The 71,535-nt window shown below is 44.3% G+C and overlaps 4 protein-coding genes across 7 annotated transcripts; 2 read left to right on the top strand and 2 right to left on the bottom strand.

Annotated features, from left to right (window-relative positions):
* Nucleotides 1–11,940: 11,940 nt before the first annotated feature.
* On the bottom strand, nt 11,941–29,545 carry LOC308144910 (homeobox-containing protein 1). Of its 4 annotated transcripts, XM_080516194.1 has the most exons (11): nt 29,391–29,545; nt 27,174–27,389; nt 25,038–25,455; nt 24,717–24,802; nt 20,424–20,534; nt 18,529–18,792; nt 18,009–18,165; nt 16,786–16,868; nt 15,900–15,995; nt 15,697–15,815; nt 11,941–14,568 (listed from the first exon to the last, which is right to left on the bottom strand). In XM_080516194.1, the coding sequence occupies exons 2-11, from the start codon at nt 27,253–27,255 to the stop codon at nt 14,437–14,439; spliced, it is 1,548 nt and encodes a 515-aa protein (XP_080372320.1). In that variant the 5' UTR covers nt 27,256–27,389; nt 29,391–29,545; the 3' UTR covers nt 11,941–14,436. The 4 variants fall into 4 exon arrangements, with proteins under 4 accessions (XP_080372320.1, XP_080372317.1, XP_080372319.1 ...); XM_080516191.1 differs by lacking the exon at nt 18,529–18,792; XM_080516193.1 differs by lacking the exon at nt 18,529–18,792 and having other exon boundaries at nt 15,721–15,815.
* Nucleotides 29,546–31,175: 1,630 nt separating this feature from the next.
* LOC308145230 (uncharacterized protein) lies at nt 31,176–38,008 on the top strand (the record flags this gene model as incomplete). Its single annotated transcript, XM_080516597.1, has 4 exons — nt 31,176–31,711; nt 32,341–32,519; nt 36,128–36,815; nt 37,909–38,008. 4 exons carry the CDS (start codon nt 31,176–31,178, stop codon nt 38,006–38,008), a joined length of 1,503 nt encoding a protein of 500 aa, XP_080372723.1.
* Nucleotides 37,909–50,132, top strand: LOC308145019 (keratinocyte-associated protein 3-like). Its single transcript, XM_080516340.1, has 6 exons — nt 37,909–38,026; nt 38,960–39,156; nt 41,007–41,066; nt 45,726–45,917; nt 48,359–48,505; nt 49,034–50,132. The coding sequence occupies exons 1-6, from the start codon at nt 38,014–38,016 to the stop codon at nt 49,424–49,426; spliced, it is 1,002 nt and encodes a 333-aa protein (XP_080372466.1). The 5' UTR covers nt 37,909–38,013; the 3' UTR covers nt 49,427–50,132.
* Nucleotides 50,133–54,413: 4,281 nt separating this feature from the next.
* On the bottom strand, nt 54,414–68,628 carry LOC308145075 (hippocalcin-like protein 1; the record flags this gene model as incomplete). Its single annotated transcript, XM_080516408.1, has 4 exons — nt 54,414–54,511; nt 57,562–57,667; nt 63,389–63,670; nt 68,533–68,628. 4 exons carry the CDS (start codon nt 68,626–68,628, stop codon nt 54,414–54,416), a joined length of 582 nt encoding a protein of 193 aa, XP_080372534.1.
* Nucleotides 68,629–71,535: the final 2,907 nt, after the last annotated feature.

The raw sequence follows: 71,535 nt of genomic DNA, 5'->3' as shown, positions 1-71,535 counted from the left end.
AAACATGTTGAACGGCTCTGTGAGCAGTTTATTTTCTCTCTTTCAGGCTTTCAGAGACCGAGCCAAGAATTACATGAGGATAAAGGCAAGATCATTTATCCTGACTCTTTTTTTGTTCTTGTTGCCTGAACACTCGTTTGAAGATGCAACAATCATACGCTGTGTGTTGTCAGGATCACAACTATGAGGTGTCGCCATCCACCATCTTGTTCACCGCCACCCAGCTGACTCCCACCACCATCAGGTTTACTGTGAACCGAGATCAAACCAACGGCTCCAACAAGAGGAAGAGGAGTACAGAAAGTGCCTGTGATCCTCCAAAGGGCAAGAAGGTGAAGATGAGCGCTGCTCAGTGAAGCTCAGCTCAGCACTTTTAAGGGTATTTCATTGTCCTTTTAATCCTTTTTTGATGCAGAGATGGCTCAAACACTGGGAAAATGAGAGTTGCTGGTCCAGTGAGGAGGAGACTACACAGTCCACGTCCTATCACCAGAGTCCCAGATCCTCCCCCAAGCTGCTGTCCAGTGGTACGAACATCATCCTGCTGGATTCTCACAAACAAGCAGAACTGAGCTACTGGATGCTGCTGGTCACTTTCCCTGTGTCGTTGCTTCATGTTGAACCTTTGTAACTCTTCCAGGTTCTGGATAGTTGAAGAGTTTTGGTCTCGGCTTTCCTTGGACCACCTGCGTCGTCCACTGTCCCCCATCACACACCCACTTCCTGAAGACGCCCCTCCCCCACCCCACCCCTCCACCATCAACACCGCCCTTACCTCCACCCTCCCACCACCATCACCGCTGGCGACACAGACAGAAAAGTTTCAATTGTACAAGTGCGTTGAATTGACCAAGTTAAGCGTCAGAGTATGGATTAGACATGTGATTCCCATATTTCCAAATGCACCAGATGCTTCATGAACTTTGGACCTTGGAAATGAGATAAAACTGAGAAACTCTCGATTATTTGCACACGGGTCCATTTTCAATGAAAATAATCTGTAATTCCTTTTTTCACTCCGAAGTGGCGCTCTGGGAAGCTGATGAGGGGTCAAGGGTCGTGTCCGGGGACTCACGGCGGTGGCCTCTGCATTTCAAAGCACCTGTCCCCCTCGGGCTATGATTCTGTAATAATTGCAGTTTCTCCCCCCTTGTGTGGGCTGAGGGCACCTACATACATATGTATGCAGCGCAGCAGCCCACCGTGCCATCGACTGACACCCTGAAGAGTCTCTCTGGAGAGAGGCAGCGGAGTGCGAGCCAACGCCCGCACAGTCTGCTCGCAGTCGCTGTCTGTTTAGCCAGACGGAGCAGAAAGCTGCTCAGAGTTCCTCCAGCAGAGAGTCAACCTTGTTATCCAGTGGCCGAGAAAAAAGAAAGAAATAAAGCAACATCCACCGAACGGCAGCCGGGAAACATCTAGTTATCCTCCTGAGGAATGGCACACATAAAAAAAAGAACAACGGAGATACAGACCACACACGCTCAACTCATCTTATTCACTGGGTTGATATTTTGTAAGGACTAATATACAAAATCCCAAATTAGGTATGTTGGTGGAAGAGACTGACACACCTTTCCTAAGGTGCTAGAGGCTTGTGAGTACAGACAAAACACTGCAAACTTCACTTCAGTTCTCGTGTCGGAGCTTCAGAAGCTGAGCTGTCACACCTGACTGGGAAGGTGTTTATGCTGAACTTTGAGTTGTGGTTTAAAATGACTATACCTGCTTTATGGTGACTTTAATGGGACAAGCAGGCCACGCCCCCAGCAATACATTTACATAAACACACCCACCCAATATTTTATGTGGCCTGCCAGGGCTTAAAGGTCTGATTGTCTTAAAATAAATACCGTATTGTTCCCAGTAGACGTGCAGAGCAGGAGCACTATTGGGAACATGTGAGCGCAGGTTCAAACATTCTATAAAATGTGGTAATTACGTGTGCCTTTGTTGACACGGAAGTAGTTGTGCACTTGTGCATATCGACTGGTTTACCAAAAACAGGCAACTGACCATGTGTTTCAGCAGGAGGCAGTGATCAGTGATTTCTTGAGACGCTAACGGGTGTCGGCAGCGGCGGAAAGTAACTACTTAACTAATTACTTGTAATCTAACTTAGTTACTTTCAGAAACAAGTAAGTAGAGAAGTAACCAAGTTATTTTTAAAGTCGTAACTAGTAATCAGATTACTTTGTCAAAGTAACTGTGGCATCACTTCCAAAACTAGACATTTACTGGTGCATGCTGTTCACTCTACAATTCTCCTGTTTGTCAGAGTTTTAGGTTTTGTGATTTTGATTTTTGTTTTCAAAATTGACTCTGCAGATTCATTGTCAATTCATTGTCAATGAATTGACTGATTGCTGACTCATCAGGAATGTTTCTCTAAAACATGACACGCATGTGACTGTGACTCCAAACCAGTGAAGAGGAAACACATTTTACACTTATTACTTTACACTTTTGGCCTCACGACACAATGTTACTGCACATTGATGGAACGGTGATAAAATTTTTTTTTTTTTTTTTAAAGAAGGGGGAGCAGGAGGAGGAGGAGGAGGAGGAGGAGGGTCAGTCCATACAGTGATGGTTCTGCGTCACATCCAGAGGAACCCTGGTTCGATGCTGCTCACAGCTGCTCAACTCCTGAATCCTGAATTTAGAAATGTAAAGTCCAAACACACACACACACACACACACACACACACACACACACACACACACACACACACACACACACACACACACACACACACACACACACACACACACACACACAGCATAGTTGCTGAGAGGTGAAGAAGCATTCTAAGCTGTTGATCCTGTTTGCCCCTTTAAAGAAAATGTTTCCAGGAAATCGAACTTTTCAATCTCCTGCGCCGGAGGAAGCCGGCGGAGACGCGGCGCCTTATCTGCGGCGGGGCAGACCGGCGCTCTCTGGAGCTCGGCGCAGTCAGGTGCTTCATCTCCAGTAAGCCTAAACACACGTGGAGCCGCGGGGCGGCGGGAACGGCGAATCAAGCGGGGGGAAGGTGTGAGAGTGTCGACCGGGAGGCCAAAAGCCACAAACGGCAGGAAAACGCAACACGGCGAGAGTCCAAGAAGGACGACATGTCTTGAGATCATGTGGGTATTTGGTCTCAACGTTTTGTCGTCAAAGCTTTGCCTGCGTGACTCGCTTGGAGAACGAGTTGCACTTTAGCGGAATAAACACGGTTCCACTAGCAGGAGGAAATGAACTGCAGAAAGGTGTGAAAGCCGGTCAGTCGCCATCTTCTGCACGGCCGAGTTCCAATAGTGATTTTGTTTATTTTTGCCCAAAATAGACTTTTCTGTCGGATTTCTTTTTCTAGGTCAGTGATTTCTGCATAAACCAGGCGACATTAGATCCAAGTTTACTCAGAAAGTAAATGTCGATTTCAGTTTTTCTAATCGTGTGTCTATTTTCACTGTGTCTTCAAACTCCGTCAGTCTCATTCACCCTCTCTACACCAGTGACGACGCAGTTTTGGGTTCCACGTCTTGCTCAAGGGCACTTTGGACACAAAGAGTGAGATGGTGGATTGAAAACATAAGTGCCGACTGAGGCCCCACTTTAGAACCCAACGGTACCGAAGGTGGAACATTTCAAGAAGAAGAATCTTACTTTATTCACTTTATTGATGTCGCCTCCTTGGTAAATATTTCCTTCTGCTCATGTAAACAAACATGGCCGACCCGTAGCGGCTTGACTGGCGGTCCACATTCTAGTTTGATGGTTCATATCAGTAGTTTAATAGTTGGTGTTCTCCCTCCCCCGATAGCGTCCGATGTCCGATGTACACTTTTCTTATTTTTATTTCTTTTTTTAACAGATTAGGTGTCGTCACATGAAACGTTGTCGCGGAAACCGGCGCCCGAAACGCGAGAAAGCCTTTGCGCCTTCGCTTGAATCCGTTGGCCCTGGGCTGAGCGGGAAGCGCGGCAGAGGGAGCGCTCCTCTTCAGATGAAATGGAGTTTAAAAATAAACGCGTCACTGTCGTCTGCGGCGCGTTTGAACCGCTGACGGCTGTTGGCTGCGGTTTCAAGAAACCAGAGGTTGGATTTCTCCCAACATGAAAGCCTCCTGCTGCCGCCCTGCTGAGGGGCGGAGGATGATAGGAACGACAAAGTGCGGAGGAAAAGTTAAAGAGGTTGGAGAGGAAGAGAGAAGGAAGTAGCTCGCGAAGAGGCGAATCCTCTGAAGAGGGACTGTTTTTTTTTTGGTATTCTTTGGTGGGTTTTTCTTTCTTTCGCACTTTATTTGGACGCACTTGTGTTCATTTGAGAGGTTGCTGCTGAGAGAAACTCTGAATTATGGAACGCACAAGTCAAGGCGAGGAGTGAAGGAGGAGGCGGGGGAGGGGGGAGGCATGGTGAGATTGCGACAAGTCCTTTGTGGAAATCCTTATCTGGGTGGAAGAGAGGGGCACCGGGGCCCTGACAGATTCAGGGCACGGCGTGTCAGTGTGTACTTTTAAGTGTGTGTGTGTGTGTGTGTGTGTGTGTGTGTGTGTGTGTGTGTGTGTGTGTGTGTGTGTGTGTGTGTGTGTGCGTGTGTGTTCTCATTGTGTTTGTCCTGCGAAATGGGGCACGGTACAAAAGGCACTCATCCACTCCTGTGTCAGCCCTTCCAAGGGCAAATAACCGACTTGACAATAGCCGGCGTCTTTGTTGAACTTGCGTCGGGAAGGGAAATCAGAGACCAGCTGAATTTTAAACTCCGGCGTTCACAGAAACCCTGCAGACGGAAGGTAACCTTTCCTCCTCGCGCCTTTATCTTCGCCGGAGCAACGCCTTCCTCCCGCTTTATTTCTCACCTCCTTTCTTTCCGCCGCCACAAAAGGACGCCTCGCTAAACGGCGAGCCTCGCGATGAGACGGGATTTAATCAGACGAGAAGGCGAGGGCGCTGCTCAATAGGCCGTCAAAGGGTGACAGAATAAACATTCGGGCTCTGGCTTTGAACAAAAGGGTTTGCGGCGGCCCACGCCGCCGCCTACATTCGCCATCGACACGTAGCTGTTTACCGTCCGCGGCTTCTGAGCAATAACCGACTGGCAAAACTGAATACTGCACACTTTTTGTGCCACTTTTGTCATCAAGTGTTTTGTGGGGCAACTCAAATAAGCCATGGGGGTCGGGTGGGGGTGGGGGTGGGGGTGGGGGTGGGGGTGGGGGGGGGGGGGGGGGGGGGGGGGTTGTTTACCACGGTGGAGGACAGTCTGTGCAGTCAGCAAAAAAAAAAAGGTATCAGGCCATGAATTCTGTGGAGGGAGGGTCGAGAGGATGAAAACCACTTCTGAGGGAATGATTGATAGAAGAGGCCCGTTGGCCTGAAAGCCAAAGCAAAGCTCAGCGTCTGAAAGGCTCTGCAGCGCCGCCCAACGTTTCCACGGCCGCGGAGCGGCTGAACGCCTTGACAGCAACTGAAGCAGTGTTGTGAGGCGCCACGGAGGCGTTGCTCCACTCAACAATACATGAAGTAGATTCAATCAAACAAAACTCAATATGAATGTGAAATGATGAAATCCAGAACAATGTATAAAGGTGATGTTGTGAAAATGACGTAGTAAGCATGATGGGCCACTAGGGGGTGTTGTTTGTTTGTTTTGTTTGCTTTCGTAATGAAACCACAGACGCATGCGGGGAGCAATGAACATTGGGGAGAACGGAGACTTTCCAGTGGAACGACGACCAAGTTGGATGGTTACTACGGTGACTGTCAAAATTAAAGTACCAAGTCCAGGAGAACATGGACTGGGAGTCGTGAACCTTCATTCTGATTGTCCTGCCACTTGCTGGTCACTAAGTATCAACTACAGACGTGGTGCGTCTGTGGAGTAGCAGCAAATTGGAAAAGTTGTGTTTCCCCCAGTTTCTGTTTTCACCTAAACGGAGCTTTTAAATAAAGAGACAACCGGCAAAAGGCTCACAGAAGTTTGTTGAACGAATCTGAAGAAACGTTGACGTGACGTCTGAGGAGCTTCGGTTTCGTATCATTCGCTCAGGCTGCTCGGGATTGCGTCGGGGATACGCTTTGGCACGTTGTGTCTGGAAGCAACAATTCAACAATGTTTCCCCAGAAAAAAAGAAAGAGAAAAGTTCTTGTGGTATTTTGTTTTCTGCATTTGAGCGGCCGATGAGTTTTCTGCAATGACGCAACGTGGTGAAAGCAGAGCGAAACCCAAAAAACTTCACACAGACTTTTAGGTTCGTTTTTTTTTTGTTGTTGCTGTTGTTCAAGCTGAATCCCTCCTGATGCATGAAGTCTTTATAAGGCCGGGACTTCAGCTGCTGAGTCGATCTGACAGCGAGATCGCCGGCTGTGTGGTTGTTGAGGCGGCGGTTCAGCCAGGAAGACGGTCTGCGGTCGTAGTTAAAGCTTGAACAAAGTAAAGAAATGTTCTGAGGAGTGAAATACAAAAAATGACCAACTAATAGAAACAATGTTAAGATCTTCTCGCGGGCAAGGAAGTAGCGAAGCTACTGACGGGAGATAATATCATTTGAAATGCAGTGATTCTACAGTCCAGGTGTCCAAACTACGGTCTGCAGTGCCAATCAACACAATAATAACAATAATAATAATGATATATTTGATCTATGATGCCCTTTACATGCAAACCATCTCTAACTAACAATGGAAATCTTTCGTTCGGTTACAATACTGCGGCTCTCAAGGTGGAACCTTTCGAAAACACTATGAATCCATCTCCATGGAAACGGGACAAAATACAATTTTTTGGAAACACTCTTACTCCTTGGAAAGTGTGCGGAAAACACAACTTTTTGAAAACACTCCCATTTCCATGGAAACGGGTGGAAATAAAGCTTAATTAAAATCTGCACATACTCACTAGGACTATAGTAAAATTTTTGTGAATTATCGTAATTATTATAATCAATAATAGTTTATTTTCTATGGCAACTTAATTTTAGGGATGTTTTTTTTTTTTAAACAAATGTATTTTGTATTTTTAATCCATGTTTTCTCGCGCGTTACATCACCTATGCATTGTAATGTAACGTGTTTCCTCATATGTGTACGTCTTACATGTATGATAATACTTATGCATGTTGGTTCGACCCCCCAAGTGTGGTTTCATTACAACAACAAACAATAGCCCCCACTAGTGGTGCAGCATGATAACCACATTGTTTTTAGTGACAATTTTGCTGTTTCCATGTAAAGGGACATACATTTTATAAAATGTTGCCGTGGAAACGCAACACTTCTCTGAGACAAAATCTCAAAAACGATGCATTTGCGTTTGAAACGTTGTGCCTTGTTGGGTTGAAACACCCGGCCAGTGTGAAAACACACACAGGATGCAGGAACAGTATCCCTGTTTGTAACTCGCAGTGAGAAAAAATAAATAAATAAACTGTTTTACATGCCTGCTCCTACAGATGGTTCCTCCTGTACGGCAACACCATTTTCCAGCAGAACAACAAGGAAGGACAAACCAATCAGACTTGCAAATTTCCTGGTGTGACTTCTGGCGCCTGCCGACACTCTTCATATCCTGCCAATGCAGTTTCGAGTGGGCGAGAGTGAATCTGAATCTGTGATGATCTTTTTGCGGCATCAAACAAGAGCTCAACATCAACACCTTTTCAGTGAAATAATGAGAGAAAAAAATAAGACAAGAAAAACAAAACAGGAAGGATATTTGAGCTGCTGGCCATACCCATGAATTTACTCTGGACAATGTCTCCATCATGTGGTCATTTGGAGGTATTACAGCTGTTTAATGAAGACTTGATAGAATGTACAGTCTGTTTTTATTCCATTCATGAGGGACAGTATTGAAATCACCACAGAGAAGTGGGCTTCACTAAATAAACGGACAAACTTGAGCTGAACGCATCGCCTATTGTGGAAAAACTGGATTCATATGTTTACAGGCTGCAGCTCCCCCGAGGATAGACAAAGCACCCCCAAGAACTGTGACTTTATTTATATATATATATTTATGTGTGTGTATAAAGTAGTAAACTTAGATTTTTGAAGATAGATGCGCGAAGATTAGATTTTTTTACCTGGTTAATTAATAACACCACCAGTAAAATGTGTATTTTAAAGCAGTGTAATGCGATTCAGCCAATCGCTGCAGCACATGCTTTGAACTCAATACTTCCTGTTGTGACCAGTGCATTTCCCCTGGTGACTGTGTAACTTACCCACAGTAATGAAACATGGAGGAATTTCTGCAAAACAGAAGTGACAAAATCCCCGACGCCTTCGCTCTAAACCACAACAACCAACTTATCGTTTTAACGTGACGTCTCATGGTGAGTGATGATTATTTGGTGTTTGAGTTCTGAACTCCCGGTTCTCTCCATGCAGTGTTTATTAATGTCATTAGATCCATTTGAACCACATGTTTTTCTTTCAGTGGAGGCTTTGGTGACTGGCTGCAGGAGTTAAGTGTCTTTGTGTGTGAAGCCAAAATTAAAACTTGTGTGTTTTGCTTCCTGCTGCCGAGGCTCCATCAGGGACATTCTGGTGTTAAAGTTTACATTCAGTGGTGAGTTTAAGTGGCAGGCTTGAAACTCTTTATCACTTTGGCTAAATATCTTGCGTATTGTGTTGCATAATATTGTTTTAAATAGAGCTTTTACTGTATGTGAGCGACTGTTACGTGCACGGTGTCGCATATTGTCGGCGTTACAGTATAACTAGGGATCCCTAAACTCCCCAGCACGGTCGTTATACCATCAAGCTTCCCCGTAGCTCCCGCAAAATAAAATATCTGGCGCCGCCACTGAGTATGTTTGAAACTGCAAACTGCAGCGACTCCAGGTGCTGGTTGGAGGTTTACAAGGTTGAGAAATCACTGAAACGGGGTTCCGGAGGATCCTTTAGCACAGGGGTGTCCAACATGCGGCCCGGGGGCCAGAACTGGCCCAGCAGATGATCTAATCCGGCCCGCCATGTGATTTTTGAAGTATGAAGTATAAAAATGAAAACTGACAGAGGCTCTAAAAACACTAGATTGGAAAAAATGACACTCAAAACCAGCCTTGGTCAGAATTTGACCCTCAACATTAATGCATCTGTGGAGGTCACATGACACAACGCCTTTCACAATAAAACAATGAGTCCAATTTATGTGAAATGATACTTTAGACACGTAAACTCAAAACAATTTCCAGATGATGACCAATTGTTTTAATCCCAAATATGATACAGGTGACTGAGGGTTTTTTTGGTGGGCTTTTTTTTGCAAATATAATAATATCTAATTTCCTTTAATATGTATATTTCAGAATAGACTGGCATATTCTTGCAGTTACAAAAGGATCAAAAGAAGGAAAGACTTTGCATTTATCCGTATCTGCAGTTTAATATGTTTGACACCCCTGCTTTAGCAAGATCAAGTTATTTCGTGGCGCCCCCTGCTGGCTGCTTTTGGACCACGCACCTTCTGTTTTGACACAAACAATCTCGACATAATGCACATTTTTTTTGTGGAATTTCCAAAGTAAAGATAGGATCGTATCTTAAAAAGCTGAAGAACCACTGCAGCCTTTTATGTTTGTTTGAAGTTTTAGATATTCAAACAAAAGGACCTTTCAGCTCTTTGTAAACACTCTGGGTGAGAATCGCCCCGCAGGAAATGTCCTCCGGCTATTTGAAGACGTAGAGAACAAGTTCATTCAGGACGACTCTGAAAGAACTCGTACCACTTTCCATTTGCCCCCCCGAGCGTCGCATTTCAAGGTTTCCTTGTGTCAGAGACTAAAAATAAGAAGTTGAGGCGAGCGCTTCTGAACTGGCTTGTTAGCAACATGAACACAACTGTTCTATTAACAGTGCAGCTGCTTTAAAGACTCTGCTGCAGCGTGGAGATAAAAAAAAAAATCTTCTCCTGAATGAAGTGTGACGTCATGTTTTTATCCCGTTGGGACACATTTAGACTGGGAATTCCAAGCCCTGTAAAATCCGGATTTCACAGTAAATGAGATGTTTTATGAACTCGCAGTGAACATAAACTTTAACTCTTTGAAACTGAGACAATTTTTGGACTTGAGCTGAAAAAAAAAAGGTTTTCTTTGATGTTTTGGTGATTCGTCTGCTCGATGGTGAAAATGGTTTATAGATTCAAATATATCCAAATGGTTTATAGATTCTCGGACTGGAGTGTCGACGTGCAAGAGGCTCCCAGCTGGTCGGCCAAACAGCAAAACTTAAACATTTCAAAGAAAAGACTGGAGCTCAGATGTACAATATATAGTATAGAATATATAAGTGGCTCCAGAGCCATGTTGTCAGGGTCAGTTTGTGAAAACACCCAGAATGCATCAGCTATAGGAGAAATGCGCTTTAGCTAACTAATGGATTTTTACAGTTTGCCGAGCTTCATGCAGTGGACACCTGGGTGATGCATTCAGGTGCATCACGTAACTCCGAACTGAATAAAGTCACTTCACTGTGACGGTTTGATTCCACATGTAGTTGATACACAATAAAGGCTTTATTTCTTTTAAACAGTGTTTCATGTGCAAAATGAGAGCAATGGCTGTGAAGAGTACAAGTTTTTATTCTATTAATTCAGCTTTATGAGCTTTGCATTCTGAAATTACTTTTCCCAGATGTTTAACTCACAACAAGCAGAAATGTTCCCAACAGTACAAATCTTCCCCAATTAAAGAATTCAGGTCATTTTTCAGAGTTCAAGACGTCGTTCAATGTTAAATCAAGTAAAACTGTATTTTTTTTTCATCCTTACTCGTTATGAGTTATTTCTATAAATTGAAAGACTTTTGCAGTTTACCACTTAGTGCTGTGATAATTGAGATGTAATCCCCACACTAGAAATTAACCAAACCTTTATTTATTTGTTATTATGTGAGGAAAACAACTCTTGACGACAGAAGAAAAACAATAAAACAACTAGGATGTGATTTTGTTCAACAGTAAACTCTTTAATTGACACCCAGCTGAAGGGAACAGAAAATTGTCCAGTTCATCCATAATCTCACAGGCTTGCAAAAGAAATGCTTAAAAAAAAAAAAAATACTTTCCCTTTTTTTCATTCATGTTACCAGACAGAAAATCAAAGCGTTAATTAAAGCATCATGCATCAACTTGAAAGGACAAAAGATCCACTTTGTTAAAAAGCACTGCAGACTTTGACTTATATGCATTTTACCCAAATCACTGGAACGTCTATCTCATTAATGAAGAACAAAAATATAAACTTAATTTTTTTTTTTAACCACTGTTTGACACAGGTAACACCTCTGATGTGTGTTTCTGACACCGTGAGCAAAAGGCTGTTAGATATGTGAGTAAATTAAAGGCTTTTTTCCAGAGTAAAACACATTTCCAGTTCACCTAAAAGTCCCAAATGATTCCTCACATAAAAACATAAAAATCATCAAACTTTGAATTGTTTTGTATATTCTGGATATATAAATTTTGTATACATTTTTTTTTTTAAACTTGTTTCTTACATATTCTGTTACTGGAGTTGTTTTTAATCTCATTGTACCTGCTACAGTGCCAATAAAAGGCATTCTGATTCTGATTCTCTGGTTGGTGCAGCTTTATATTGAGGTACACTCAATCTGAAAAGCTTGTAAAGTACGGTGTAGTCAATTTTAGCGAGTAACTTGCAGGTTTAGCGAAAAATAGTTTCATTGTGTCATCTCTAAAGAAACACTGTAAAGTTTACATTTAAAGGTTGTCGTGTCAGTATTTGACAAGTTAACGTGATAAGCATTTACAAGAGCGAGTTCAGATATTCTTGAACGGACGAAGTGACTGGCAGTCATGACTCTTACGATAAATGAAAAAGTGAAAAGAAAAAAATGTCCTTCCACCGTCTCACCACTTACCGACGAGTTGCCATTCCATCACTTTGAATCTCTGGAAAAGACAAACGGAGACGCAGTCCACAGCTTGTGTACACCTTTATTATGGTTTTCCCTTGTCGGATAGAAGCGGAGAGGAGCAGAATAACCAGAGAACTTTGAGGTGAGTATACGTTTAGCAACGCGGGGCGAAACCGCCCCCTGCTGTCAGAAATGCTACATAACACTGTCCGTATTATAAACAGTCACAAAAACCGGCCGCCGCCGAAAGGGTTTCCGACCGTCACATTCATGACACAGTGATCGTGAGGTAAGCGGGAGTTGGCGAGTGTTGTACTGCGCAAATCAAAGGTCTATCAACGCGCCGGCCATCTAGTGTAGCGCGACCGTTGAGTCCTGGAGCTGCTTTCACTACCTTGGCATAGCTTTGGCATTAGGAGGGTAACGATGTGGCGCCCGCCCCGACGGCGGCGTTTGAGAACTGTGTTCATCACGTGAACGTGGAGGAGGTAACTCCCGCGGCCTTGGGCCACCGAGTACAAGCGACTAAGGTTCTGCCTGCTTTTCATAGTTCAACAAGTAACAGTGTCTATAGGCGGCTAAGTTACCTTGGAGGAAAGACGGTATATATTTATCTGTGATGGCTTATGTACACGTTGAGGTCCGGAAGGAGGTACAGTCTTTGACGGCCCCCCCGCTTTGACGGTCCCTTTACATCTGGCCTTAAAGCGCGTCTCGACAGTCCTGCGGCGGGGTGCGAAGGCTTGGTCAAGCTCTTTCAACGTCCTGCGTTTTGCTTCCCACAATGAATTAGAGAAGGATGGGAGACGGTCGACCGGCGGTAGGCCATGTTCGGATTTTTATTTTTAAACAAATTACTCAACACCAGAGCTGAGATTCCAATAATGGCGCCATTAAAGCTAGCCACCTCATTGCTAGCCAACTGGTTTGTATCGTCACACCTGCAGGAGCCACCAGTTTGTTTATCCACGCTTTAGACTGGCCATGTGTGCAGTTCCTACATTAACCCACTAGGTGGAGCTCGGGTCAAGGTAAACCAAGCAAGTAAAGCTCCAGGTTAATGTTCTTTGAGCGTCGGGAGTGGAACTGAGGGTCCCATGAAAAGTTTATTGGGACGTTTTTAACTGATCCTCATATCCAAGGGCAAACATTGAATCTTGATTTTGTTTGTTGGAAAACGAGTCCAAAACACTTTCGGTTTTATTTTAGACATCAAAATTGACTTTGTTGTAATTGTTTGGTTTTGGGACAAAATGGACCGAAGTGCTTTCTGGAGTTTGGCGCCATTAACAATCTAAAGTGCAACTTTTATTTTATGAATCGGGCTCCGGGTAACGTGTGTGGGAGCCCCCGGTGGTTAAACCTTGACACTGCAGACTGTGAGGATGAAGGCGAAAACGCGCTTTAAAGCCAGGTGTAAACCCACCGCGGGGGGAGGGGTGATTAGAGTGAGATTCACTTTCAGTCACACAAACTCACATAAGCTTTAGCTTATTCCCATATTTAGAAGTGGTGCTTGTAGCATTAGAGCCCACAGATTTCTGATCACATTCCTTTTTAGCGTTCTTTCAAACGATTAAAAAAAAACAAACAACAAAAAAAAAAAAAAAACACTTAAACATAAAAATCGGATAGCTTTTAGCGGCTGAGATCAGAGACAGACTTTGAAACGATGGTATCTTACAAACGATGAACAAACAGCAGCAGTGAGTAGAACAAAGAGGATTATATAGTCAGAGGCTTGTTTGGCTAATATAAAAAGGTATAAATAACAGATTCTGTTTTGGTTTTAACACCGTTACGATGAGGAAGAAAAGAAGTGCACATAAAGACACGGGGAGGATCCTGGTGCGACTCTTCGCAGTCGATAATCCGTGATTTCTCTTTTTTTTTTTAGTGGGGGGTGAGGGGGTGGGGATTACCTGAGATTCCGGTCGTCCCTCAGGGCTTTTACAGATCCTGCGGCATCCGATCGTCGACCGACTGATTTCATCAATCGACTGACTTGAGGTTGGAGTCTTACGAAACCAGAGATCCGCCACGCCACGGGGGGTTTTTTCCTTTCTTTTTTTTTTTTTCTAAATCCTGTCACCCAAACACACCTGACCTGCAGGTTTCGACACAGTCAGTCAAACAGACGCTCTTTTGGAAAAAAAAACAAAAACAACCAAACGGCGAAGCGAAAAGGCATGGAAGCAAAGGAAGCAGGAAACGCGACGGGCGAGGTATCCTTTTACATAATCCTCCCTCGAAAAGGAACTCAGGCTTTGTAATACCATCTTGGAATGCACTATATAATGATATATATATTTATATATATATACTGTATATTGCCGTTAATATAAGCGGGATTACGGTTGATAAATAGAGCGGCCTCCTCACCACCGGAGGCCCTCGGCGAGCTTCGGCGCCGTCCTCCCTTTGATGTTTGGGGCGTCGCAGCTCTTGAAAGCCTCACACAGAGCGGGGGACCTTTTTTTTTCTTTTTTTTTCTCCTCTCTCTCTCTCTCTCTCTTTTTCCTATTTCATTTCAATAAAAGCTCAACGGGACCGGCCGAGCTCCGCCGGTCACTCCTCGTCCGCGGTCTCCCGTTTCGAGAGGTCGTCTTTCTGCTCCGGGGCCTGAGGGGCGGGGCTCGGCGGCGGCATCTCGGACGACGGGTCCTGCTGGTCGGCGGTCCGCTGAGGCGCCGCCTCTTCCTGTTGGAGGACACGCAGCGGAGGGCATGTAAAAAAAAAAGTGATCACAAAGAAATCGAGTCAGTATAAACTGCTGGGCAAAAAAAAAGAACCAAAACAGCAGAAACTCTAACATTTCATGTGAAAACACCGTTTTCACTTTGAGAAACATTTTCCGAAATGATGCCTGTTCACATGGAAACGGGCATCATTTTGGAACATGTCAAGCGTTACTCATCGGTACTTTCGCCTGTGTTAATGTGGTAATAAATGTTAATTTGTTTAATAAAATATCCCCCATTTTTCAATTCAACCTCTATTTCTCAATATACATATAACTGTAATAAACGCATGAAAACAACATCCGACAGCTCAGATTGTAACGTCGCAGTTTTTTCACAACATTCTCAAACGTGAAGACCATGAACTAAAACTACGCCGTGTTTTTTTCTTCCTTCCTGAATAACGCACAAATAAAAAAAAACGCCGGTCCAGTAACGCCTCCTCCTCCTCCTCCTCCTCCCCCTCCCCCCCTGAAACATTGTTGGAGGCTTCATGGAAGGAAAACAAGTTTAAAACCTGTTCAGAGGTTCAAACACCAAACGCATCGTTACACCCGTGTGCTGCGTTCAAGTCCAGCTCGGAAAATCGCCTACTCTCCCACTCTCGCGATCACACGATGCGTTTTAGGTACCGTTTGATTTTTTTTTTTCACGTGAATCGGTACTACCGACGGAATCCTGGACTTGGTCGTTTTATTTTGACAGTATGAACGGGGACCGGATTCCGGTCCCCGTTCATACTGTCAAAATAAAACGACCAAGTCCAGGTGAACTGGAGTGAAGAGTCGTGACAGCGTCCATCATACGTGCAGGAAAACTGCGTAGGTCGGCGACGACGCACATATGCAGTAGCAGCGTGTCAGAAAAGCCGACGCTCTCTACCGTTTCCATGGAGACGGAGTGTTTTCAGAGAGTTCAAAATAATAAATTGCATTTCCAACGACTTGGGAGCAAAAACGATGCGTTTTCACTTGAAAGGTTGCGTAAACGGAGGGAGTATTTTCCTACCCACACTTTAAAACATCAACTAAAGTTCTGGCGGGGGGGGGGGGGGGGGGGGCAGGCGCCCCCTGCAGGTTTGACTCACTTGCTCCGAGAATCGATGATTCACCTGATCTGCAAACTCCTGCATCTCGCCCTCCTCGCCGTTGGAGTGGCAGCTCGGACTCGGCACCTCGATGCCGTGGCTCTCCAGAATGGCGGCTTCTAGTCAGCGGGAGAGGAAAAGAGGAAGCTGCGTGTGAAACGTTCACGCCAAGGTGGCGGTGGCGGGCCGGAGTGGGGACTCACCTATATTCGCTCTCCTCTTCATCTCCTTCCGACGGTTGGCGAACCAGTTGTAGACCTTCAGCGCCGTCACGCGTTCAAACTCGGACAGTTTACAGCCTGAGGGACCAAACCAGGAGGTCAGACGGAGAACAAAACGCTCAGTTGTGGAGTTTGTTCAGGGAAAAAACACAACATTAGACATCGGTTAATGGTTTACTTATTTGTTCACCGCTTGCTGCTCGTGTTTCATTCACTTATACAAATGTTGTTCTTCCGCTGTTCAGCACAATTTGTTATAGTTGTGCTAAACTGAAAGTCCCCCCCTTTAAAATTAGCAAACTACTACAAAATAAAATCAAGTACTTAGGATACATATTACTTTGACAAATTCTTAGGTTGTTGTATGTGATGTCACCTTTTTCTCTCTACATGTTTACATGTAGATTTTTTTTTTAATAATAATTAAAAAAGGTGTAATTGACGTGCTCTTGGGGGCCCCCTGGTGGTCATCGGTGGCCCGTGATTACACGTATGTTGCATATGTGACGTAGTCAAGAGTTCTTCTGCACGTGCTCAGTAGTTTGTTGTTTTTGGTGGTGCTTTTATTTTGACAGTCACTGTAACAAGCCAACTTGGTCGTATGTCTTCTAGAATGTCCGAGGTCTCCCATTATCAACGTTTATAGCGTTTTGTTCTCTGCTGCATGCGTCTGTGGTTTCATTAGAAAAGCAACCAACAGCAAGTGATCCTGCAGGACGACGACATCCATTCCTGGGTTTGTTTTCCCCCGTTTCCGAAGTGTTGTCGTGTGAGCACACAACCTTTTCTTAAACATAAATGCAAAGACAAAGAAAAGTGCGAGCGGCGAGAGCACGGGGGGGGGGGGGGGGGGGGGGGGGGGACGCACCTGGCTTCTGGATGACGGAGTTGCAGGCGTTGGCGATCTCCTCTCGCTTCGCCTCGTCGGGATACTGATTCTCCATGAAGAAACTGCACGGGGCAAACGCACCGAGTTACGTGGCGGCGGCGGCGCTGCCTTGGATATTGTGCGACGCCCTCGTTTTACACCCCATCAACTTTTGACTCTTCGTATTGAACCGAGACGGCGACGAGGATGGTGTTCATTTAGAATGTCGTTCAGACCAACGGCTGCATCCCGGCGGGGCGGATCCTTCTGCGTTGTTTTATTTTCCTTATAAACATGAAGCTTTTTAGGGTGAAATGAGGTGGAGATTCCAGTTGTTGCTCTTTCTTCATCTTTCCCCTCTGAATCGCTGATTACCCACGTCTTGCTCTTTTTTTTTTGTCCCCTTAAGGTGAAAAGGAGTCATCATCTCACATTACAAAACACAGAGGGATCAATTACCACACACACACACACACACACACACACACACTCTTCACCTCTACTGTACCGTCCTTGGGTGTAAACGAGCTCGCGGGGATCAGCACTGCAGTGGAATTGCGTAATCCGCGGGGCCACTTGCTGGCGAGTGTGTTCTTATTACTACGAGTGCCCAGACTGCACCCCGCACTTACAGCAATCGCGTAATAGATGAATCAATGTTCCCGGAGTGGGTGAGACTTGGGTTTCTCGTCTGGGCGACTGACAACTGTGAATAACGGGAGACGGAGCGACTCTCTGGCGAACGGACAAGGAGAAAAAGAAAAGAGGGATCAACCGATCGGGGCTGTTGCCGTGGGCAATGATGGGTTAAAAGCCCACAGCGGAGCTGCATTCCAGCGACGGCGATTAAAATGCCGACGTGTGCCAACGCGTGAGACGCCAGAGGAATTGGGAGACGCGGCGTGCAGGCCCGGCGGGCGAGGTCCTGATCGGCTCTTTCTGGAGTTCAATGCAAAACCTTGAGCGAGGCGTCTGGGACCGACGGCAAACACCCCAGCGTGTTCACGGCGTCCGGACACGGCTTGTGTCGATCGGCACCATCGTTTCCCGCCTCCGGGGAGTGTTTGTATCGACGAATCTTAGCTAGTTGCAGGAGGATAGAGTCACGCCGCTCGGGAGGAAAACGCCCTCGCCATCGTCCGTCTACGTCACAGAAGAGCTAGTTTCTAGCTGAGCAGTGGTCCTCCCTTGTTGCTCCACGAGTTATAAGAAGCTGGACTCACCTCTCCATGATGGACTGGCACTCCTTCCTCCAGGTGAACCTGCTTCCTCTGCGGAGCCTCAGCGGGCCGCCCACTATCCCCGTTCTGTCGCCCGCCATGATCCCGGCCCTCCAGTCGGGCTCCTCCTTCACCAGGGAGCGCATGGACAGCGTGGCGCCTGATCGAGGGTGGAGGGGGTGGGGGGGCGACAAAACACGGCGTCGATGCGGAGCCAATGATAGTTGTACCTACTGAAGCTTGATAACGATTTATCGGTTCTACGGCCGCGTTGTGATCAGAGATGAAGATTAACAAACAATAGAAACTTCAAGGTTCTTGTAGGTTTTTGGGGGCAAATTGACAGAAACCGTTAAAATAACCCCACCAGGTCCCCGCCTCCGGTAGCAAAGCCCACATTATGTCCAAAAGAACAAACGGGAAGCAGCGAAAAGTAGCAGAAGTACTGGAGGCGACACTCCCGTCAGTCGTTTTGAGCGCTGAAAAATGGCGCCGGCGCCGCAGACGCGCCACTCGTCTCCACCGGCGGCGTGGGCGAGGTTTACCTGGCTGGGCGGTGGGGCGGCGGCCGCGGCGGCGGTGTACCACGGCAGCAGGTGCATCAGCAGCTCTCTCTGCCTGCTCCAGGACGGGTTGGGGTTGAGGTTGGTGTTGGGGTTGGGGAGGACGCCGGGGAGGACGACGCCGCTGCCGCCGCCGCTCGCCCCCGCTACCGCCGCGTCTCTGTCCCCGCCCCTCGCCCGGGCCAAGGGGCTCACGCTGTGCTGGCTTTCACTCCACCTCAGCCCTTCAGGTCGGGACAAAACCAATAGTCAGGCGGCGCCGTGGCTGCAGGGACCGATCGCTGCTTTTTACATGGGAGTTCTGAGCGACGCGCTCCTGTAGACCTGCTGGACTGTTTGTTTGTTTGTTTTTCTCCTCTAAGAAATGTCTCCGTCTTTGCCAAATTTGTGCGCCTGCTTCTCCGGAGGTCCCCGGCGGTCAAAAGGAGCCGATGGAAGAAGCGAAGCGCCGCGGCCACTTTGGATTGGGGGAAACATGGCGGGAGAATTGTTAGTATCGCCGTCGACAGCCAGTTTGTTAGCCATGGAGGAATGAAAACCAGCACCAGAGGACCTCCGGCAGCAGCTGAAGCAAAGCTTGGGGAGGGTGGAGAGAGAGAGAGAGGGAGAGAGGGGGAGGGGGGGGGGTCGGAAAGGATCGTGACAGAGGTGGAGAGCGGGCGACGGCGGCCGCTCCACCAGACGCCCGGTTTGTGCCAAAGTCATGCAACGACACGAGGCGGCGTCACGGCGTGGAGAGACGCTCGCGAGGAGTTCCTCTTTGTTGTTGGTTTTTTTGTTTTTTTTTGATAAAACGTCTCTTCTTCCGAGGACACAGAGAGGACATCGCCGCCCGGCGCAGGCAAACCGCACTCCCCCCCCCCCCCCCCCCCCCCCCCCCCGCTAAAGTTTCACTTCCTAACCAGAAGCCTTAACGCCATTGATTAGAATCTCCTGTAACGGTGACGGCGCTCCATCCTCCCGTCTTTGCTCTGAAAATTATAGATTGAACCGGTCGTCCTTGTCCGACCCCCGCCAAGAGTTAGCGAGAGGAATGAGGCGCAGCGTCACCATGCGGGGGGAGGGGAGGAGGGGGGGGGGGGGATCAAACGAAGAGGGGTGGGGATGGGAGTTAGCAAGCAGTGGCTCACATTCAAACACACAAGACAAACCCTCCCCTTTCGACACCGGCCTCCTTTGATCTAATCTCTAATCTGTCATCATTAACCCCTCGACGTCCAGCCTCGGGCTGCCGAGCTGCTTCGTCGCCTAATTATTCTCTCCGTCCCGAACGTCAACCATTTGGACAATTTCCCTCCTCCTATGGCAGGTGTGTACAGAAGGCGTAAAAAATGTTTAAAAAAGAAATTCAAGCACTTCAGAAGAAAGTGTCGGAGGTTAAAAAAAGAAAAAAAGAGACCTATGATGATCGCTGACGCTCTGGGAGCTTGGCGAGATGGAAATGTGAAACTGAGGTGTCAAAAGAAGAAGAAAAAAAAAAAAGGGGGAGAAAAAAAACAAAAAAACAAACAAAAAAACCTCATGCGTTTCAGAAAAATTCCTGAAAATCAAAGTCCAGATTTCTTTTTTTTTCAACGCAGCGGAAGACAATTTTTTATCTTTAACATTTTTTTTTAAAAAGCGGAAACGTCCGTCCATCTACACGCCGGCGCATGCGACTGCTTTGAAAAAAAATATAAAAAATCTCGACTTTGATTTTCAACTTTCTTTTCTGACGCTCAGAAGCACTTTTTCTTTTTTTCTTTTTTTTTTTTAAACCTCCGAATTTTTCTTTTCTTTACTAATTTACTAACACTCCTCCGTGGGTGTGGCGCGACGGTGGGACGCTGCCGTCTCCGCCACGCCGCCGTCTCACCTGGGTTGTTCCTCTCCAGCAGGTACCAGCGGTAGAAGGCCCTGCGCTTGGAGTCGCTCATCTCCAGGCCCTGCTGCAGCAGCCACTGCGAGATGTAGCTCTGGCTGATGCCTGCGAGCGGGAGGGACCACATGTTTGCGTCAGACACGGTGCGGCGAAGCGCTCACGTCGATTGACGCCGTGGCGTGGCGTGGCGGCCAGCCAGCACCGGGACGAAGAAGAAGAAATACAAATACGACAAACTTCCTGTTAAGCTAATGAAGCTGCTCCCGAAAAAAACAAAACATGGGATACTTTTAATTAAAGACGTGTGATTTAGTGGGGAACATCTTGGGAGTGGAGCGACGTGAACTGGCCAGTGTTTGCGGAGCGCGGCCCTCCCCTCTTTAGTGCCTTCCCGATAAAAACATAAATATTAACTAGCGCATTGTCACATCTGTTATCGGCGCCAGTCCATTAGCACGCTCTGTTTGGAAAACAGGGGCGTTAATTCCCCATCACTCAGTGAGTAAAAGGCTGCGGCGCTCTGCTGTATGCGAATGTTAACCCGCCATGTTGGCGTGAGAGCGGAGCTTCATGAATCATTTCTTCTCTTTGCTTGGAGGAGAAACGACCTTTCGGCTTGCTGCTGTTCTTTTCGGACTGTTTTCTATGATCTTCATGCAAGTTTGTAGTGGAGCTTGTTGACGCGGCTCAGCAGGGGGGTGGTGATCGAGTTTATTGGACAATGGGGCAACTACATCGACCTGAGCGTCCCAGCAGGGGTGTCAACTTCTAAAACCAACGTTATTCTTCATCGGCACAGGGTACGCTGAAGTTATGGGTCGTCATGACTACGTCTACATCATGGGACCATGAGGGCTGTGATTGGTCCGTTCTACCTCATTATTGGACCATGAGGGCTGTGATTGGTCCGTTCTACCTCATTATTGGACCATGAGGGCTGTGATTGGTCCGTTCTATCTCATTATTGGACCACGAGGGCTGTGATTGGTCCGTTCTACCTCATTATTGGACCACGAGGGCTGTGATTGGTCCATTCTACCTTATTACTGGACCACGAGGGCTGTGATTGGTCCGTTCTATCTCATTATTGGACCACGAGGGTTGTGATTGGTCCATTCTACCTCATTATTGGACCATGAGGGTTGTGATTGGTCCATTCTACCTCATTATTGGACCATGAGGGCTGTGATTGGTCCATTCTACCTCATTATCAAACCATGAGGGCTGTGATTGGTCCATTCTACCTCATTATTGGACCATGAGGGTTGTGATTGGTCCATTCTACCTCATTATTGGACCTCGACGGCTGTGCTTGGACCATTCTACCTCATTAATGGACCATGGGGGTTGTGATTGGTCCGTTCTACAACATTATCAAACCATGAGGGCTGTGATTGGTCCATTCTATCTCATTATTGGACCACAAGGGCTGTGATTGGTCCATTCTAGATCATTAGTGGACCACAAGGGCTGTGATTGGTCCATTCTACCTCATTAGTGGACCTCGACGGCTGTGATTGGTCCATTCTACCTAATTATTGGACCACAAGGACTGTGATTGGTCCATTCTACCTTATTATTGGACCATGAGGGCTGTGATTGGTCCATTCTATCTCATTATTGGACCACGAGGGTTGTGATTGGTCCATTCTACCTCATTAGTGGACCTCGACGGCTGTGATTGGTCCATTCTACCTCATTATTGGACCACAAGGACTGTGATTGGTCCGTTCTACCTTATTATTGGACCATGAGGGCTGTGATTGGTCCATTCTACCTCATTATTGGACCTCGAAGGCTGTGGACACTACGAATGAGTTTCCTGTGTCTGGTCCTTCTGCGCCCCCTGGAGTTACGGTGGGGAACTGCTCCTTGCCTCATACAACCTGGATGCAAAACTTCCTGAGTGGTAGAAGTAGACACAGCCTTTACAAGAGTATCCAGTAGCTTTTCAAACTACATAAATCAGGATTCTTTTTTTTTATTTTGGAGTGTGGGAGGACGGCCCCGCCCCCGTCATCACACACCATGCTGCGTCTCAGTAGGTAATTACTTACTGAAACAGCTTGGTACGGCCTGGATGGACCTCCTGATGTTTGTCATATTATAATATATCTGTCTGCTGGGTGCAATAAAATAAACCTCTTGCTTTTAATTATAAACATCGGGGAAGCTTTTATACATTCTTTGCAACTGTTTGTCCTTAAGCTTCAGTTTGATCAATTCAATGATTCTCCATTATCCTGATTTGAACTACATATTCTATAGTTTCAGGCCCCATTTGAGTGAAAATGCATTGTTTTGGGTTTTTTTGCGTTTTCACTTCAGACGAAACGTTTTGAAAATCCAAAACGCTCCACTCTGGGAGGTTTCCGACGACCTTGGCTTTACGTTTCCGCAGCTGACGAGAGGAAGTGATGCAAGGCCAAGTTATCAAGAGGAAGGGGAAGAAAGGCGGAGCCTCACAGAATCATTCCTGCAACTCCAGCAGCGTTCACCACTGCAGTGGCTTCCTGGTCCAGACACAAGCTGAGGGAAATAATCTATCTTACCCGCAGTGAATTGTTTCTTATTATCAACTCTTTTTGATTTTCTGCTTCCGGTGAAGACTTGATCTTTCATCAGATCCATTCACCTTAATATTCTGTCACAATGAGTGTTGAAGTTGATTTTTATCAGCTTTGTAGCTTTAGAGTTGTTTACTGCCATCTTCTTTCCAAGACAACTTTCAATAGCAGTTGTTTTTTTGTTGTTGTTGTTACACAACTTACTGGTGAACTTCCATTATACAAAGATTGTACTGCGATGCTTTTAATTTCCTGGATGCCTTAAAGAATGTAGATCAGAGGAGTTCAGCTTGTGTTCATTCATTAACACACTGATTGTATGATAAAACCCTCAATTTTTTTCCAAATCCAGATGTTTGTTTTAATTTAAATTATATTCTATGATTCATTATTATTGAATTTATTTAAAAGGTTTTCACACTTATTTATTTATTCCATGATGATAGAATAGAAAATACTTTAATAATCCCAGAGGGAAATTATTTTATTGCCCCACACCGAATATAATGTAATAAATGTAATAGAATGACGAAATATCAAATAAGTCAGAAAATTTTTATTTATGAGACTATTTATTGTGATTTCTTCAGATATTCTTATACAACTGGAATCCTTTGTGGAGTTTCAGCTTCGTCTGTAGTTTCAACTGTTCAAACTTTAATTATTGATTTTATGACCAAATCAGACCTTTTTCAGGAATGAGCACAACAAATTTAGAAAAATTCCATTTTCTTTTCATCTCGTTTCACCTTCGCTCGACCAGACAAAGTGCAGCGCATGAGAATTATGGCTTGAAGGCAACAATAAACCCTGATTCACTCTTTAGTGGGTCCAAACGACTGTTTTCAAGCAGCAGCAGAACGAATGCTTCACTGAGGAGTTAATGTTTAATGCTTAACCTTCTTTCTCCGGGGACTTGGTGTTTAATGGTTGGAAGTCACCTGGAACACCAGCCCAGCTTCGACCAATCGTTATTGTTTACAACGTGTCGTCCTCTGCACCACCTAGTGGCCCGTCATGCTCACTACATCGCGACGTCGCGTCATTTTCAAGGTCTATGGGGTTGAATGGAACGTCACAGAACGCTGCAAAGCCGGGACAGAACCTTAAGTGTTGAAAATAGTTTAAAACTAATTCAACCTGGAAATGGATCAGGGGTTTGGAACCTGTGGCTCTTCAGCTCCGCCGCAGCGGCTCCTTGAAGCGTTCACAGAATTCTACATAAACAAACATGTTATCATATTGTTTTTAGCTTATTTACACACCAGTCGTTTTCAAAGGGGACTCTTAACTCTAAAAGGGCTTTAAAAAAATTTTAATTGCCAAAATCGAAAGAAATTGGAAAACTGCTAAAACCAACTAAAAAAAGAAAAATCCTAAAACGACTTCCCAATAGAGTAAAAAAAAAAAAAAGAAAAGTGGCTAACAGCTAAAATCAAATCCGAAAACAGGTGTTCTAGTGTCAACTGAAGACACACATGTTCTCGCTGGCCTTTAATAGTAATTGAGCACTGTGATACTGTGGAGTTGTTTATATATTATTTTTAAGTCAGTGTTCACTGTGACCTTTACTCCTCGTTACCCTGTTTTTCTTTGTTCTTGTTTTATTAATACTTTTAACTGTGAGGCACATTGGTCAACCATGGCTTGGCGTGTTAAATGTGCTGTACAAATAAAGTTGGATTGAATTCAAAAGTAATGAAAAGTAATGTCTCCGTACCTGTAACTTGTCCTACGATCGCCTGCGAGATTCGCCGGTTGTTCAGGAACGTTTTGATCTCCTCCTTCACCAGGTTGCTGTCTCTCCTGGGGAGAAAATAAAAAAGAGGAAGAAAAGTAAACAGTCCCACCTCGTCGTCACACGCAGCGCCCCCTGCTGGGTGGTTAACCACCTCGCTTGCCGCTGCGGCGCCCCCCCCAGCGCCTGACCTGAATTAACCAGGATTCTGGAGGACAAGTGGCGGCGGCGGCGGCTCGGGGGACGTCTCCGCCGCCATCATGGGACGTTCTTAATCGCCTCTTCCATTCACGGCGTTCTCACCTCATGTACTCCTCCACCTTCTCCTCCAGGTCCCACTCCTCCTCGCCCATCATGTCGTAGCTGAAGGAGCGCTGCACCGCCACGCTGGGCGGGTAGAGCGGCGGCGGCGACGCCTCGTAGCTGTTGCTGGGCGACAGCGCCGCCCCGTCCAGGCCCGAGGTCTGCGTGGTGGCCGAGGCGAGGGAGAGCGAGGAGGTGGAGGACGAGGACGAGGACGGGGCGGCGGCGGCGGCGGGGGCGTTGGCGGGCGGCGGCGGCGGCGGCTGGGGCTCGCGGGGCTCCGGGTCCAGCCGCTCCAGGGACTCCAGGGCGTGGATGATCTGCGGCTTGGTCATGCCCGACAGGCGCAGGCGCTGCAGGAGGTCGATCTGCTCGATGGTGTAGCGCGGCTCCACCTCGCCGCGCTCCATCCTGGCGTCTGCGCAGAGCGGGGGGGGGGGGTTAAATGTGGGGAGTGCCCCGTTAAAACGCCGTGTGGCTCATTTCTCGCCCCGAACCACAAAGACTTTTCACAAAACAAGACGCGCGTGGCTAAATTTAACCGCGCGCGGCAACAAACTTAAATTTAGAGAGGCGTGTTGGCGGCTTCTTCAGAACCTGCCGACAAACTGATGAAGGATGAAAGGATTATTAATAGATTAAAAACACGGATAATATAAAAAAAAAGACTTTCAAACACTGCACTTCCTCTTTCATCTGGGACGATAATGACTAACTGGGAGTTGTTAAAAAAAAAAAAAAAAACAAACAAACTAGATGGGTTTCTAGACGTGCGCTAAGGAAAAGACTGCATTCTCCTCTGAAGAGCCGCGGGGTCACTCAAAACTCTGGCAACCTTTCAAACGCTTGGCACGGACACTTGGGGCTAACCTTGCTCTATTTGTTCAGGGTGGAATTAAAAGGAAGATCAGCCTGGCAGACGTAAACCTGACATCAGGTGCCTCCATTGATCAACTCCTGCAGGTCTGCGACGCGACGCCACTTGTTCCCCGCGGGCATCACTCTCGCCATCGCTCACGTGAAGCTAACTGGTCTCACGGCCAGAACGTGCGTCGGATATCGGCTCAATTACTAAATTAAATAGTTTATGGTTTAATATGTTTAATTTATAACATTACGAAATGTGGATTGTCCGGTGTTTCGGTTTCGCTGGTGCCCGTGTTAACTGGTGACGTCTGCCACCAGCCGACGTTACAATGCGACAAACAAACGCTACGATACTTTACACTTTAATGGAAATGCAGTTAAACGATGATCACCAGGACAGCTCTGGGTTTTTATTGTGAAAAGGGGGATGCTGGAGGAAGCCGGTCACCAGCCAGCAGGGAGACCAGTTGATCTGAAACACCGTGGCGCTCCTGAATCCTTCTGAGCGTCTATTCTGTGTCGTGACGCGCCGGCCAATCGGCGGCTGCCGCGTCCCAACGCCACATGTTCATTTTGGTCCGTTTCCATGACAACGGTGTTGAAAAGGCAACTTTTCGAAAACGACAACCACGTCACGACACCATGTCAATATTGTCCTGGGACATGGTACTTTCATTTTGACAGTCGCCGTAATAACAATCCCACTTGGCCTTCTGCCCTGCGTGAGTGTCTGTGTGCTCGCCATTGTTAATGTTGGGAGCGTGACGTTCTCAAACATACAACCAAACTTAGAAACTGTGCCTTCAGTGTTTCGTTTTCAGAACGTCACCACGTAAACACAAAACTTTTCCCGAAACAAAAAAACCCCCACAAACAACGGGTCCAAAAGCAGCTGCAGTCGCCCACCAGGGAATAAATTCTTCACAGTGAACAAAATGATCCGAATCATTTCTCATTGAGGGAAATCTAGAATCTAGGAATCGTCTGTGACCTTGAAGAATTAAAAAATCTGGAAGCTTGTAGGTTTTTATCCGCTTTAACCAGGACAGGTGAGATTCGGCTTGAGTTACAAAACAGCATTTAAGATTAAAAAAAAAAAAAAAAAAAAAAGTCACAACAAACAAGAATCAAGTCCCTTTAAAAGTTCACGGTTTTAACTGGGTAAACAAGACAAAGTGAAGTTGTTCGGTTGTTGCCCGGTGATCATGGAGGAGGAAGGAGGGGGGTGAGAGGGAGGGAAGTCCACCGCTGTGTCCGCGGTTCTCTTACCTGACGGCGGGGGCGACATGGACAGGCGCCCCGGGAGTGGCTCGGTGCGCGGGGTCGCGGCGGGGACACACCACTGCCGCATGGCCCGGCGGCGGAGTTCAGCTCGGCGGATGCCTCTACCTCTACCGGGCGTTGGGACTGGGGGGGGGGGGGTCGGACCGGGGGGGCCGGGGGCTCGCTGTGGCGGGTCACGGTCAATCCGCCTCCGGTAACATGCTGGCGGACACACGGCGGCGGGTGAGTCGCGGTGCTAACGGAAGCTAACCGCTGCCCCGGAGCTCCGCGTCGAGAGCCGCTCTGCCGTCCCGTTAGCGCCGAGACACCGGCCGGAAGCACGCCTGCACACTGTCACAATAAAACCACCTCTGGCACTTTGACAACACTCAACCAAAACTTTGAAAAGAAAGAAAGCTTTTTAAATCATATATCATTAGTCAGTACAAGACAGAAGAACAGCAATGTTACCAAGGACAGCAATAATATACACCACTTATATAATGGTATAAAATATATTCATACTTAATAAACAAAGGTGTCTATTTTGACAGGTAATATTCACTTTAAATATTGTCACACTATATGTTGTATTTATAATTGATTACATCTAAATATCAATATTATGTACATGTGTATATATGTGTATACGTATGTATATGTTTGATGTGCATGTGTAAACTATATGTAAAACGTGTGAATAGTATATATTGAATGTGTATTGTAAAAATTGCAATATTAGTTTTAAAAAAAAATCTTTTTTGTGTGACATTATCTAGCGAGCCTCATTTTGTTTTGTTTTTGTGACGGGTAAGCTTTTGCTTCAACCGACACCTTTTCAGCTGATTATTGGACAACTGAGTGTTGTTCTGTTTTGTTATCTGAAGGCTGCCAAAATAAATTGAAAAATTCAAATTCAAAATTTTAATTTATTTTTTTCTGTTCATGTTCTGTTACATTGATTATTACTACATTTGTGTAGTTTTTACATTATTTATATTGTCAATATTGGATATCGACTTGTATAATGGCTTTATATTGGGACATAAGGACCTACCTAATAATTAATATAAGGTCAAATCTATATTGATTTTATTTCTTTATCATGCAGTAGATAGGGCGATCGCATTACAAAAAGATGGTTGTGGGTTCAATGACTGAGTGCAGTTTGCAGCATTAGGTTATATATGACCCGGGGGCCCACAGCCTAAAAACATGCATGTGAGGTTAATTGGCGACAGTAATTTGCCCTTAGATGTGAATGTGAGTGCGTGTGGTTGTCCAGTGATGGACTGGAGACCTGTCCAGGTGCATCCTGCTCTCCACAATAGTCACCTGGGATGAGCTCCAGTGACCTTTGACCCTGAGCAGGCAGAAGCAGCATCGAAAATTAATGCATGACCTGAGATTAACATGATGTTTTTACGTACTACACGCTAAAATTCACGCTGCTTTATCCTGTACATAGTTGCAGGGTGCTGGAGCAGATCCCAGCTCCCTTTAGACGAGGACAGGAGACACCCTGGACAGGTCCGCAGTCCATCATTGGACAAATACAGAGAGATAAACAACCACACGCACTCACATTCACATCTCGGGGCAATTTTAGGGTCACTAAAGAAGCCTCACGTGCATGTTTTTGGACGGTGGGAGGAACCTGGAGTGTTGGCCACCATTCTTTAAATACAACATGCATAACATATTCAAATGGTTTAAACAATCATTAGACATAAAATGAAGACCTGTATTGAACACATTACAAGACATACATTCTAAATAACCTTGCCTTGCTTACGTTACTCTGGAGCAAGACTGACATTTATTTTGAAGGAGACCGGAAACTACACCATTAAATTCGCTTACTTTGACAGTACAGTCTGTCTTTTTCGCGGATAATAACTTTTAACAAAAACTTAGTAAAACGTCACGTTGACAGCAGTTAATGTGAGCTGCAGTACAAAGGAAATCAACGATTCAGAGCGGAAACAGGCAAACTTGTGTTTTGTGCTAACGAGTTAGCAGGTTTTGTAGCTAAGGTACCGCTGTTTCGGATTAACTGGTCCCCGTATTAACTGGTGACCCGACTTCCTCTCGCGTCTGGTAAGAACAGAGCAGACGAGCCGTGCTAACGGAAGTCGGCCACCAGCTAAGAAGGGAACCAGTTAGCCCGAAACATCGGCGGCTAAAAGTAGCGCGTTGTCCCAGCTGAGGAGCGTCTCTTACCTCCTGGAGGGGGTGAAAGTGTGGACGGAGGGGTGGGCGAGGTGTCGGTTCCACCTCAGCCCGGGAAGCAGGTCTTCTCTACCGGGGAATCTAACGAGTCGAGGAGGGCGAGCGGTGCGGGGCCATGCTGTCTGTCGGGGAATGTGTTATGCAGATGTTCGGAGTCTGTCTCAGTTTGTGACCCCCGCTCACCCGACAAACCTGTCAAGTTCTCCACAAAAACATCGCTTCCGTTTAAAAAAAAAAAAAAAAAAAACCCGCAACTATCTGTACGTAACATAACCGTGAATTAAAAAAAAAAAAAAAAAATCTATTATGCTCAGAAATCTATTTCACATGTGTGATTTATTTATTTATTTATTTTTTTTATTATTTTTTTTTTTACAAGCATGGATAATGTTTTTTTCCCCCCTAAATGAAAAATACTGACTTCTTTCATTTTGGTGAACCAGACAGGAAATGTCAAACATCAGCAGGACTGTCTGCAAGATAGCGTAACTGCAGCACAAAAGGAGATGAAACAAATATTGATTTGAATAAATATTTTTACTTAAAGGGGAATGCAGATGTTTGATTCCAACTTCCAGCTGGGGAATACTGTTGTAGTACTCCTGATTCGGTCTCCACACCTTAATTCGATGTAACTTATGCGCTGGTCTGAATAGTTACGTCAACGTTCTCTTGGTTTACCCAGACCTCTCACGCTCCACCGCTGCAGACGCGGGCGCAACTTTTACCTAAGTAGTCTCAGAAGTGAATATCAACTGCTGGGTTATCTAATAGAGACAAATCTGATTATCTGGCTTTAGACAGACAAGCACAGCGAATATCTAAACCACATTATACCGTCTGTGGTCAAAACCCAAAGGAATACTTGATTTCTTGGCCAGTGTGGTTGTCTCCCCTCCCAGTCACGGTATTATCGTCCATTGTATAAACGAAAGGCCGACCTCCTTCCTGGTGTGGGTCGATTCATCAGCAGGGCCTTCAGGCGGAAAATCTGTGCATCTGTGCATCAGTGTTTCTCAGATATTCTCAAAGACTCTGACCCCGTTTACACCAAGATGCAAAAATGCTAAACTCTCACTCTGTTTTGGGGTCTGTTTACGCAACAACAGCATTCAGAGTTTTTAGCAAACCCACATTTTGTGAACGCCTACCATGGCTGAACTTTTCGGAAAATTCTGTCGTCATGAAAACATGCTCCTCCTTTTTTTTTTAAGCGTTCTGGCTCAGTATATATGTAAACAGCAGAAATGCTGCTTCAGAAAGTTCACACACTGATTGGAAAACATTTAATTACACAGAAAAACTGTGTAAATTGTAACTTTGGCTGGCAGAAGCAAATAACCACAATCCAATAATCAACAAAGGCCAGAATGAAGTTTGTGTGGCTGGACATTGATTAGTAAAATGTAAGCGTGCTATCAACCTCTTTATGCAATTGTCCAGGTCAAACCTTCCTGAATGACCTCTGAATGGGGCTGCAGTCAAGTTGAATAGTATCTATCGATGACTCGCTTTCACTCTGTTACTCAAAGTGTTTGCTATCAACATTTCTCAGTCAGTCAGTGAGCGCTGAAGAATGAGTCTCTGTTTGCTTTGTGTGGTGTCCTCCCTCCCTCCCTCCCTCCCTCCCCTCTAACCTGGGCGCCCGAAAGGCAGCAACGTTAAGACCAGCCTTGGTGCTTGACACGCCCAGTTCAGAAAGCGTCTGAGCAGCAGCGGCGTGTGGGCATCAGTCTCCAGGATATTCCAGAAGGGGTCCAGTCCTGAAGCCACGACATGAACTGGGCCTTCCTGCAGGGCCTCCTCAGTGGAGTGAACAAGTACTCCACGGCGTTCGGCCGCGTCTGGCTCGCCATCGTGTTCATCTTCAGACTGCTGGTGTTTCTGGTGGCCTGCGAGAAGGTCTGGGGCGACGAGCAAAAGGACTTCGACTGCAACACCCGCCAGCCCGGCTGCCATAACGTCTGCTACGACCACTACTACCCGGTGTCCTACACGCGACTCTGGGCCATCCAGCTGATCTTCGTCACCTGCCCGTCGCTCCTCGTCACCCTCCACGTGTCCTACAGGGAGGACCGCGAGTGCAAGCACCGGCTGAAGCACGGGGAGCGCTGCGTCCCTCTGTACGACGACACGGGGAAGAAACGGGGGGGTCTCTGGTGGACCTACTTCCTCAGCCTGCTGTTCAAGATGGCGGTGGATGGCGTTTTCATCTTCCTGCTGTTCTACATCTACGAGGCCACCTTCTTCCCGCCAGTGGTGAAATGCAGAGAGGAGCCTTGTCCCAACGTTGTGGACTGCTACATTGCAAGGTAAGAGATGCATTCAAGGGTGTGAATAGTCCCTCCTATCTCCTTTCCTGCCCACTTTTCCTTAACCCCCGGAAGTGTTTAAGTGGCGGCCATGATGAAGAGCATTGGAATTCTCACTAAGCTAAGGAAAGGAGGCTCAATGCTTCCTTTATAACCTCCTTTTACCTAGGAAACACTGATGCTTCTTTCACCAAAGGAGCCCAGCTCATGCTGCCCCACAATTCATTGCGGCGACAACATTTAAAGGGACCCGGTCAACTGAGCGTTCAGGGAAACTCAGGATGACTGAAAAAAAACTTTAAATCAACGAGAACCAAGATCCCAAATATGAACATTATGGACGTTGTAAAACAAACAGTAAAGTTTTTGCGCAGCCTATTCTCAGTTTGATTGGTTCTTTATTCACCTGGAAGCCATTTACCTTTCGTTCCTCTTTTCCTTTGATTTACATTCAAACCTTGTGATATTGGAGATTATATCAGCGGTTAGAGTCACAAGGGAAAAGTGGTAGAAAGGCTCTTTTTGAAATTTTCAGAAATGACGTAATCTACGGAAGCACCACAAATGTGGAAATATCCAGGAAGTCACTGTCTTTTATTAAACATTTTTGCTTCCTATGTGTTTCTCAGACCCACAGAAAAGAGAATATTCACCGTCTTCATGGTGGCGACCAGCTTTGTGTGCATCGTCCTCACGCTTTGCGAAGTCTTCTACTTGTGTGGCAAGAGGTTCTGGGAGAGCTGCAGGAGAGACGACTCTCCTCGCTTTGTGAGGGAAAACGCCTTCATGATGACCACGACCGACATGAGTGAGACAGGAAACTACAAGGACGTCCAGCTGGAAAAGGCTACAGTCAGTGACGACGACGATCTACGACGTTCAGCTCCGGCGTACGGCGCCGTCGTCTCGTAGGAGACGGAAATTGCTTTTACTGCAAAGTCCTGATGTTGTAGAAAACGCTGTTTACAAAAGGGAACGTACTCGCTGTGGCACCTTTATTAAAGCTCTGATCCAAAAAGAGCGACGTGTTGCTGTCTTTTCTTTTTTTTCAAGGATCTGGTGTATAATCTCAAAAATATATAGCATGTTTATATAACTCTATAAGGTTTTCTTGAGCGTCTTGCAGACTGTGGAGAAACATCTTGTGTAATGAACCAATGGAAACCTTGACACTGAAATACAAGTGATGAAGAAAAGCACAAAGACTAGACTTAATCCCACTCCTTCATGAAGACAACACACATCCTGCATTCCTCCTATATCATAACATCAGTGATTGAGTGTCAAATCAAACCAAACTTGATCAATATAGCAGTTTTTGTACAATAAAAAAACCCCATAAAAGAATCTACCATTTCTTATCGATACACACACATTAAAAAGTAAAAAATAACTGAAACACAGGCTGAATATTGTTATGAATATATATAATGAATTATTATGTAAGCGAAAATAGTAAAATTCTACAGCAGTTAAAAGGGGATATTAGATAAAAGCCTTATTAAAGAGGAAGGTCTTGAGCCTGCTTTTAAAAAAATGAACTTTCTCTGCAGCCTCATTAGAAGTTCTTACATTAATGGTGATTATTCATGGTTCACGGTGGTTCATAGGACAAGAGGGAAGATAAAAAGGCACACGATCATTACGCTTTTTAAAAACCATTGAAATAACCTTCAAATCAATCTTAAATGACACAGGGAGCCAATGCAATGCCTTTAAAACCGGTGTAATGTAACCCCGCTTTCTGGTCCTCGTCAACACACAAACAGCTGAGTTCTAGAGAAGCTGAAGGTGTGAGATGTTGTTTTGTTTTTTAGGGAAATATCAGAAATATTCGGAAGATGATAATTTTAAAAAAAACTTGTTTTAACAACATGCTTTACTTGTGGAATAAAACTAAACTCGGTGTGGAAAAATGACGCCCCATTTCATGGCTTGAGCTCATGTTTCAAAGACAATGCCTGTAATTTTCACAAATGTTTCTCTCTCTTAGCATTTTGAAGGGAAAAACTAAAACGTCAGTTTTGTCCTCGTTGAGCTGAAGGAAGTTTTCTAAGATTTAATAACTAAGATACAATTTTTTTAAAAAGCCAATAAATGTACGGCTGTGTCTCGTCAGCATACATGTGAAAAAGAACGGCATGTCCCTCTGATGACATCAGAAAGGGGACATCGCAGTGTCTTGAAACAGCCGACCAGTAAGCCTTAGTAGAGAGAAAAGTCTTGAGCCGGGCTTTAAAAGTCTAGACTGAGTCAGCTTCCCTCACTAAAGCTGGGCTCTGGTTCCACATGAGTGCAGCCTGAAAGCTGAAAGCTCCGCCTCCCATTCTGCTTCTACTCAGATAAGAAGTTGGATCTAATATAAAATCCATTTAGTTCCTGAAGTGCAGACCTGTCAAGAACAGTATCAGAAAATGGTAGTGTACCAACGAGGCGGCGGCTGCAGCACATTCTTACCTGAGTAAACAAATAAGCAACATCTCTTCTTCCTTATCTCTCCATATCTCCTTTAGCGTAATAATGCTTCCTCACACATCAGTTAGGTGGTGACCTTTTGAAACCCCCATTAACCAAAGCCCACAGAGGACGTCCTCACATCACAGTTGCTCAATGGAACTGATAAGAAACGTTGGTAATCAGAGTAGACAAGCATATTAAATAGCAATGATTTAAAGTCTACGTTAGCCCATCGCCTTTACTAATCCAGACAAACTCCTTGGTAAATTCCTTGGTCCATCAACTTGTATTCGGTTGTTTTCTCCGTTTTTGTTGTATTCGTCATATTGATATCACAATAAAGTATTTTCTACATTTCTGTGCCCTGCACCTCTGAAACATTCTTTCAGTTTCAGTCCAGTCTTTCAAAGTTTGCCCTTTTTTCACAGCAGTTTGGTGTCTCTGGAAGGTCCTATGAGTTAGGAGGGAGCGGTCGTGCCCAACAGAATTTGGTTCCACTGTAATATTTTAGAAAATCACAGATTAGACAAAAAAAAAACATTGTTTCCCACTGGTCTTGGTCACATCATCAGAAAACCCACTGATCCCATCTCCTTTTATACAATTGTGATGGTATTCAGTTGTAGCTCTTTTAATTCCACAAACTGCCTGGATGATAAATACGTGTCTACATTTACACACAAATCAGTCAATCAATCAAAAGTTTAACTCAAAATATTCAACATGTTTGAAGCACTCAAGATGCTTTTCAGTAAAATCAGACAGTAAAATGAGAAAGAAAGGAATTAAAAAAGAGAACAAGAGTAAAAACATACACTACAGCAACAATCGAGTAAAATCAACAAACCAAACCAACAAATAAAATAAAATAAAATAAAATAAAATAAAATAAAATAAAATAAAATAAAATAAAATAAAATAAAATAAAATAAAATAAAATAAAATAAAATAAAATAAAATAAAATAAAATAAAATAAATTAAATTAAAATAAAATAAAATAAAATAAAATAAAACAAAATAAAATGTCACCATATTGCTCAGTATTAAAAGCCAGTCTGAATAAATTGTTTTTGTGTCTGGATTTAAAGAAGCCAAAGTCGGTCATGGTACAATTTCAATAATCAGACAGGTTTTGATTATTGAAGCTGCAGGTTGAGGATCGAACATTGGAAAATAGATGCAAGTGAATTCCAGTCATATTTAGATTTGTGTCTGATCATGATCACCATGTTTAATCTGTAACTGCATAAATTCTATGACATAGTATCGTGACCTAACTAACAATCACAGTCAGATTATATTACTAGAATGAGAACATTTCTTGACTCAAAATTATCTAAAACTCAGCTTCAAAATCCAATTAAACAAAAGGAATTGTATTACAGCATTTTCTTTGTTTAATAGAATTCCCCAATAAGGATCGAGTTGTTGGTTTTGTTTTGTTTGAATCTCAGAGCGTTTTCCACCGACAGCAGAACCTCAGGTAATCAGACCTTTTCCCCTCTTGGTTTACCTGAATTATAACCATTTCCAATAAGAAAGTGTGTTTTCATGAGTAGTTGGATGTTTAAAGAAAAAGCTTGAGTGGCTGTTTAAAGTGGCCACACCTCCAGATTCCAGGTGATTCTTTCACGCAGCCAATGGGTTCGGGTTGAGGCAGAGAAAAGGCTGAACAAATAGAACTGCTGAGCCAGAATACGTCTGTTTCCAAGATCACGATGGACTGAGTGGAAGAGCAGGTAGGTTTTTTTTTACATTTCATGGAATAGTTTATCTTTGCACAACTATTGAATGAAGGTAGAAAATATCACTTTATTCGACTGTTTTGTCTTGTTTGTTTAACTAAACTGAATGATTGCGTAACTCTACTTTTCATTGTGTTGTAGCTCAACAGTTTTCAAAGTCCAAGATAGATAAAAAAAGAAAAAGAAACAAGAAAGACTGAATCCAAGCCAAAGTCATGGATTGGAACTTCCTGCAGGGTCTCCTCAGTGGAGTCAATAAGTACTCCACTGCCTTCGGACGGATCTGGCTCTCGGTGGTCTTCGTCTTCCGGGTGTTGGTCTTCGTCGTGGCTGCCGAGCGCGTCTGGAGCGACGACCAGGGACACTTCGAATGCAACACCCGCCAGCCCGGCTGCACCAACATCTGCTACGACTACTTCTTCCCCATCTCCCACATCCGCCTCTGGGCCCTGCAGCTCATCTTTGTAACCTGCCCTTCCTTCATGGTGGTGCTGCACGTGGCCTACAGGGAAGACAGGGAACGCAAGCACCGGGCAAAGCACGGCGGCGACACTCGGCTTTACAACGACCCGGGCCAGAAGCACGGCGGCCTGTGGTGGACCTACCTGACCAGCCTGTTCGTGAAGACGGGCTTTGAGGTCACCTTCCTCTACCTGCTCCACTACGTCTACCACAGTTTCAGACTGCCCAGGAGGGTCCAGTGTGACGTCAGCCCCTGCCCAAACCTCGTGGACTGCTTCATATCCCGGCCCACCGAGAAAACCATATTCACCTACTTCATGGTGGCGGCTTCAGTTCTGTGTATAATACTCAGCGGCTGTGAGATCCTCTATCTGATTGCTCGACGGGTCGTGAAGCTCAGGTACCGTGGCGCCGCCCGAACCTCTTCCAGAAAGGTTGGGTCGGATTCTGGCGGCTGCAGATCCTCTCTTATGGCTTAATGAGCCTCAAATTAGTTTCAACTGAGGTGTTCGGCAGACGACGCGTCGTACAAATCAAGTGTCTTCATGGGTGTTATCAACAAGAGGAGAAATTACAGAGATACGTCTCAGGACATCACTGAATCTGCAATATAGGATCTGTATGATTGCAACTTTTGTACCATCTGTAATGAATACTGAAATAACTTACGATTAAACAAATACTAAATGTCTTGTGGTCATTGTTATTAATGAAGGGAAAACCTGAAACCTGCTTCTTCACTACCTTCAATTCTCCACTTGGTGGCACCAATGCTATACCACTAAATGTTCATAAACCTTCAGGAAACGCTATTATTTCCCTATAGGTTGACTATTTTTGCCTGTTTCATTTTAAGCTATTAAAAATTGACCGTTGCTACTATTTTCAAATTGATTCGGCTGTTTTTTTCAGTATTGTTTACCAATCTTCGGGAGTTCTATTTGATTTATTCTTTTTTTTTTTACTTTGTGAAATCCATGGTCTGCTGTAAAGTATACTTATAAATTATAATACAAGTTTGAATCCATTTGTTCAACACTAATTTTTAACTTGATTAGGTTTTTACAGTTTTTTTCCCCATCCTTAAATCTTTTCATCATGTACACGGAATACCATATATCCGTTGATTTTCGATGGAAGCAAGAAAGTTAACGAAAGATGCTTGAAAAGGTGTGTGTGTGTGTGTGTGTGTGTGTGTGTGTGTGTGTGTGTGTGTGTGTGTGTGTGTCATATTTAAAGAGAAGACTGGGAGGTGCTCCGTGTGCACCTGCCGTATTTATGGGTAATTAACATATTTCCTTTCAAAATTAAAGCTTGCAATGCTTTTTTCCTAGAAGTAATAGCTGAAAGGATGTGAACACGAACTCATCAGGTTATTTCTACAAAGAATATTGTGCCTAAATATCATCTTATGTGTGGTTTTTGGGTTTAATAAAGGACATTTTCCGAGCTGAATCCTCATATTGTCTTTTTATTGTGAAGGGGAAAACCCCAGCAGGTGTCACAGTCTGTGTGCTTTGCTTGTTGGACAGGATTGAGGCGCTCAGTTGGAAGACAGAGACCGAGTCTGACCCTCTGACCATCGGATCCCTCATGACCCGCTGCTGGCATCCAGGACGAATGGTGACCTGATAGAAATGGCCGGATCAGGTAACGAATCATGCCTGAGCAGGATTCCAGAACTTTCTCAGTGTTTGTGTTGGTGTGGGTGTGGTGAGACAGTCAGGACTTTCTTTTTTCTTTCGCGATGACAGCTTTGGAATTGGCTTTGTCATGGCCCAAGTCGTCTTTCTAATCGTTTGAGGGGAAATGTCTCATGAAACTGAGCCACACTGCCTCAAAGTGCTTGAACGATTCCTGCCAGTCACAATGGTTTGTATTGATCTGATTGATCCCGACCTGCAACTGTGTCTTAATCATCTTCTACTGCAGCAGTCAAACCAGAAAATCAGTTCTGCAGCTTTGTGTTGTAGGTCAAAGGGTGTTATTTGTTTTTTTAATCCCCTCCAGTTCACACACAGTCATGTGAGGTTCGTTGATGGACCTGCTTCACCCATTCATTCTCCAGGACATCCACTTCTTTAAAACATCTACACACAATCACCAAGAATCCAAGAATTATTTCCTGACAAAATGTGTTATTTAGTTTGAATATTTAATGAATAAGTTTCTTGTTATTCAAACAGAAAATGTAAAACTCTGGTTGCACCAGGTATTTTGTTTTGACACTTTCCAAGCAGACCATCATATACTTTTTAATAAATGTATTTGATTGTGTGAAATGTTCCTTCAGAGTGGCCCCTGGCCATCTTTCCTGTTTAGCCCATGAAGTCTTTTCAGTAAAGACAAATATAGAAGCGAAGATGGTGACAGCAATGTGCAAACTTTCTAGCATTTTACTGGATGGAAAGAAGTTGTTCAACTCGCACCGGCGCTATGATCCCAGCAGATAATCATTAACTCCGATGACCTCTCTGCTGTGGGTTTGACCTGGCGTCCGTATCTCTGATCAATACTCCCGGGAGGATCTGTCTCTCCTCCCTGACATGCTCCTCTGCTGCTCTCTGCTCTCCTCTCCCTTAGGACTGTGTTGCGCCGGCCTTGAGGAACCCAAGGCCCTGATGAAGATGGGCCTCAGCGTGCTGCTGGTCGGTCATGTCAACTTCCTGCTGGCGGCGCTGGTGCACGGCGTCGTGCTCAGGCACATCAACCTCCACAAGCAGGCCCGGGCCATGGAGTACGCCATCTCCAACGTGATCGCCCTCACGTCCGGCCTGCTGGTGAGCCACGCTGTTGGTGTCTGAAATACAATACATTACTGGATCGCTATTCTGGGTGACTCTCGACTCTAAGGCCCCGCCCACACGATGAAAAAAAAAAATCCATCGACACGTCGCTATGGACACGGCTCAGGGCATGTAGTCCGCCATTATTGTTAGGACAAGGAGGGGTAAAGATATCATTGTTTTTCTACAGATGATTGTCTTTGCTGTCCACACCTCACAGCCGAGCCGGGGTTTTAGAATTGACCCATTCTTGGACCCGTGTTTTTTTTTTAAGAAAACAAAACAACCCAAAAAGTTTTCGGGCTCCTAAAACGGCGCTTCGTGTGAATGATTATCCAAAAACGGTGCCTTTTACTTGAAACGGCGTTCTGGTGTGGACGGCCCCTCAAACTACCGATCACCAGGAGAATGTGATCTGGGAGCCACGACACTCTGGAGGCCACCATGTTTGTCATCGTCCACCTACTCCTACATGAGTAGAAGAACTATTTACTGCATTTCAGAAGAGTAGCTTTTTTTCTGTTGCCTCCAGAGACAGAGTTGAAGCATTTTGGAAAAAGTTTCACCTTGGGAGCTATTTTCAAAAAGTTGCACTTTTCATAGCTCCGAGCACCGCTGTCGTGTAAACACGCATTCAAAGTGCAACGAGAAGTTGTCCGTTTTCACCTATAAAAGTGTCCTTGGACCCTCGTTTGTCCTGCCTTCGGCCTATTTGTGGTGCAGCCGGACAGATTTGTACAAATCTGCAAAACTGTCGATTCTGATCCATAACGGACTTGAATTAATCCTTGAAGTGATGCTCTTCCTCTTTTCAGCCTCATCCTCACCATCCCCGAGAGCTTGGTTTCTCGAACCTATGTGCCTAAACTTACTGTGTTTTTAATGGCGACATGTAATAATTCACACAGACGTCTTCTGCAGTCGATACATTTATCAAGTATTTATAGAGACTCGAGAAATCCACCATTTTTTTGTTGGATTTTTTACATGCAGCACTCATCTCCCTCATGTGTACCTAAGACTTTGTCTGACTAATTTTGGCAATAAGCCGGCTGAATACTACTGAGGCTTTCCAAATATTATTGAAGCAAATGGATCAAACTGGGCTTATAATGCCTGGAATATTTGCCCTGTGATTCACGGCTTCAGAAGGAGCAAAGAGTTCCGACGTAGTAAATGGTTCTTTGAGTAGATGGACAATAACAACAATGTTTTCCTCCAGTCACGACTCCCAGTCCATTTTCTCCTGGGACTTGGTATTTTTTATTTAGAAATTCGCCCTAATAACAATCCAACTTGGTCTGTCCACTAGAATGTCCGTGTTCTCCCCTTGTTAAGGTTTAGAGCCCGTTGTCCTCTGATGCATGCATTTGGGCTTTCATTACAAAAACAACCAACAGCACCCACTGGTGGCCCAAAATGAAAACGACATAGTTTCGCCATTTCCGTGTAAACGGACATCGTTTCCAAAACTTTGCCGTGTAAATGCAAACCGTTTCTGAAACGAAAACGCAAAAAATGATGCACGTTCACCTGAAACGTTGTCCTGCAAACAGTCCGATCACTCCAAATACAAAATATGTAGAAGCTCTGTTGAGGGATGGTTTTAGTACCTTGGGAGTTGCAACAATAACACTGAAGTACTTAAAGGCTTGTTCTGAAGTGTTTGTAGTGAAAACAGAGCTGCGGTGTTGACTGCCACCACCTCTTGGCATTTTCTCTTTGTCGCGCATGTCTCGGGACGATGGCCGACATTTATTTGACGTGAAATCCTGCTGTTTTTGTTTCGTCCTCATCTGACGCCATGTCTCACGTTTCTTCCTTCAATGTGTCTCCGTCTGCAGGGGGTGGTCGTCGGCATCCTGACGATTATCCTGTCGAAGAACAGGAGACGCAGAAGCCTGGTTGGAATCTTTTCTGCTTTATTCTGATCCATATTCTTTTTTTTATCAAAGCTATGCTGTGTTGAAATCAGTGTTTTGTTTTATATCGAGATATAAATATATATATATATATATATATATTTCTTTTCTCTTTTTTTTTTTAAGTTTATTCAAATCAAAAGAAAAATTATAAAAAGGTATATAAAATACATTCAAATAATGTAAATGTTCACTCATCATCACTGAACTACTACTTTTGCCTTTTTTTCCCTCTGATTATTTTATTATATCAAATGAACTGGTAACAGACTTAAACAAGACTTTTACATAAACAGTTAATTCAATATGAGGCATTTTATTGCAGGAACTTAAGAAATAATTTTTTTTTTCTCCAAATCCTCAAATTCCCACTAAAATGTAATGTAAGGCAAAAGATCAAATAAAATAAACAAAAAGATACAAATAAATAAAAATGAGCAAAAAAAAAAATCAATATTAAGAGTATTATTATTATTATAACTAGATAAAGGATAGAGATGAGAGAGGAGGGGGTGTGATACAACGTGTGTGTTTGAAGTGAATTTCAATCTGCACTGATGTTTTCCAGCTCCGTCTCCTTCCTGTTTCACGCCGTACAGAAAAAGGCTCCACGTCCTGAATCCTGCCGTTTGTTGTCTCTGCGTCTTCTCCTCTGTTTACTCAGTCGGCCGTCGGGCTGCTCAGACGGGACCGACGAGGCGGATCCACCAGCAGACGTTGAGTAAACTCGTCTGGATGGCAGCCACTCCCCAGCCCTACTTTTGTTCGTCGCGGCCGCGGCGTGACGGGGCCACAGCCAGACCCCAGTTCATTCTCCTCGCCGCCGCCTTCTTTATCTCCGTTCGAGAATAAATAAAAATAAAAAAAAACGCCGTGTTTAGCGGGAGCCGTTATCGCGTGTGCCAGCTCCAGCGGCGTCTAATCTTCCTGACAAATTGCTTTACTTCTGCGCGACTCCTTTCTGGAGTTTCTGCTCCACCGCTCAGTCATCTCCGCAAACACGACGGAGTCGGGGGAAACTTTGGCCTCACCTTCTGTCGGCTAATTAACGGATGCGTTTCTCCTCGGTGGTAGCTGATACGGCGGGTGCTGTGGGGACTCCGTTGTCTCGTGGTAATGCCTTTTAAATCGCCTTAAAAGACCAGCCGCTCCACCTCTGTAATTTACCCTCGTGTTGCAGCTTCAAACCCGCTCGCTGTAGCTTAGAAAATAAAAGTCGTGTTGGGACAACTTGCTGTAATAGTCGACTGCCAAACTCATCGGGTGTTTCTACAGTTTAAGTTCATGTAAATAACAAAAAACAGTCTAATCTGATCCAGATACAGTGGATGAACTTCTGTTGACTTTCAACAAATGGCAAGTATGATGTCTTTTAGTACAAACATTGCCATATAATGTTCAGTTTAATTCCAGGTCCTCTTGTTGCATAACAGCTTAGACTTTATCTTTATTTCCGATCAGAATTAGTGGACAACTAAGGGTACCCGACTGGTCCACTAATCCTATCCCTAAAAATCAGTATATGAACCCTTTAAATTACTCTTTAGATACGATCTGATTTCCATCTGAGCAGCAACAAACAGAGCTGCTTCAGTTCAGCCAGATTCACAAGATATCTGCTTCTCCTTTCACAGCCGCTCTGGACTCTAACGGCTCAAACACGCTCCACATTAAAATATGCACACAGATGTGCTCAAAGCCATCTGTTCCTACTCTGCGTTCGTTTCCTCCACATTCCTGTCTGTCATGTTGAAGCTTACCGAGCCGAACCAGCAGTCAGCGAGCCGGTAGACATTTTTGAAGACAAACACTTGTGAAATGCTTGATTTCGCTTCTCGTTCAATCCTCATCCTGCCGTCATTCTTCTCGTCGCTGAAGGAGATCTCCACTCAAATGTTGTATTTGGCGCTGTATAGATAGATAGAAGAGAAAAGTCTTGAACTATCGAGAAAGAGCAAATCTCCCAAAGTGTTTGCGATGGATTTATCGCTTGTAGATTTAAGATGTGAACTAGTTTGAGCATTTTAATGAGAAATCCTCCTTCCGTCTCCAATGATTTGCTATTGGAGTAAATAACCGGAGGACTTCCACCCTCTTTCCACCGGAGCTTGAATGTCTATTCAGTCGAGGCGTGAACAAATCCTTCCTATGGTGTCGGGTTGACAGCGCCGTTTAGCCTCAGGTTAGCCCGCGTGGCTAAAGCCCGCGTGTGTTCCGTTCCGAGACGGAACGGGTAATTCGAACCTTCTTTTGAAACGTGCCGCCACGAGTGGGGAGTTTGATGTGACGTCTTCTTCTACACCTGAAAAAAAAAGGGGTTTGCTGACGGGTTAAAAACAACATTTTGTGAAGTCTGGCATGAGCCCGACTAACCATTAGCATTCTGTGTTTCCTCTTCTGGGAGAATTCAAAGAATTTGGGGTATCCCACTCATCTTGCTTATTTGTTCACACCTTTGCGTTTCATTGACGAATGGAGTGGAACTACTGCGGGTCAGGACTCTACAGCCTGCAGCCCTGGAGCCACGTGTGGCTCTTCAGCTCCTCGGTAGCGGCTTTAGTTTGCATTCTACACTAATTCACAAATATGATCTCATCTCCACGATGGGACCGACTCCATCGGGTAAAATGGCCAAAAATTTCTAAAACTGGACAAAACAGGAAAAATGACACACATATAATAAAATAAATGGTCAAACTAAAACGATCTAAAGTGCAATAATAGCTTCTTTATTTATTTCTTTGAGGAAAAGGAATTGGGGAAAAAAGGAAGTTGAACCGCTAAAACGTTCCAACCAGAAGGAAGCGCAGAGCAGCTTTAAACGGGTATAAAACAACTTTGACAAAAGCTAAAAATATAACAAAATATATCTAAATCATACTTTAACACTTCATGAGTGCAAACCCTATTTGTGTTTCCAGCAATTTTTTTTTTTATATTTGATTTTTTTTTAAAGCTTTTTTCTTCAGTCCCAGTAACTAACATGTTTTGTGGCTCCTGATAAATTTTACTTTCTGGCACATTTTTTGAAAACTGCTCTTTTTGTCATAAGGCTGCAGCCTATAAATTGTCAACTATTTCATTCTTGCGTCCTTGAAGAGCACCAGTGTGTTATTTTTTTAAATTTTATTTGGATTTCAGTCCCATTTGCCTTTATTCTAATAACAACTATGTCAGAAATCTAGTTTATAAATCCAATCCCATACAATTATAAATTACTTCTGTGTTGATGTGGAAGTTTTTTACAACATGAGTTCACGTTCGGTCCTGTTCTTGAAAATTTACATGATAGTAGACCAGAACAAAACTGTTATAAAATGTCTTTAAATCCTAAATAAATCAGATTTCTCACCTCTCACAGTATTATCTCTGAAACTCATGCAGTGTAAACATTTTGTTGAACTCCAAGGAGTGCATTTTGTATTGAATGGCAGATTTATGCTCTTATTCAGAATGAATATATTCCTTTATGTTGGCTACCGTACGTTTTATGGATTGAGATCAAACGTCTATGTACTTATTGCTGTTTTAATCAGATTTCATTAATTTGCCTTTATTGCAAATTGCACCTTGAGTAAAGATCCACTGAAGTGTTTGCTCATGGCGCTGCGGCCGAGCTCACTCCGTCCGACGATATGATTTAAAGTCACACATGTCATCTTTTGTTTGAAATCTGCATGGCTTTGCAAAGGGAGGTGTGACGCCGCACTATGTCATAATGGTGCAATATGTAATAATGAACCTGTTATGAAATAACGCCACCTTTTGTGATAAAAGTCTTGAACCCATACTGTAATGAATTTTGCTGCATTTTGTAATAACTCACATATTGCATTAGTTATTAGAAAATGCACATTAAATGATTGAATGCACTTGGTGGCACTAAAAATCAGGTGTCATTTAGTCAAGAAAGCAGAAATGTCTGGCTTATAACTTTAAAAATCTGTCAGCCACGATGGCAGCTGGCAACCTGACTTAGATCCTTCAGTCTGCCATCGCTGTGTTGGCAGGACGGGAGCAAAATCAGAAAGTTGTGTATAATTCTTGTCCAACTGAATCTTAATGTTTTTTTTTTTTCTCATTATTAAACGTAGAATCCTGTGTTCAGATAATGAGCAAAATATCACATAATACACCAAATTACTACATTTTCTTCTTCAAAAAAAAAGTGGAATACTCACATTTTGTATTAACATTTGCAATATGTAACAAGTTAATACAAAATAAGGCAAGGCTTGTCAGAAAATGCGGCGTTGCTACATGATGGGTTGAAAATGTATTTTATTATTACATAATGTGGCGCTACGGAAGGTCCTCCGGCTCCCACCCGGACAAAACTTTTCCAAACTGGAGAAGTCTGTGGAAAAAGTCGCTTGATTCTGTGATCAATTCTCTGAACGCTTCTCCAGCTGCGACCTGAACGCTTCTGTTTGTTCTGCTCGCCCGGTCTCATAAGCAAACATTCTGACTCGTCACGGCACAAAACCAAACCTAAACGTTGGCTGATTCATCATGGTGTCATCGACGTAGCGCCGCTTCTCTCTCGTGCCGTGTCGTGTTGTAATGTCTGCTGAGTCGGCGACACCGACGTTCTCTGCTCTCCGCCGTCCTTTTATTTTCTTCTTCCTTTCTCCTCTGCAGACGTGGGCCGTGTTCGCGTTCAGCCTGCTGGCGGCCCTGATGGCGGCGGCCTCGGCGGTCGGCCTCTCCGTGTCCGTTGTCGGGGCCATCGTCCGCGGCGGGCGGAGCCTCCTGATGCACTGCCGCTTCCCCGACGCCGTCGACTACTCCAGTGTCACCAACGAGTGCCCCTTCGACCCCACGCGCATCTACGTGAGTGTTACCGCCGACCGATGTGGAGATGGAGGCTTTCACCGGCGACCTTTTCCTGGTGCAGCTGGTGCTTTGAACACCTGACCGCAAGAATCTGCAGTGGGGAAGAAAAGAACACTGTGGGCCCCCCGGTCAGACTCACGTCCGCGACATTTTGTCACGGCGCGCAGCTGGCGGTGTGTCGGCCCGGTGACCTTTTGTCTGAAGGCTGGATTTGTTCCCGAGACGAGGGGTTAATGGCAGAGCGGCCGACGACGTTCAGCCCGGGGTCAGAGTTCACCTGCTAATAGCACAACGGCAGCACCTGACAGATGTACAGATCCCTGCAGTGGCTGCGTTTACGTTCCTTCAGTCACTTTCCTGCCACGGGGCACCAGTGGGACGGCGCCGGTCGTCTCATTATTGCTTCGTAACGACCGTCACAAAGTCGTGTTTACAACACAGCCTTTGGCAGTGTGTGTTGCGTTGTGGCTCGTCTCGGCTGTAGATATCAGAGCAAGAGGGTAGAAGTACTGTGCTGTACTGAACCCCATACCTGATGCTGGTATCGGTACCCGTATCAATCCCCGATACCTGATACTGGTATCGGTATCAGTGCTGATTCTGGATACTGGTATCAGTACCCGTATCAATATCTGATACATGATACTGGTGTCGGTACCTGTATCAATCCCCGACACCTGATATTGGTATCGTTATCAGTGCCGATACAGGTATCAGTACCCGTATCAATCCCCAATCAATCAATCGGTACCAGTATCGATCCGTATCAGTGCTCCCTAATTGTTACCTGTGGAGGCTGCGAAACATGAGACGGACGAAGGAGTCGACTCGGTTTTCTTTATCGCCTCCAGCCTAATGGCAGTTCACCTGTCAAACATTTTTACCTTCCGTCACCAACACCCCCCCCCCCCCCCCCCCCCCCCCCACGTCACCGCCACGCCCAGTCCATTCTGGTTGGGAGAACCTCCCTCCCGGTGCTCACCGCAAACCCAAAGAAAAGTATTTATTGAACCGTTTGTAATAATCGGACCATGTGGATGGTTCTCACTGCCAAATCCATTTCAAGATGGCGTTACAAAAAAAGAGAAGAAAAAAAAAGGCCAATCTCCCTCAACAATAGATCCTCAAGACTCCTGAAATTTCAGTTCTCCCTCCAAACAATGTTGGCGATAAACATGATTCATCCCCCGATCGGGAACCAGGTTTCATCTCTGAAGTTTGTGTTCGTCTCCCAGGGTTCTGTTCACGCCGGCCCCCCGCTAGCTGGGGACCTCCGATTCGGTTGCCAGGTTCTGAGTTACATCATCTAAAAGTGTCCCCCCCCCCCCCACACACACACACACACACACACACACACCGTCGCTCTGAGGCAGTAATGATGGTTACGCAAGGTTTGCTGCATATTTCATGATGATTTCCAAAGAAAAAGCTCCCGACTCAGAGCTGTAAACTTTTCTCTTTGTAGTCTGCCAGTCGGTGTACCTCGACAACAGGCGGCTCATCCCCCCCCCCCCCCCCCCTTCCCCCCCGCCGGTGCACTCCCTCTTTGATGCATATTTTATTTCCAGCCCTCCTGTGGAACGCTACTGTAGTTTTACAGAGACACGTGGACAAATAAAGGGTTTCAACACGATGCTTGACAACCGTTTTCTTGAGGGAGTCATTCCAAACCTCGCCGACTCGTCCTGTACAGCGACAAAAACAGCTGACGGAAACTCATGACACACGACATGTGAAAAAGACAAAGTTTCTTTGTTATGAACGACTTTCTTTTCTCTGAGGATAACCTCTTTGGGTTCAAAGTTTAATTTGCAAGTTTTAGTAATAATAATAATAATAATAAATTTGCATTGCACTTTACATTAATGATTCTCAAACTGCTTAATAAAAACAATATAGGCTAAAAGCAACCATCTGCACTTAAAATTCAACAAGCACAAACAAATCTTGTTTGTAGAATTTTGCCTGTTGCTTCTATGAAGCCATATTCTATATATTTCTCTTGATGTAGTGCACCAAATTATTAAATTTTCGAAAAAAAAAGACCTGCATCATGTAATAACTGTTACAAAATGTGACAAGTGTAAAAAATGCAGCAGATTATTACAAAATGTTTGTTTTTTTACATAATCAGTTGAACATGTATTACATTACATTGTACACTGTTATTACATAATGTGATGCACTGCAATTTGTAATAACTTGCAATATGTAACAAGTTATTACAAAATGCACAAAGTTTGTTACAATGTATTCAAGAATTTTATGACAATGTGGCGTTATTACATAATGAGGTGAAAATGTATTATGTTGTTGCATTTTGCAATATTATTATATAATGCTGTGCTATACGAGATTGTACTCCAGTGCTTTCCTCGAACTCACCTCTTCCCTCCCTCCTCCCCTCTCCTCCCCTCCCTCCTCCCTCCCTCCTCCAGAGCACCACTCTGATCCTGTGGGTGCCGCTGATCGTCACTTGTCTCATCCAGTTGGTGTTTTCAGCTCGATGCTTCTCCACCTGCATTTCCTTCCTGGGGCTGCCCTGCTGCCCCGACCGGGGCAGATCCGTGGACTATGGCCGGGCGGTGAGACTGACTCTCAAACTCTGTTTGGGAGGTTCCAGTTTTTTTTTTGTTTTCTTACCTTTGCCAGTGAAAGTTGGATGAGGTTAGGTTTTTGCCTGCAGGTATTTCTTAATTGGTATGTGTGTACTGTATATATGCGTGTGCGTGTGTGTTAGGTACTTTTCACACAAACTGCTCACCCAAATTGCATATCATCATCCAAGGACCAGTCGATTAGATTTTGGGATGTTAACGGCTAACCGTTTCTGAATAAATCACAGAACACTGTAAAAGAAAATGTCCTCATACAAAGCGGATGAGAGCGGTACCTCGTGGAGGAGATCAACATCTGTTGCCACGGAGACACTCCTGCTCAGTGTTTCACACAGTGATGTAGCTACCTGACCTACCAAGTTAGCGTCAATTTGAGCTAACGGCTATCATGCTAACTCAGGTCCGCAAACAAATGTGGCTTTGGCGAAGGCCTGTGCTCTACCGAGTGTAGCTCTAGTTTTTTAATATCGTGATCTAATTTCTCATTTGGTGTAGATCCATGTGGTGCAGGTGACGACGGACGCCGCTCCGCCCCGCCGTGCTCGGCCTACGAGAGCCTACGAGGAAACGCCGCCGCACCGCGCCGAGCATCACCGGCGCCACAACGACCGTCCGACGCGACACGCTCAGTCGACCACGAGCTACAACGAACCGCCCCGACGGGTCACCGCGCCCCCGAGACGGCACCACCACCCTCCTCCTGCTCAGCAGCACCACAGCCTCCCTCCGGCGGAGAGGCAGCCGCTCCGCCGGCCGCATGGCGACCGGTCGGCCACAGGCGGGCAGGGAGGCGGGCAGGGAGGCGGGGCCGGCGGCCGCCAGGGGGCGCCAGAGCGACACCAGCTGCTGCAGCGCGGCGCCATGGAGCGGTCCAGCTTCTGGATTTAGACGCTCCTGTCCCGTCCAAGACTTTTGGTTCCTACTTGAACAACTTTAATGTTACAACCCCAGGGAGACTCCACCAACACGTCTTCCGGCGTTCAGACTGTTTTTGTACGAGACGATAAGAAGAGCAACACTTTTTAAAACAAACAAATGCTGCCTGTTTATCGTAAGTCGATCGACGTTAAAGTTCACGTTGCCGTACTGCTTTTATATACATTTTAAATTAATCGTGAGCGAGCTTCATTATATTTTCCGCGACAAAAACGTGTTTACGACTATACGTGGTTTTAGCAAAGGGTATCGTAGCTTTCACATATTGTGAACAGACTCGTAAAGCATCTTGATTCTTCTGGGAAGATATTTCAAGATGTGGCCACAAAGCATTTAATGGTTTCTCTCATGTTTTTTGGGGGAGTTTGTGAAGCTACTGAAACCCAAAATATTATTGCGCAAGCTTTTCGTATTTGGTCGGATCGGTCGATCAGAGCTATTCTCAGTCTTTGAAACAAAAATATCCGCTCTACGTATTGAAAATCGACAATGACCTGCATTTTACAGTTTTGAATTTGCGAAAGTATCCAAGCGGGCTCACATCTGATTACTTCGGTGGCCAACGATATTTTGCATAATTATCTATATATATATAATATTGGACATTCTTTCAGGGATCCACTGTCATCCAGCCAAGTGTCACATCTACCTGTTTGTGCTGCCTGTTTGAATAACCGGGATTATGTGCTGTTACGTGATATTTTAAGACTTTTGTATTTATTTCTTAAGTAAAATAAAGTTGTTTTTTTTGTTGTTTTCTTTTAAAGTATCTCTCTCATGTGTTTCATGCCTCAACTCTGCCACAAAAAGTATTTCGATGGTGTGTCAGCTCGCGGCGGCGGCGGACAGTCACCCGACAGGTATGACTGGTTCCACTGAAAGGAAAAGAAAATATCCTGCCACGAGTGTGTGTGTGTCTGTGTGTGTGTGTTAATATGAACCTGCGTGACAACACGTGGCGAGGAATTCCCCACACGGGCAGAAATGACGACACGGTCCACACGGGCAGCTTTGAAACACATAAGGTATATTTCAGATTTCTCAGGTCCAAATGGAACGAACATGACGTCCTCGAGGGACGTTTTCATGCAACAGAAAAAACCGGAAGGAGAGTGGAAGGGATTCCTGGGAAGATTTGATGCAGGAGGGGTGGGGGGGTGGTGGGGTGGGGGGGTTACCCAACACAAGATACCAGTTCATCAGAGGCAGTGAATGTAGAAAAGGATTAAACTGCAGTGGATTGGTGGGGAGGGGTTGGGAGGGGAGAAACTGTTGTTCCTTATCCTACCAGCAGGTGGCAGTGACACGGAAGGATCCCAGAAGCTCTTGTGCAAAATGTTTGGTACAGTTTCACTGTAGATCGTCAATGTCACGTGGATGCAGCTCAGCCAGGACAACTCTCAACGTGTAAAGGAGTGCAGCGATAAAAAAAACAAAAAAAAAAAGGGGGGGGAATAATTGCTAGAATAATGTGAATATATGAGTAATTTATGGGTTATAAATTAAGATTATCATCTAGAGGGATCAATCAAATGATTTAAACTCTTCACGTAATACTTCCAAAGCGACATCACAAATGTCTTAAATGAGAAATTAACCGGACTGGTAGAATAGTGCCATAATCATCTATACATTTAGACTTTAAAGTTTTTATTTGTTTTGGTGCGCAGAATACAAGATGAAAATGTCAATATTTTCCCCAAACAATTACAAGGAAAAATAACAATCTCGACTTAAAGCTCGTTTTCATGAGATTTTCTGATGCAAGATCCAGCGCAATGTCAAATAAACTTCTCTTCCAGCTTTAGCATTATTACACTGACGGCAGCAAGCTTTCGTGGCGGCAGCATCGATATCTCCGCTCGGGTCTCAGTGTTGTGTTGTGCCTGCTACCTTTGAGGTTTATTTTGCTGCAGGCGGCTCTATTTAGCACCCAGACACTCGATGTAGAGGGCATATGTGCATATGTTGACTCTATTTTTGGTTTGATGACCTCCTTTGTGAGTCATTTGGAGAACTGTGTGCATCCAAGCTCTTTTACACACAGCTGTTCAAATATTGTCCTTTTTTTTTTTTTTTTTGCTGATGGTTGATTCATACTATTCATGCTACATCTGTCTGGTCTATTCTCTTTTCCTATTCATCCCATATGACGCTATGTTGTTAACCTAATGTCCGTTAGAAGCTGATTGATGATTTCGGGTGGTAATTATTTGGTTTTTATGAAAACATCAACGTTTTCATCATGTATACTCTGCACCACGGGAAAAAACAAAACTTTAAAGTTTTAATTTAAAGGTGAATATGGCACTATTGTACTATAAAACCATACTGTAGCAGTGTTTTTACTTGATTTGATCATTTAGCTGCGTATTAGTTTACTTTGAGGTTCTGTATCTGCTTTAATATTTAGTTCCAATACCTACAGTATCTTGAGTGACGGACTGGCGACCTCTATTGCCACAGTATGAACAAATCAGTGCTCTTTTATAAAAATCAGCAATCTGTATTACTCAACATTAATGGAGTCTTCATAGATGTGCCTGACCGTTATTCCACCAACAGCTTGTTGGGCTGTTTGGAAGCAGTGAATCTCTACTTTCTTTCCTGAAAGAAAGTGTATCCTCTCTCTCCCTGGCTTGTTTCAGGTTTTAGAAAGTGTGTTGCTCCAACCAGCCAATCAGAAATCAAACCCTATATAGTGTCATCAGGGGTTTAGCCAATCACAATCAAGGTAGGCTCCTCCCACAATCAGGCAGCTCTGCTCTGGCACATGGCACCACGAGAGGAAGTACTTCCTCCTCTTCTCAAGATGGGCGTGTGTGGGCGGAGCCAGTCCAGCTCACACAGACACAGCAGATTGTGAATGCAGCTCCTATGATTCAATATTCAAATGGAGGGAAATAAAGGAAAGCAATCAATTTTGGATACAAGGATTTTTGGACCAATGAGACCAAGTGAAAGAGTTGAAAAGCTGGATAATATGATGGCCATTTTAAATTAACACTTTAAAAAAAATCTCTGCATCTGCAGGGGATCCTCAGAGTGTTTCCACTCTGCTCACTCTTTTCAAGTTAAAGCTTCAGTAGTGATCCGACAACAAGGGGGCGCTGAGAGTGGTGCTGGCCAGGCTGCAAACAAGTGTCAGTATTTCAGGTTTTGGTTTGTTTATTCATGTTTCCATACAGCGAAGACAGTCTCTTAATACCTCCTCAGCACAGACGTCCGATACTGAATTTGATATGAGAGATTGTATTTTCTCCACAATATCTGACATTCTTTGTGCTCCGATTCCAAACGAGACCAAAGGAAAAGAAGTGATCCGATGCACTAAATTCGCCCGGAAACCTCAAGGGGAAAACAAAAACAAAAAAAACAAACAAAAAAAAAAAAACCCACAAAAAAACCCCCCAAAAAAACAACCGTCTGGACTCGCTGCTGTGTCATGAAACGTGTCCCTTCATCTAACTGCTCCGCAAGCAGACTAATCCAGGAGGTCAGCAAAGCTTTCAGCTGGAGGAGTGATGAACGAGCCCTTAGTGAGTTCTCTGTCTGTCAGAGGAAGAAACCAAAAACTAAAAGAGAGAGAGAGGAAGGAGAGGTAGGGCTGAATAGGGGGGAGGAGGGGGCGGGTAGGGGGGGGTTTGCCAAGTCTGCCCATTCTCAGTGCTGAAGACGCTGCCAAGCTACAAAAAAAATTATACACAAATCAATTTAAAAAAAAGATACCGCCGTGCGTAAACTTGTGGAGTTCGTCTAGTTGGTAGGATCATGCAGTACAGTGACGAGTTTACGACTACCTTTACGTTTACTGCTTGCCTGGTTTTTTTTTTTTCTTCCAAAGATCTTTGAAATACTTACAAAGTAAGAAAACAACACAACGTGGTAATACTGTCAAATGTTTTCAGCCTCAAGCATACAGTGAATATCCACATGCAACGCGTCTCGACCTGGAACGATATGTGCTACTGACACCGCCGATCGGACGCCCGACACGGGTTCGTCTTCGTTTTACCCTCAAAGAGACCGACTCCAACTCACGGTGTGTCTCTCTCTCTCTCTCTGTCACTGTAAACCGGACTGACGATTAGAAGAGTAAAAACCAATAAATAAAATGACACGGAGGAGGGAAACAGTTATGTACAAATAACAAAATAAGTTGCATTGAAATTACAAAAAAAAACAAAAAACAAAAAAAACCCCACACAAAACACAAAATGCCAGTAGCTACGTATACATTAAAAACCAAATGGGATCTTCGGCCTTCTTTTTCACAGCGAAAGATCATATACCGGTAAAATCCCACAAGCCCCGCCCCTGTTTTCCCATCGCCCAATCACAATCCGGACCAGCTACGCTACATAATACTGCCTTTCAGTGCCAGAGGTTGTGCGTCATATGTAACAATTGTACATGGTCTTTATGATATACATCAACTAACAGTATGTACATGATACACGTGATACACACAAGTGTGTTTTAGTCCTGCAAACAAAAAAAAACCCCAAACAAACATAATACAATCAAAATAAACAACAAAAAAATAGACATTCACGCTTCGTCCTGGAAGCGCTCAGCGACGATCCAGACAAAGAGAGAGAGAGAAAGAGAGATAAGTCGTGAAGACCCAAACGTAAGCGTGTCTCTCGTTATTTTTTTCCTTCAAATACAAAAGTAAAACATCTTCTTTTTTTGTTTCCTCGTCGTCGTCGTCCGTCCTCGTACGCGACAACAACGGAAAGAGATGACATGATAGACGAGAACCTTCATGCATTGATTGGAGTGAGAGAGGAGGAGGAGGAAGAAGAAGAAGAAGAAGAAGAAGAAGAAGAAGAAGAAGAAGAAGAAGAAGAAGAAGAAGAAGAAGAAGAAGAAGAAGAAGAAGAAGAAGAAGAAGAAGAAGAGAAGTAAAAATGGAGGGAGGGGTTGCAGGGCGGGTTCAGAACTGGGAGGCGGAGCTTGGGTCGCACTGGAGTAGCCGGACAATGGAGGGGTCGCTTTTGGCACCTTTGATAAACTCCTCCAGGGATAATTTGCCTGCAAGACAAGAGAGAGAGAGAGAGAGAGAGAGAGAGAGAGAGAGAGAGAGAGAGAGAGAGAGAGAGAGAGAGAGAGATCATTTAAGCACAGGAGACATCTGTACGGTAATCCAAGGATTAATTCATTCATTGAGCGGATTTTATTTTGGAATGCTCCACATTGATTACAGTAAGATTCCCGCTGCTGTTACTGTAAACGTAACGGGATCCCTCAGCGATTCCGGGTCAGCGACACCGGCGACGGAAGGATCGATCGTTCTCTTTCCACAGATCGGCCCTCGTGTTTCTCCAGTACTCCTCGCACACCGAGTGCTTTCCGGAGGGTCTGCGGAGGGATTTTTGTGAAGGCGGCGGCCGTTTTCATTCCCCGTCTTGGTTCACATTTTGTCTCTGTGGCTTCGTTTTTTGCTGGGATCCCATATCAAAACGTGACGTGCCGTGTGAACGTAATCGGACCGGAGGTTTTTTCAGGCCCCACAGCGCAGAAGACGACGTGAAGTCACGCCGAGCACGCTATTGACACATGGCAAGCAGGGTTGGCAGACTCACTGTTTCCAGTCAAAACAACATAAAACCCACACATCTCAATAAAAACCAGCCTCAATCTCAGCCTGTGTTGGAATCATGATAAAACCCTAAAACTATTATACGTGCAATAAAGAACATGCCATAAACACACAACTTTATGAAATAAACAAAGTTAAAGGTAAGAGAGTTTGGCTCCCCAAATAGGGGATACCACCTTATCTGGCAACCCTGGTCAGTGTGTAGATCTTTTTTTCCTCCAGAGCTTATTCGTGACGTCACTCACACGTCAATGACGAAACAGTCGCCTGTAGAAAAATATCAGAATTGGAGCTCTTCCCTGCGGTGAGAACGACGCCTCTGTTTCCCGTTTCAGGCCCTTTTGCTTCTCCTCCCCGTCTTTGATTGTTGTTCCGTACACTGATTTGTTTCACCTGTACCTGAGCGTGTGATTGTTGTCACCTGGTGGCCGTGGTTTATATTGCCCGTAGGCTGTCTGTTCTGTTGTTGTTGCTGTTGTCGTAGACACAGCGGTGGAGGATTTGTTGCCCCTCTACTGGTAAAATGTTGCAAAGATGCAAAACTTTTGTGCAACAAAAAAGCTAAAACGATGCAGTTTTGCTTGAAACGTCATGTAAATGTGGCCTTATGGGCAAATTTTAGTGGAAGACGTTAAGTCTTATTAACAGCTAGACATGATAGTTTGACGCTTTTACTTCCTTAATAAAGACTTCCTGTCATACCTGTTAAGACTTGTGGTTTCCCTCCATATTTTGTTTGCAATTGTTAATATTTCTTTGCTCCTTTTACATTAAATCCAGTTGTAAAGATGCATCTTTCATGAAAATAAATAGCTGTTTTTAACCCCACTTATTACATTTTTTCATCGTGATTTGTTGCTGAGATTTACACTGAGTAAGGCATGCTGGGAAAACGTACACCACCCCACATTGCTATTAGGAAAATTGAGCTATTTCACAAATTGCCGTCTCTGTGCAGTTGGTTGATCATAACTAAGCTTAATTTTAAGGAAAAACAAAATATCTGACTAATCTGACCTGGGAATGTTTGTGGTTTTCCTGATTTCCTGAAAGATGAAGAGTATGAAGAGAGAAACGTGGATTCCCATCGATGTTTCCACTGATATTTTCCTCTTTGTCGATAAACTGTGTCTTATAGTTGGAGTAGATTTGTCAGCAACACAATCAGGCTTCCCAATCCGCCGGCAAGCAGGCCCAGACATCTGGCTAGATGGGCGGCCATTAAATCCATTGTCGTGTTCGTTAAAGCAATTTTCCATTGTGCTTCACGACACGTCGAATCAAGGTCCAGCAAGCAGCCATTAGTGGACGGCTGACCACTGTCGTGATGGGATGATCGCCTCAAGAGAGGCTGTGACACTTTCAGGCATGATTGGAATGGTAGGATCCAAAATGTGCCAAGAGCAGACCCCCCCCCGCCCACACCCACCCTCCACACCCCAATACAGCAGCAGCAGTTTGGACTACTGCCATGAGAAAGGTTGACTTCATGGATTCATGCTGTTGCTGCCAAATTTTGAGTCGACCATCTGCATCTCTGGCTTGTGGCAAGATAAACATCTATTGATCGGCGTGCAAGTCATTCGATACAGTGAAGAAAAATCATCCAAAAACAATGTGTTATGTTGAATACAACTTTTTTCTGCGATTGCTTTGGTGACCAGGGGTGTCAAACGCGGGCATTCCAGGGGCCACAAACAACCTGACTTTTATGTAAGGCCCTGTTTACGTTTCAGGAAGTTTCATGTTTACACAGAAACAGTAGAGACTGATGTAGATAGCATGCCCGGCCACTAGTGGGTACTGTTGCGTGCATGGGCACAGGGAACAATTTGCTATAATATATAACAACGGCGAGGATGCTGACATCAATGGAGACGTGTATATATGGACACCCAAACTCTCACAGTAGTTAAAAAAGAGTGTATATTTTCACAAAGCCAAATATTTAGCAGTAAAAACTGCTACAATTTCAACATGCAGCCAATTACTGCTCCGAAATGCAGAGGACAAAAAACCTCCTATACCTGTTTGGTTTTGTTTTGCAGTGACATCATGGCTTTGAGGCGAATGCTATGAGGCAGCTAGCTTTCATTGGCAGCATCACCTATAACTCTCAGTGTCCAATATTCTTCCTGTGGCAAAAAGTCGATGGTTTCTTTAAATTTTATTTAAATATCTTGCTTATTCCTCTCCTGGGCCAGACTGGAGCCTCTTCAAGACGTTTTTTTGCTCGCGGGCCTTGTGTTTTGACAGCCCGGCCTCAGAGGAAGAGCCATAGTGCCTTATTATTGTGTGTTGTGTAAAGAGTTCTAATAATAGACGTTATGAAATCAGAGCTGACATATGCCATTTGAAATTCTTTGCAAATCTCTTGTTCCCAATTAAATGACCTCATTTCCAAGATTATCTTCAATCAAGCGAAGCATCCCCCCCCCCCACCCCCTCCACAGCATCTCTCCATGCCATTTCCTCCACTCACCGTCATTATTGAGGTCCATTTGTCTGAAGATCTTATCCGTCCGCTTCTCCGGCGTGGATTCATCCTCTGGCATCTTCATCACGGAAGACACCATCTTGTAGATGGCCTGAGAGACCGAGAGGGGGAGAGTGAGTGAGCGAGGTGGAGGGGGTGAGGGGGTGGGGGGGGGGTCAGAGAGGGCGGTTGGCTGGGTGTGTGGGCGGGTGGTTGGCGGAGGAAAAGATAAGTGAATTCCAGCCAGCAGGGACCCATTAAGGAGCATCAGCGGGAGGAAAGTAAGACACAAGTGAAGTGAAGAATAAAGTCGCGGCTGCTCTCGAGATGCTGACGGACGGCCTTTCTCAAAGTCCACATGATTCACTGACATTCTCTTACTTCTGACGCCGGGAGCGGCTCCGCTGGCGGATCCCCACGCAGGGTACGAGTGCCTATAGAACCCACGCCGCCATGCCGCCATGTGACACGGATCGACGAGGGAGAGCGGAGCGGAGCGGGGCTCGTGAGCCAAGCAGTATCGATCTTCTTTATCGGCGGGGCGACGTGAGCTCCCCCCCCCCCCCGAGTCCCCCGGCGGCGTTAAATTAACCTCTGCCAGTGAGCGCCGAGCCGCGCACCGTATCAGCTGGCCTCGGGCGCAGATCTAAAGTCAGCTTACGTGCCCATTAAAGCCTCCTCCGCTGGGAGTGTAGGGTGTAAAACTGACAGTAGATCGGTGTCACGGTGGCGCTATCGGGGGGTAGGAAGGAAGCTCGCAGGAAATAAGGCACATTTCGATGCCTGTAAAACATTATCTCTGACGTTACGGAGCTCATAACTTCTCCCCGTGACGGTGGAGATAAAGTCACAAGAGAAGAGGCTACAAACAAATACCAGACATTTTGTTTGTGAGCAGGTGGAGAGACACAGAGATGGATCGTGCAGATTGTGTAACTTCAGTGATCCATTATCCATCTTCCATATCGCTTTATTTCAAGACAAGCTCTATCAGTCTGTCGTGCTCCACGTGTCGTTTCTCGTGTTATTTTGAGATTCTGACTCCCTCTCTGATTTCGGGTTCCTTGTTCCTTCCCCTCCTGTGCCTGATTGCTGCCCTGATGTGTTTCTCCTGAGTGTGTGATCGTCGTCACCTGGTGGCTGTGGTTTATGCTGTGCGTTATGGCCGTTGGGTTAATTGTGTTTGACTTTCCATTGCCTCAGCAATTATTTCCTGAAACCTCCAGGATTCCGGTCTTTTGGATTTCTTTTGGATCGGTTCTTGTTTTCTTTTTTTTCGTGCCAGATTAAAAATTAGCTTCTGTTCCACTTGTGACAGCGTCTGGCATTTTGAGTCCTTCTCTGAGAAAACACTAACAAACTACAGGCAAAGCCAGTGTACAATTGGAAAACCAGTCCATCACAGGACATATTAGCATATTGAAAGATAATTGCTCAATGACACCAGATGAAGATTTCACAAAAAAATGTCTTGGTTGCCGCCGAGTGGTTTCATCCTCGATAACACATCAACCTCACTGTGTTGGATCTGAATTTAGTACAACAAGAAAACGTGCATGTTCTTTCTGTGCTAGCATGAGTTTTCTGCGGCGTGTAAAAATAGGTGAGAAAATGGAAAACTTTTGTTGCGTACTCTGTCTCTCACCCAATGTTAATTGGTATTTTTCTACAACTTCTGGGTATTTAATATGGACAAAACATATATAGATGATAAAGGTGCTGACAAATTTGGTTTTATTTGGTGTTGGAACCAAACTTCATCAGCTCCACCTGAGAAACGAATTTCCCTTCATCAAAGGAAAATAATGACACTTTCACTCTTCAGCCACTTGGTGGCAGTGTTGCAATACAGCATCAGACATTTCTTTCCAGAGAAAAAGTCATTCAGTATCAAGCCAAACAACTCTCCCGTTTAACACGTCTGGCAAACAAGAAACATAAAAAGACCGAGATGAGAAAATGTAGTTTCTGGATATTGATTCATCTTAATTCAACCTTTTTATTCTGAGCTTCCTAGTACGCACTGCAATGTACACTTGAAACAAGTCTTGTTGGAGTTTGGAGTAAGGAATTTGAGAAGGGATTTCTGCTAACTGATAAAGTAATGAGGCCTACTACCAATATGTGTGATGTTTATAGGCTATCATTTGCAAGTATGATAAAGTGAATTTTAATATTTTTACATTGGTTGCACACCAACCAACAATAGTGTCACAGTAAGAATTCTTACTGGATATTGGGATCATTTATAGACTAAAAAATGCCTTTGAGAGATGGCATCATTGGTAGATTTAAATTAGGGTGCTTTTTTTTTTGTCAGATTCAATTATATCCGAGCCTCAAGAATGGATAGAAACATTGAAAGTCTGATTGAAAATATCAGATTCTATGTTCAAACAGCGGTTCCTTTGGAGAATTCAGACGGGGGAATGTAGGGTCAAGGTGTGGACTGTTGGCCAGATAATGTGTTGTAAGGCAAATCTGAGCTCCTTCATCACGGCAATCTCTGTCTCACTCTGGTCAGACAATAAGACAATAGTCTCCACTCCCCCCTCTCGTCTCCTCTCGCCCCAACGGGCCGTAACCTCATTGAGCCTGGGGATAATCCCAGTATTCTGCACACTCAGGGATATACTCCGGTTAAATTTAACTTGCTAATCCGTGAGGACCCAAAGGGAGACACATACACACAAACAAACAAACCATACAGCGCGACTGATCAGCCAATATCTCAACACTGGAGTTGCTCGACTGGTTCCAGGATTACAAATGGCACTAATGTAGCGCCGTACCCAACAGCTCTCAAGCAATTTGCTGCATGTGCCAATAACGCTCTCAGGACATTAACTATGTCTTTCAGAGGCTTTGACTATCTCTACTTAAGCCTCCATCTACATATACTTAAATCAAAGTATTAACCTACATACATTAGGTGAGGACTTATCACTCGGTATAAGCACTCTGGCCATTCTTGAGCGAGGAGAAGCAACATGAGGGTGAAAGGACGGCACCAGCAGTCCGCAAATTGAGGGAAATGTGACGGTCCGACTGAAATAAAACTGTAATGGAAATGGTTTTGCCGAGACTTAAACAGGACGTTATCGTGTCTCGGTAGGTTGGGTCTGAATGATTCGCTTGGCCATGTCCAGTAATGTAAGTAGACATGTTGCCATCCAAACAAGAAGTTGCCACCAGACTCCAGTGGGACTCAACTGAAGTATGAAAGCAGCACGAAGTAAAAATGCCAAAACTCAGGCCTCGTTTACGCGTTTAAACCTGCTAAAGTGGCTTAATCAATAAAGTCGCTTGAAAAAAATGAAATTAAATCATTAAAATGCATTAAGGGAATGCTCTCTTTGCATTTTGGGTGTCCCTTTATATACGGCTATGGGAGCAGAGACACTCTAAATGCAAGTTTTTGAAAATGGCTCTCTGGGTCAAACTTTTCAAGAATCGTCTGTCTCTGTCTCCATGGTAACCAGGGAACACACAAGGTTTGAGACTGTTACTACATGTGCACCACGACCAGAGTAAATAGTTCTGCACATGCTCAGTAGACGGACAATAACAAACATGGCAGCATCCAGAGTGTCATGACTCCCAGTACATATTCTCCTGGGACTTGGTAGTTTTATTTTGACAGTCACCATAATAACAATCCAACTTGGTGGCCTGTCCACTTGAATGTCCGTGTACCCGCCACTGTTAATGTTTATAGGGTATTGTTTCTCTGCACGTGTGTGTGGTTTCATTATGAAAACAAAACAACAGCTCCCACTAGTGGCCTGGCATGCTAACGACATGACTTTTAGTATTTCTGCTGTTTTGTTGTAAACAGACATCACTTATGAAATGCAAAACATTTCTGAAGCAAAAATGCCAATGCTCTGCATTTTAACTTGAAACATTGTGTACATGTCAGTGTCAATCTCAGTCAGTGGCAGCCAGTCAATGTTGTTATTTTTGGTTTGACAGTAAAAAAAAAAAAATTAGCTTCAAGAAAGAGGCAAACCTCAAAGATTCCCTTCCTTCTGGAGTTTCAATTGCAGAAGTGGGAATCAAATCCATCATTAATGAGATGGACCTGGACTGAAGTCTATACGTTTGGTTTTGCTCAAAATCCTCGAAAGAAATATGTATATATGTATGTATATGTATATAGGACTCTGTAACCTGCTCCATCTAAATATTCTTATGGGAGCTCGAACCTATAAAATGCTAAAGACACACAAGACCATGAAGCAGAGTCACTGGCTGCACTGCAGTGTCGCCTTAATAATGCCAGACAGCATAAATATCCACACAACATGGCTGCCCCCTCTCAATATGCTGCTGGCACTTTCAGGATGGCCGTCTCTCCAGGACCTTTGCCACTGGACCAGAACGGTTCCAGCACTTAGTCTGCCACTGCTTCATGATTTGCCACTTCTTGGACTCTTTGACGTTCTAATTTGATGATCTGGCCATTAACCATTTGGCACTTATCAGAGACACTGGATTCATTTGCCTGTAGCACACAGGCTATGAAATAGTTTAGAGTGTAGAAATATCAGACTAAAATCCTCAATCATCAGAATCATTGTACATGATGTATGTAATATTAGCTTTATTACATCTAAGATGGTCAGAATGTTTATGTCACTGGTCATTATCATACGACTGGTCCCTTTAAGGTGTCTAGCACCTCAGCTAGCAGAGCAAATAGATGTGAATTCTGGCAATTCAAAGTAAAACAAAAGAAGATTAATGAAAAAATATCGTTTGTATTCACTGAACTTGAAGTAGAAGACATCAAGAGATCATTTTCTTATAGCAAAACTATTGCTCCCGAAGTGCAGGTCGGAAACTAAACTCATACTTTGGATCCCTGAATTGACTCATATCATCAATGGCATCCATCTGTTTGACCACACAATGATTCACACATTCAAACTCCAACGGTGACTGCTGGCATGCGAGGTGTCACACGGCAGACGGGAGCAACCTGAGGTCCCGGGTCTTCCCCACGGCGAGAACAGTCACGTGGAGATCAGCGATTAAACCACCAACCCACATTAGAAGATGACCCAAACTGCCAGTTGAGTCACAACCGACCCTAAACTGTGTCGGTTCAGCTGGCCTCTAATGGTCTTAAATAGAGTTGGAATCATAGGACCTAAATCTACCGTCTCTGTGCCTGTTGACATGACAACGGTGCTCAGAGCAACTGGCAACTTTTAAAAATGGGTCAGAGAGTAGAACTTTTTGAAAACGCTCCATCTCCGTGGAACTGCTTTCTGAAATGCTGCGACTGTGCACGCAAAACCGCCACAACCATATTGCTTATTCCATTATTACCACATTCACTATGATTCTCATATGGCCTTAACAGATGTGTTTGGACAAGCTCATCCATATCTATCGGGCTTGATGAAAAAGCGATAAATGCCTTTTATCTGGCTGGACAACCTATGAGACCTTTCAAGTCTTTGTAAACAAGTCGGAATAAAGGGCAACACCATGTTGAGGGACTGTGGGAGGAAACCGGAGTATAAATCCCCCTCAATGGTTAGACATTCTGACCTTCTGGACCTTTGCTTCAAGAAAACTGGACCTCTAAATGTTGTATTTGAATACCCCTGCCCTAAACAATAATCCCAAAAACTATCTACAACATCAACAGATTAATGACAAATCAATCTATTGATACAGGCAAGACCTGCTGCAGGTCTTTTTTCTGATCGTAACTCGTGCAAAAAGAAGCTGAAGGGGAACCTGAAGCGACTTAAAGCAAAAGACGAACCACGAGTACGAGCATGCCTAAACACAACCAACAACAGCTTCCTTCGCCCACCTGAACGATCTCCAGCATCTCCTCGCGGCTGATGTAACCGTTTCCGTCCAGGTCGTACATGCTGAAGGCCCACTTCAGCTTCTGCTCCAGCTTCCCCCGCGACGTCACGCTCAGGGCGATGATGAACTCCCGGAAATCTATCGTCCCGTCACCGTTGGTGTCGAAGGTTCGGAAGACGTGCTCGGCGAACTTAGAGGCGTCGCCGTAGGGGAAGAAATTGGCGTAGATCTTCTTGAACTCCTCCACGTTCAAGGTCCCACTGGGGCAATCCTTCAAGAAGCCCTGCGTCACACAAATGGGGAAATGTTGGCTGAATGCAGACTTTTGATGTCAGTGTGTGAAGAGTCATGAGCACAATGTGATGGCGTCCTGGTGGACCACCAAAAGGTTTAATCCTCCTCCACCAATGACCAGTGCTGCCGCAGTTACTTTGAAATAGTAATCTAATTACTGATTACTAGTTACAGCTTTAAAAATAACTTAGTTACTTTACTGATTACTTGTTTTTGAAATTAAGTTAGATTACAAGTTACTTTTTTAGTTAGTTTCAGCAGCTGCCGACAACACCCCCAATCGTCTGAACATGAAAATGAAAAAACTCTGCTGATCACTGCCTCCTGCACCATGTTAATACATGCTTTAACCTTTGACCTTCATTGTTTGTTGAATTTATATCTGACTCACGCTTTTATTAACACATTTGTACTATTACTGGTGTATTTTTTACCCAGAGCTGTAGTAGTCTGTTGTTGCACTATTTCTCTATTCATTTATTTGTACTGCCTGCTCAAAGTTACCATTCAATCACCCCACAGGGACAAATGAAGTCTTTGATTGATTGATTGATTGAAAAAATGGGCGTGGCTTCCTGCCAATATATCTTTTTACATGGGAAAATTACAAAAACAGTTTAACATCTCTGCAGTTGTGTTCTTGTTACAATGACAAGGTTTCGAGATTACCTGAACGCACCGTTAGAGCGAGAGTTTGCCTATGATTGGCTGAGAGCGGGGTCAGGTGAGCTGCGAAGCACAATGCAGAAATTGCTTCTGTGTGTGTGTGTGTGTGTGTGTGTGTGTGTGTGTGTGTGTGTGTGTGTGTGTGTGTGTGTGTGTGTGTGTGTGTGAGTCCCTTTGGAGGAGAAGGAAGGTGACAAGAATCTCACCCTGCTGGACGCTACAATATCAACGCACACTGACTTGGAGAAGTAACTTTAGTCTGATTACTGGTTTAGAAATAGTAACTTGTTACAATACAGGCATTAGATGCATCATATTGACTGGAGACCAGTGCAGGTTTTGAAATAACCCCTGAACTGGCAGTCAGTCCATCACAAACAGAGAGATGGACAATCACACACTAAGAATCAGGAATCAGATCTCTGGAACAAAACTGTCTGTCCATTAAACATTTCATTGATGTATCTCTTCATTTAGGCTCCAAGTCGGGGCTTTTGGAAAGAAGCTTACGGTGTGAGACAGACGAAAGCAAAGGCTATCTTCTTTTGATAGAGCTCTTGGGTTCGAGAAGAAAAGCGAAGGCAAAAGTTCACATCGGTCTTTGTTCAGCGGAGAGAAAAACTGTACTTTACAAAGACCTTTAAGGGAGAGGCAGTGAGGCGACAAAGTCATTGTCCCAGTTGGGAGTCTGGAATTGCTTTTTGAACGCCGTGAAAAAAAAAAAAAAAAAAATCATCAAAGGTGAAAGGTGGAAATTCGATGTGGCCGTGATATTAATAAAAGTGGTGTTTACGACCTCCAGTGTCTGCGAACGTCATGGCGTTAGACTTTCACTGTCCTTTTCTTATCTCTCCAACACTCAGACGTCATATGTTTCTGCGAGGTCCTTTTGTGGAGGTCTGATGTGGAACGACCTTTCATTTTTGAAGCCCTTTTGATTTTTGGTTTGGTTTCTACCACCTTAGTGTGTAGAAAGCAAATGTAGAAGCAAAAGGAGCACAAGACAGTAGATCTATTAAAGGATTGCACTTTTGTAAACGCAAGCACAACCTTTTCCGTGAACCCACGGATTGAAGTACAATGTGACTGACAAGATCTGAAAAGGGTTTGTGTTGCTTGTGTTTGCATCAGTTTTTAACTCGTTAGAATAGAAGGAACAGATTGACTCAGGCCCCGTTTGCACCACAACGACGATAATTCACCTAACAAGGAATAATCAGGATCTCCATAACGACTGAATGACAAGGACTGCCACACCACTCACAACTATGGTTCTAAAAACCCTGAACTCCCACACATAGGTGCCGTTTATACTTTTGCCTGTGGGCCGTTTTCAAAAAGTTGCATTTCCAGTGGCTCGGGGGCGCCGTCGTCATGTAAACCGACTCCCAAAACACAACGAACGTTTTCCAATTTCACTTGAAAACACCATCATGTAAACGTCCTTGCTGCTCTTGTTATTTTTTCCCCCCGCAGCTTTAATTTCGTCCAATCACTGATCAGGAAAAACAAGAAAATAAAAGTTTCCCGCAGATCGCTCTTGCGCAAACAGGGCCAAAAGTACGCGGTTCTCTCTGCACGCGACGTCACGTCTGACTTTTAGTCAATCGCCCGCAAAATGCATCCAAACCAAAAGCACAAACTGATTTTCTGATTCTGATTCTGAATTCTGATTCTGAAAACCGTTAGACATGCCGTGCACTACCGTTAATCCGCCCAGAGTAGTGACGACCGTTTGGTGTGACGAGACCTGGAGTCAAACGGTCAGACGGGTGTCGGAGGCCAACATGTACGCCTCTTATTTGGGACAGCTGGCACAGCTGTTCCATAGGTCTAATCCACGCAAAGCTGCGCGGCCGCCATGTGCACAAGATGAGATAGTTCACGCGGTCGGGCCAGAGCCGGGCTCCATATTGCCCCGGGGGCTAATCCGGTTGCCCCACTTGGACGGAACGGCTCGGCGTGTTGACGGACAGATATGCTCACATTCAGAGCTGCTGACGGTGTTTCTGATCACTGCTCAGGCTTTCCTGCCAGCTCTGTTCTGGGACACAGTGATCCCAGAGAAAGTTTGTAATAAAAAAACCCAAAACAAAACAAAAACAGTTTACTATTGTTCTTTAAAGTCCGAATGAAATTAAAATTCGACCTCCAAAACACTCTGGCTATCGCTTCTAGGGACATTTTTATGCTAACTGGCCCAAGTGTAAAATGTTCAAACACCGCAATCTGCGAGAAAATAGCCGATAAACGGTGGTATTGTCGCTGCTCTAGCCGTCTCGAGCCGCGCGAGCTAGCAGCTCCCGCTAGCCACTCCCGCCGCCTGTGCTCCTTTTCTCCTCTCTCGGTCTCTTCCAGGCTCAATCTTTCGTCAAGTCTCATAAAACGCCGACTATAACTTCAAAACACTGTTAAAACTTGGATATTTAAGAGGGAAACAATGCAAGCCAATGTAAACACAACAGATCGAGATCTGCACATCTATTGACGTCAAAATCTCTTTAGATTCAAAATTCAAATAACTTTGTTATGCGACAACAGTGGTGGGGCAGAGTCGGAGAAACCTTATAAGTAGTAGCCCAACTATCGTTTTTTGCAAAGTAGTGTTTTACATTTCACTAGGACTTTAAGCTTCAGGTCAAAACCAGTCAAAACTCTCAAAATCTGATCGACAGTAAAACTGACTGTGCTTCTGGTTGTCCAGCAGAGAGGTGGATAATCGTCTCTTGCATGATTCATGACAATAATAATAATAATAATAATAATAATAACAATAATACTCATACATTTTATTTGTAATGCACTTTACATTTGGTAAACAAGTCCCAATGTAGATGTTGTAACACGTTTAGAGACCGTTTCTTCATTGACAGTCTTAATTTGCAACATACCGTCAAAGTTTGAATCTTTAATTCAACAAGCTAAAATAAATTATGACTCTGTGTAAAGACATTTTTTTTCAAAACATTGCTGTAAAATATTATACGTTTTCACTAAAGAAACGTGTGTAAATGGGGCCAAAGCTTCACAGTATCTCTCAAACATCAAATATCCAAAAGTACCCCGTTTTGTACAACTTGACCAAAGTAAACACATTTTTGGGGGAAAGGAAATACTTGCTATGACACAGTATTGCTCTGTTCTTACATTGCGAATAAAACAAACTGATAAATGAGGATAAATGTAAATCAGGGATTTGAAATGACTACTGGTGTGGTTTCATTTCAAAAACAAACTTCAGCACCTACGAGTGGCCCAACATGAAAAGTGTATAATCTTCAGTATTTCTGCCGTTTCCATGGAAACAGACCTTGTTTTCATAACTTTGTTGAGCAAATGCTAAACTTTTCTGAAACAAAGGCACAAACCTGATGGCTTCTCATTCGTAACTTTGTGTAAACTGGAACTAAAGAGTCGTCTTCTCGTTAAAGCTCCAGGTCAAAACCAGTCAAAACTTTCATAATCCTCTTAAACGCTAAAATTTAATATAATAATATACAGCATGAATAATGGAATCGGATTGTGCTCCTATTTCTCCTTCTAAACAGAGGTCATTATCAAGAGGAGTTTTTTATTGGACCTGTGCAAGACTGAAAAAACTCTCCATTAATCCAGTGGATAATTTCATAAATCCTGATCAAGTTAACAGAGACGACGTTTGTCAAACTTAAAACTTAAAGTGTACCTTATAATCTTTACCAAAAAAAAATCACTTGTCTATGTTTTAATCACAGCAACTGTGGCTGAAGTGTGTTCTTTTCAGGACAAAGTTACACAAATTCATAACTTCAGTATGAATGCATGGTTTGGGCTGCGTGAGCACAGGGAGAATAAACCAGCACATCACCTAACTGGAATGTTTTGGCTTGTTTTTCTTACAGGAGGAGGAAGGAACTGCTTGTTGTGCATATAAACAATACATGAACGCCAGACTGGAGCAAAGCTCCATTAGTATTAAAAGAAAAAGCCACATTGGCTTAGTTATAGTTTGAGCAAACAGAGTGTTAATATTGGAGCAAATTAAATGAGATTAAGGTGAATTAAAGCATAATTACTGATTATACAGAGGTCTACATGCTGCAGGTAAATTAGTCCAACACCAAGCAGAATATAATGTATTCCTCTCTCCAGTGCAGTGGTACAATGAAGTGATGACAATCCGTTACCCGTGGGTTCAGTGTGTACCTTGTACCACTCCTGCAGCTCGTGGTCGGAGAACTCGGTGTTCTCCCGGAGGTCCTGCAGCATCTCCGGCCGCAGCTTGCTGTTCTGTTTCCCCATGGCGAGGCGACGGGACTCTCAGGTTTCCTGTACGGCGACGGCGACGACGGCACGAGCCAGGCCGCGTTCTCTCCACACCTGACGGGGAGGGAAGAGAAAACATGGAGGCCAGCGAGTCAGGATGACGAGCAGGAAGCGAAATGCCAAGAGCAGAGGCTTACGGAGCGAGGGATTGAGAGAGAGAAACAAACGTCCGTTTTCACGCGGTAGCAGGGTTTCTGCCATTTACTCATGATTGCCAGAAACAATCGGTTTTGCCCGTCCGCACGGCGACGGAGTCCGAGTGTTTTCGAAAAGTTCCGAGCACACACACACACCCACCCAAAATGCAACAAAATATTTTGCATTTTCACTGGAAAAACAGGCCTTAAATCAAAGTACCTACAGGTAAAAGTAGAAAGAAAGACCCTCCAAAGACGGAGAATGATTCATCCACTATAAAACCATAAAAGGTAGAAATCTAGTTTTTACCCCCCCCCCCCCCCCCCCCCCCCCCCCAAACCAAACCACAAGAACAAACATGAAACGACGCTTTGTGGGACAAAGTCAAAATGACTTTCTCCATCCATGGAATGATTTTCCTGCTGTTTTTGTCTTCTTCTTTTTTCCCCCCAGTGTAATCAAAACTGGTCCTGCTTTCACAATCCTTTTTGACACGAGATGTTATGCAACTCCTGCAAGTCCTTAAAATGCTGCATCACAGGGGCAGAAACATTAAATAATCCAGAGCGCACACGGCTGACGTCAAGCGCTAGCCCACTGATCACATCTTTCAGGGTTTATCTGGCCAGCCGTAAGTGTGTGTGTGTGTGTGTGTGTTTGTGTGTGTGAAATCAGCCTTGCGGTGATGCATGCTCACATCTCCTAATCTTCCTTCAGCTCAACCTGCCGGACAAAATGGGATTCCAGCCATTCAGCTGTTGCAATGAAACTGTGTTTACAAAACAGGATTATTAATCTGTGTTTATGCGTAAAAAAAAAAAAAATACAATTATTTAGCCATTATAGACTTATGGCATTTGGAATTTTGGAGGAAGTAAATAATGGATTATAGGACATGTTGTGGATTAGCAACACAGGGTGAAAGGTTTTAAGAAGTATAACATAGGATAGAAATTCTATGGTCACAGAATTAGATGGATTTAGTGACACACTTAATTTTGGCTTCATACAAAGAATCATAAACGCTTTGTTTCCTAAAGATACAACGTTTTAGGAAAATTAAGAACATATTTCAGGGTGAGTTAATTCAAGCTTTCCCCATCTTGCACTACCCGGGGGTACCACTAGAGGGTGTGTTGAGGTTTTGTAGTATTCTTTCTCCAATATGTGAAAATACCAGAAGATGGAGGCACATAAATGAGCGAAGATCTCAGGAACTACAACATAAAAACAAGGAGTTCACCATCACCACTTCCTTTGAATCAAATAGACCTAAAATGCTCAATTAATTCTGATTAATTGTCTCAGATGGGGCTGCATGACATCAGGAAAACATGACAGTATTGTCTAGCAATAAATATGAACACTTGATGTCAATATTTTTGTGCTTTGACATCTGTTTTTCAAAATAACAGCACAATATTCCGAATGGTTTGAAACGCAGTGCGTGAGCACACAGTGTAACGAATAGTTTGCTGCAGTTCGTTCAGTTCACATGTGCTGCGGTACATGTGTTATATATTGTGCAGTGTTAAGTTTGTAACATAATAAAATGTCCATCAGGAAGTTTATAGTTATTATACTTCACTCGAAACTGCTTCCTACCATACTTCAACAACTAATTAGCCTGTGTGTGTGTGTGTGTGTGTGTGTGTGTGTGTGTGTGTGTGTGTGTGTGTGTGTGGGGTGTGAGTGCTCCTTTCAATGACAGCTTCAGCGTGAATCTCGCTCAGATTCCTCTGGAAACGTAGGAGTTTTGCACGACTGACAAAGTGAGAAGAAACACTACTTTGTTTCCACCGAGTGGAGACGTAGGTTTCCTGCGAGGTGGACGTTCGTGGGCGTTGATCACTGCCTGGCGACAGCTCCAGAGTGAGAAACCCCTCCGCCCCCCAACACCCCCCCCCCCCCCCCCCTCTCTCTCCATGGCTAATGATATAAGACTCATTCTGAAGTTATTAGAGTAAATGCTCGTACACTGACAGTGATTCCCAGGCTACTGGATGATGGAAGTGTAGTCATCCATTATGCTTTTGTCTTTTCTGTTTGGGGACTGCTGAAACTCGCCCGCCTGGCAGAATAGGACGGGGAAAAAAAAAAAAAAAAAAACATTCTGCTCCTGGCTTAGTGAGACTAAGGTGATACTGCGCCCAGGTTTACTGAAAATCTACAAAATGATCTACAAACAGATAAAAAATGTTACATGTGTGGATCCTCGCACTCATCTTAAGTACGATTGTTATTATATATAGTGCCTCAAAAGCAATATTGGTTAGAGCTACCAACTCATCCAATAATGCAGAACTCCAGATTCATTTAAAGCTGTGATGTGCAATTTATACAACACATTTCAAAATAATCTGTGAAAAAAATAGTTTTGTTTTTTTATTTTTAATTAGAGATCATACAGTCCAGTTTTCATATCAAAGCATTCAAATATTACACATTTAGATACATGTTTATCATCTATAATATCTTTCAATAGTCCAAGACATGCTTCAATGATATTGATCTTACCGCTATCGCTCGCTATTTGTAATCAAGTATATACATTTCTGAACAATAAGCAAAAGAAAACAGATAAACTAAAAAAACCAACAAACAAACAAACAAAAAAGGGTCACTCATTTATTTCGAAGAGTATACTCAAAGCACAATCTATTTGGTAATGCTGTAGAGTAAAATTTCATAGCAGGGAAATTAAAGCAAATGTGGTGTCCATGGATATATATATATATATATATA

This window comes from Blennius ocellaris, assembly GCF_963422515.1.
Source record: "Blennius ocellaris genome assembly, chromosome: 20".
Taxonomy (NCBI): domain Eukaryota; kingdom Metazoa; phylum Chordata; class Actinopteri; order Blenniiformes; family Blenniidae; genus Blennius; species Blennius ocellaris.
This window is presented reverse-complemented; position numbering and strand designations above follow the sequence as displayed.

Bases quoted from the DNA above. Each gene is read 5' to 3' on its own strand.
- LOC308144910 (XM_080516194.1), bottom strand. From the start codon at position 27,255: ATGCGGCAGTGGTGTGTCCCCGCCGCGACCCCGCGCACCGAGCCACTC. The intron at 24,803-25,037 runs GTGAGAACGCCG...TTTTCTCCCCAG, and splicing joins AAGGTGGAGGAGTACATGAG to GAGAGACAGCAACCTGGTGA. The intron at 15,996-16,785 runs GTGCGTCCCCCC...TTGGTCCCTCAG, and splicing joins CTCCGTCATCCAGAAGCCAG to GCTGTAAACTGTCCGAGTTT.
- LOC308145019 (XM_080516340.1), top strand. The intron at 41,067-45,725 runs GTTGGAATCTTT...TCTCCTCTGCAG, and splicing joins ACAGGAGACGCAGAAGCCTG to ACGTGGGCCGTGTTCGCGTT. The intron at 48,506-49,033 runs GTGAGACTGACT...CATTTGGTGTAG, and splicing joins CCGTGGACTATGGCCGGGCG to ATCCATGTGGTGCAGGTGAC.